Source organism: Canis lupus, chromosome 22 (assembly GCF_003254725.2).
Source record: "Canis lupus dingo isolate Sandy chromosome 22, ASM325472v2, whole genome shotgun sequence".
Lineage (NCBI taxonomy): Eukaryota > Metazoa > Chordata > Mammalia > Carnivora > Canidae > Canis > Canis lupus.
In genome coordinates, this window is record NC_064264.1 from 53,473,085 (window position 1) to 53,545,173 (window position 72,089).

Sequence of the window (72,089 nt, forward strand, 5' to 3'; positions counted from 1 at the left end):
TTATTTATTTATTTATTTATTATAGTCACACAGAGAGAGAGAGAGAGAGAGAGGGAGAGGCAGAGACACAGGCAGAGGGAGAAGCAGGCTCCATGCACCAGGAGCCCGACGTGGGACTCGATCCTGGGTCCCTAGGATCGCGCCCTGGGCCAAAGGCAGGCACCAAACCGCTGCGCCACCCAGGGATCCCCTGTATCTTCATCTTCATTAGTTTCCATGCATCATTTTAAATCTTCTCTAATTTCCTGGTGACCCTTTCATCTTTTAGTAGGATGTTCTTTGACCTCCATGTGTTTGAGTTTTTTCAAATTTCTTCTTGTGATTGAGGACTAGTTTCAAGGCATTGTGGTCTGATTTTAGTATATGTGCTGCCGAAGCGAGCACGGCATTGTGGTCTGAAAATATGCTGGGGACAATCCCAATCTTTTGGTATCAGTTGAGACCTGATTTGTGACCCATTATGTGGTCTATCCTGGAGAAAGTTCCATGTGCACTTGAAAAGAATGTATCTTCAGTTGCATTTGGATGTAAAGTTCTGTATATATCTGAAATCCTACTGGTCCAGTGTATCATTTAAGGCCCTTGTTTCTTTGGAGATGTTGTGCTTAGAAAATCTGTCATTTGCAGAAAGTGCTGTGTTGAAGTCTCCCAGTATTAGTGTATTATTATCTGAGTATGTCTTTACTTTGGTTATTAATTGATTGATATACTTGGCAGCTCCCACATCAGGAGCATAAATATTCACGATTGTTAGGTCCTCTTGTTGGATAGGTCCTTTAAGTATGATATAGTTTCCCTCTTCATCTCTTACTACAGTCTTTGGGATAAACTTTATCTGATATGAGGATTGCTATCCCTGCTTTCTTTTGAGGACCATTTGAATGGTAAATCGTTCTCCAACCTTTCATTTTCAGGCTGTAGGTGTCCTGAGGTCTAAAATGAGTCTCTTGTAGACAGCAAATAGATGGGTCTTGCTTTTCTATCTAATCTGAAATCCTGTGTCTTTTGATGGGATCATTTAGCCCATTCACGTTCAGAGTTACTGTTGAAAGATATGAACTTAGTGTCATCATATTACCTATTCAGTCCCTGTTTTTGTGGATTATATCTTTGGGCTTCCTCTTTCTTTTACAGAGTCCTGGTTCTTGCAGAGTGGGTTTAGTGTTCACGTATTCTTTCAATTTCTGCCTATCATGGAAGCTCTTTATCTCTCCTTTATTCTGAATGAGAGCCTTTCTGGATAAAGTATTCTTGGCTGCATGTTCTTCTCATTTAGTGCCCTGAATATATCATGGCAGCTCTGTCTGGCCTGCCAGATCTCTGTTGAGAGGTCTGCTGTTAATCTGATATTTCTCCTCATATAAGTTAGGGACCTCTTGTCTCACACTGCTTTAAGAATTTTCCCTTTATCTTTGAAATTTGCAAGTTTCACTATTAAATGTAGAGGAGTTGAACAGTTTTTATTGATTTTATTGGGAGGGGTCCTCTCTATCTCTTGGATCAGAATGCCTGTTTCCTTCTCCAGTTTAGGGATGTTCTCACCTTCGCTTTGTTCAAATATACTTTGTGGTCCTCTCTCTCTCTCTGTCAGTCTCTTCTGGAATCCCAATTATATGTAAATTCTTCCTTCTCAGGGTATCACTTATTTCCCTAAGCCTTTCCTCATGGTCTCTTAATTGTTTTTCTATTTTTTCCTCAGTTCCTTCCTTACCATCAACTTGTCTTCTATGTCACCTCATTAACTCTAGCAGTTAGGACATCCAGTTTGGATTGCATCTCATCTAATCTATTCTTAATTTCGGCCTGATTAGATCTCAATTTTGCAGTAACAAAGTCTCTGGAGTCCTTTATGCTTTTTTCCAGAGCCACCAGCAGAGTTATAATTGTGCTTCTGAATTGACTTTCTGACTTCATATTGAAATCCAAATTCTGTAACTCTGTGGCAGGGATTACTGTTTCTGGTTCTTTCTTTTGTGGTGAATTCATCCTTCTAGTCATTTTGTTCAGTGCAGAGTGGCTGTATGAGTGAGATGAGCCAAAAATGTCAACTACAACCTAAGTAAAATACACCCTAGGTGATTCCAGATGAGGTTGGAGACCAGAATTAAAAAAAATTAAAGAAAAAAGAGAAAAAGTGGGGGGCTGTGGATGGTGGTGAAGAAGTGGTAATGGATGGTAATGGAGAGAGAATGTAGTCTACCTGAGGGGTCCTAGAGGGTGATCCCTTTGGTTCTGAGTGTATTTTGTTCTGTATGTTAGATGATTTTTAATTCCAAATTTATATGAATCAGCAATACTTATATAATACTCCAACATTGACCACCAAAACATGAACAAGATGAAAGAGGGGGGCAGAATGGGAAGGAAGAGACAATACAATCTCACAGACTGAAATAGTGTGGTATTCCACTTGGTTCTGAGTGTATGTTGGTCATGCTTTAGAAGGTATTAACTTCCACTATAGTAAAACAAAGCAAGGCAGAAAAAACAAAAACAAAAACAAAAAAAAACACAAAACAAAAACCCATATCTCATATATGTACCAAAATTAAATTGAATATGTTGAAGGGAATCCAGAAGTGGAAAATACTTCTAAGACATGTAATTGCAGAAATATGAAAGTCAAAAAAGGAAAAAACTTAAAAATGAAGAGCTGGTAAAATATTGTAGTTAAGGTGGGAAAAGAGAAAAAATATTGGAAATTTTTCTTCTGATATAAAAACGAGTCGTAATGGAAAAAGGAAAAAAAAAAAAGGAGACCCTCTAGCTCTATATACTATTTTCCCTCAATTTTCCCTCAGTCCTCGAGCTTTCTAGCAATGCTGGGTCAATAAACTTGCTCTTCTCTTGTTCTTCCAACTTGTCTTCTGGGAGAAGGCCTGCTGTGCTTGTTCTCAGGTGTGTGTACCTGGGGGAGATTCCCCACCTCCCCACCCCAGGTGCTGGGCTAAGTGAGAGCTGTTTACCCCGTGAGGCCTCCGTTCCCTGGCGGCCCCGCCTTTCCAGGTGCAAGGTGACACAATGAAGAATAACAACACTGGTGGTGGCCAGCTCTCCAGCTCTGGAGTCTGCTCCCTGAGAGTAACTAACCACAGTCTCCCAGTCTGCACTGGCTTAGATGCTCCCAAGGGGCAGGCCCAGGTGCACAGCTTGCAGGTTGCCCAGCAGAAGGAGAGTTCTCGCTGTCCTGTGCCCTCTCTGCTTCCTCCTGTCCCAGGAGAACACAGGATCACAGGCTGTGTCCACTTGGGTGCCCTGGGATCTGGGGCTCTGTGCCACTGGACTTGTGCTCTGGGGACTGCCTCTCCCAAACGGATGGCTTTGCCACCTCCATCTGGAGCCATTCACCTAACCAGCTGGTTTCTCCCCGATGCCCTCATCAGTGCTCTAGCCCTTTATGTGACCTGGTTTGCATTGAGCTTTCCGGGGTGTCCCTCCTCTTACAGTGACTCCAGGAATCTCGAGGCTTCCCTGCCCCTCCTGCAATTGTGCCCAATTTCCCTGCTGAGCACTTTTCTGACAGGGAAAACTCCAGCACAGATTTTTTTTTAAGTTCCTGCTTCTCTAGAGTTGGGCTTTCCTGTCCTGGAGGCTTTCCCTCCTCCACTTTATTCTTATTTATTTATTTGTTTGTTTGTTTTTATTTTTTATTTTTTCATCTTCCTATCTTGTTAGAAGGAAAAACTTTCTCCTATAGCATTCCAGCTGTTCTCTCTTTAAATCTCAGGTTGAATTCATAAGTGTTCGGATGCTTTAAAAGTTACGTAGGTACGTTTGTGGGACCAGGTGAGTTGAGGACCCCCTACTCTTCCGTCATCTTGCCCTCTTCATCAGGCAGACTCTGTGAGAGGGGAAGTGTGCATCAGATGTTACATCCCGAGAAAGAGGGGGGATGGGGAGATATAGGGAGGGGAGCGAAGCTTTGGCAGAGACCTGGGGGCTTCTAATACCTTGCATATCTCCGCTTGGATATCTACCAAGAGTGGTGGCACAAAGCGGGACAGGGGGCGCTGCCACTGCACTACAGCAGCATGTTACAGAAAGGCTTTGGGAAGCAGCGTGGAAGTTTTTTCAGTCTGGTGAGACATGACTGGAGGTCCCTGAGTAATGAGGCCCACAGCTTATAGGAGAGTATCAGAGAAAAACCCCTGAATGGTTAGGGACAAAACATCGGCAGCATTGTTTCCGACTGAATGACTGTGATCAGCTTGACTTTACATATGTCCTTCCAAGAAAACTGCACAACCTTATGGATAAAAGGAAGCAGGGCACTTCTTCCAGAGCAGAGGCCAGATGAGAACCAAATGAGTCTACAATACGTTATTGTGGCACAAATCAAAGAAGTGTTCTGAGAATCATAATGACAGGTCAGACAGGTCATCTGCCTTAAAGGATTCTACCCTGGGCAAATTTTGGAGAATGTGACTATCAGAATTAAGTATTCTGATGAGATATTACAACCAATTAAGTGACTATAAAACCTGAGTCCATTGAGAGGTGAACTAATAAATCATAAGATCAAAAGTTTCATGAGGCATAGGATACATACAAAGTTTTAAGTACTTCCCATCCCTTCCCCCCAAAATTCTTATTAATTATAAAGAGGAAAATTGGGGATCCCTGGGTGGCTCAGTGGTTGAGCACCTGCCTTTGGCCCAGGGTGCGATCCTGGAGACACAGGATTGAGTCCCACGTCAGGCTCCCTGCATGGAGCCTGCTTCTCCCTCTGCCTCTCTCTCTCTCTCCCTCTCTCTCTCTCTGTGTTTCATGAATAAATAAATAAAATCTTTTTTTAAAAAAAGAGGAAAATTGGGGATCCCTGGGTGGCTCAGCGGTTTAGCGCCTGCCTTTGGCCCAGGGCGCGATCCTAGAGTCCCAGGATCGAGTCACATCGGGCTCCTGGCATGGAGCCTGCTTCTCCCTCCTCCTGTGTCTCTGTCTGTCTTTCTCTATGTGCATCATAAATAAATAAATAAATAAATAAATAAATAAATAAATCTTAAAAAAAAAAGAGGAAAATTGTAATTTTGCAGTGGAGAAGCCTGACGAGTACTTTACCAAACAATCCCCATGAACATCATCAGTAGTGGGCAAATTGAAATTCTGCTCTACCCAATAGGATGCAATTGGAAAAACACAGTATTTCTTTCCAGCAAAGATTCTTAACTTGAGTCTAAACACGTGAGGCAATATCAAAGAAGCCAAACTCAAACCGAGGAACACTACAAAATAATTAGCCTGCAATCTTGAAAAATGTCAAGGTCATGACTAATAGATAAGACTTTTCTGTGACTTTTCCGAAGTCAAAGACTCCAGAGCAAGATAAAAACTAAATGCAATGATTCTGAACTGAACCCCTTTGTCACAAAGATATTATTGAGCTATTTGGTGAGACACAAATGAGGTCTAAGGATTAAATAGCAGTGATGTATTAATGTTAATTTATTGATTGTGTGAGTTGCATTGGTCATGGGAGATTGTTTTTTGTCCATAGATATTAACACTCAATTATTTCAGGGTGATGGGGCATTGGGTAGACAGCTTCATCTCAAGCAATTTAGAAAAAATAAGTTAACCCTCTATGGTTGCAAGGTTTTCCTACATATGTGATTGTTTCAAAATAAACATAACAGTAAAATAAGCCATGTGAAATGAGCATTGTTTTCATGATTTATATGTTATCCTAATTTTTCTTGCTTTGATTTTAAATGTCAGTGGAATGAATGTTTTCATAAAAAGGCAATCTGCATGAAAAAACATTGAAATACAGAAAAAACGGATTGTATACTTCAAATAAATCAAGATAATTTTGACCACTGAAATGATAGGAGGCTTTAAATTTGAGCTAGCTAATCACAATAAAAATAATTGTAGAGTTTACTGTTTGCATTCCTACAAAACTACAAGACACATGATACTATTTTAATTTAAAAAGAAAAAAAATAAGGCTTTGGTTTCTTTTTGCGTTTTTGTTTTACCATGATCTAGTTGACTCGTGGAGGCTTTCTTTTAAAAAAAGACACATTTTTAAGCATAAATCAAAATTAATTGTCATTTTGTAACTGCTACTTTATTTAGCCCTTTATGAAGATGGGATTTGGATTCTGGTTGTCTGCACCGAGTGCCAGGGTGGGGGAGTACAATGCAATAATTGATGATTTCAGCAATTTGGTGGCAGCTATCACAAAGAGTAGATCATGGGTTTGTCTCCTAGGACACTGTGAAATGATAAATTTATATGTAGTTTGTATATTATACACACAGACATCCTTTTGGAGCAAACCTTATGGTTTGCTGACTATAAATACTGGTGAAATGATAATGTATGGAAGCAAGGAAATTTTTCTGAGTTTTGTTCTGTTTTGTTTTGTATTTCCCTTTGGGGAAATCTTTCTTTGCTAATCTGCTTCATTCAGTTAAACTCATATCAAATCTTTTATTTGTGGTTCAATATTTGCTTTAGATTTTGCTTAACTTCTCTTGCTATAGTTGTAGGTTGTAACTCTCCAAAGTGTTTGGAGGTCCAGCTTACACGTGACCAGCTATGACAAATAATGCTACCTCTGTGACTCTGCTTATAGTGACTTTTAAAGTTAATTAAGATTGATGGGAAAAGCCGCTCTGTGTGTGATGGCAAGTAGCTTTGCAAAAGCCGTGATACTCTAGCTTTATGCAACTATTTCCGATGCCTTTCTGTGCTCTCACGGAGAATCTGTGAAACACACATTTGACTTGTCTGTGCTCCTGAGCGCAGCAGGATGGAATTTCTGATAACCCCACAGACTATCGGGAGAACGGTAGGTGCACGCAGCACATTTTTGGGAAACAAAGCAACCGTTTTATATTTGATCTCAATAGAGCTGGGGATAACTGATGCTTATCCGCTGGGGTCTCAGAGAGCGGCTTACCATTATTCTCTGGGCCCTGAATGCACTTGGACTGTATCCTGAGAAAAGACTCATTCATCAGAGAACCGCAGTCTGTGGGGAAAACCTTCCCACGACAGCCCTTGGGACAGCTTTTCTATATCACACTTCACTTCCACTCTCAGATGGAATCCGCATGACACTGAATCTCTTCCATGGGGTCAGGTTCTAAGATCAGCATGGGAAGTGAAAATGTATATCATCAAGATAACATAACCAGTGAACTGAGGCACTGGCTGTGCCAGAGGCAGACGGGGGGAAGCCCACCTGAGAGCAGGGCGCGGCGATGCCTCCTCTGGCCGCACCACGCTTCTCTGCGGGGCTCATAGAGCCGCTACCCACAGCGCACTTGGCCATTTAAAAGCACCTGCTAAATAAATAAATAAATAAATAAATAAATAAATAAATAAATAAAATAAAAGCACCTGCTACACGGATCATCCCATTCCATCGGTATGTGACCTACATACGGCAGCTCCCTATTTTTAAAATTTCTCAAAAAAGGGCTCAGTCTAACTGACCTGCCTAAAGAACCTCACGTCGGACTCACGTTTTCTATTTGCTGGATCTCACCTGCTTCTTTTTAAGAAAAGGGCCTTGGGGTTCTGGCTTCTGTTCCCCAAGGCACAGCAGCGTTTCGCTGTTGTTATTACGGTTCAGGGCTAGGCCCAGCCCCAGAGCGTCAGCTTGGGCTCAGATCCCTGGGCTTCTGTTCTGTCTTAGTTAGTACCCTTCGCAGATCTTTAGCTCTTAACCTACTATCCTAGAAAGGTGATCAGTCTTCCTTCACGTCACCCCCTCCCCATTAGACAGATAGCAGATGTCCCGGGATTATAAGTCGCGGTGCCCTGCTTCTGTGGCTATAAAATTGAAAAAGTTACATGAGTCACCCATTCATTCTCGGCTTGTTTCTTGCATCAGTTTAAATGTCTACAGGCCAGAATCGATGATGTGAGAATAAACAACACTTCTAATCTCTTTCGTTGCTATCGTTCTATCATTCCAGGCTTAAAACACAACATCATTTTTTTTTTCCTCCTCTCTCTTCCTCTTTAATGAAATCTTGACAGCTCAAGCAATGTGTTATATAACCTCGGAAATAGATGAAAAAAGGTCTTTTGCCACTTCATCATCCCTAATCTTCATCTATATGCAAAATTGTCACCTTCTAACAGATTTTACTGATCTTCATTTATACATTAAAAAACAAAACAAAACAAAACAAAAAAACAAGCATTTCTATGAATGCACACTCTATTTAAAATATTCTGATGAGGGGTGCCTGGGTGGCTCAGTTTGGTTAAGCATCTGCCTTGGGCTTGGGTCATGATCTGGGGTCCTGGGATACAGCCCCAGTAGGGCTCCCTGCTCCGTGGGAACCCTGCTTTCCCTCTCCCTTTGCTTGCCTTATTCCCTACTTGTGCTCTCTTTCTCTGTCAAATAAATAACTAAAATATTTTTAAAAATATTCTGATGGGTTCCCAGGGCATTTGCCCAAATAATTTACTAAAATAGATAAATAGATACCTGATCACAAATGGGGTATTCCATCACTGAAACACTTAGAATGGGTAATGTTTGCTGTTGCAAATAGTTCAAATATATATAACAGATGAGGAAAAGCTACTTTCATTGTAAACAACTCACATTACAGTAACCTTCCTCAGGACAAAACTGTAGATGCTGTGCACTTGAATTTTGATTGAATGGAAAAAGTAATATAGAAAGGAACATCGACTTGTGGATTTAAAAAATGTGTACACTTTATAAAATCTGACTCTTATCAAATTGTAAAGGAATCAAAAAGTGTATTTTTATTTGTTGGGAGTACATGAGTTTATATAATATAAGTTTGTGTTTTTTTACATAATTATAACCCATGAAGATGAACAACGCAGGAGATAGTTTATCAAGGTAATAATTAGCATTCTTTATGATTTTAAAGTACATCTATATAATTAATAACACCCATACTATAAATTCTCTCTCATAAATATAATTTTGTTTGACAATAAAAAGGGATTTCTGGGATTTTCTCCCTCCTGAAATTATTTAAATTTTCATAAATAAAATGTGAATCTTCTCAACTGTTTCTTATCCCAATTGGTGCGCTTTTTAATTTATTCTTGATTTTTTGGAAATAACAGAGGGCTATTCGTTAGTATCTAAGTTTTAATAGTTGTATTTAATTGATTCTGGTTCGGTTTAATAATAGATGATAAAACGTGGAGAGTTTAGACTAACCCTGATTTTAGTCTTTAATTCTCCATAATTTCTTGACATGACTAAAGGGGAAATTCATGAGAGTCATATAGAACCTCTGTTATATGTATTTATTGCCTCTGAGGTTTTAAATGTGAGATTGGTGTATGCCTGGACCTGAGCCCTTGTGAACATATGTTCACAAGAGGCAAGAGGGCAAGAGAGAAATTTTATGAAAACCAATCTATATAATTCAAAATTCATACCTGTTTAGTATGACTCATAGAAAAAAAACAACTCTGATATCAAAAGATACTCAATCTTTTTACTGAATCCAGATCATATTATCTACACTGTACCTACAGGAAAATTTTTCATGAACATAAAGGAACTAAGCTTCAGGGACCCTCCTCCCTTTCAGAGGCCTTCCTAAGGTCCTGAACAAACAATGTGTTCACACGGTTTGTGTGTTCACATATGTCTGTAAAATCTGCAAAAGTGACATACTTAGTTAGGATCACTCTTTCTTTCCATTCACATTTCCCCTCCATCACCTGTTCTCTTGAGCTGCTAGAACAGCTATGAGGAGCTGCTAAGGGAAGGTTGAGTGACGATACTTTTAGTGGGTATAATGTTGTGGTTCACATCATTTCCCCATATAGCTCACTATTGACAGCTGTCCTGGGGAGGAAGTTGCTTCCAAGAATGCACCTGCTTCCTCCATCCCATCACACTCCTGCTCTCACCTGTACCCCCATTGTGATATGAAGTGTTCTGCACACACACACACATTCCAGGGATGTGGCCCATGGAGGAAAAGCAAACTCAGCAATGTATGGAGTCAGAATCAAATCTGTAGGAGTCTGAAAACATCATATGAAAACTGTTACTGTTATGGTCATGGAACCGTTATCAGTTGAAAGTTCTTTTTTGTCAGGAATATTTCTAATACATTGTATAAAATTATAAATTTATCTTACGTTTTATTTTTTCTTTGTTGAGTATCATGAAAAATGGCATTTATCAAAATTCTTATATTTGCACAGCATAAATTGCAGCAGCACTACCAAAAATGGATATGTTTGGAACAGCTCAGATGGGAAAGAATCTGACAGAAATTTCCCCAAATTTGATAAAAATCCTACAGTTGTGCAGCCGAAAGGATTTTTTTTCTAAACAATCAATAATGTAAAGCAAATTTTGATTAGTCGAGCTAAAAGAGCCACAAAATTATCTTTTTATCTCTACAGAAAATATTACAAGTGATATTGTGTTATGGAAAGGCTGATCAAAGTGTATGTAGCTAAATATTAAGTGTGTGTATTGTAGAGTTTGTCAAGCAATCAGTTACTAAGAATATGTGCATTTTGGAATTTGGAGTATTTTTTATCATTTATTATTTGTTGAGTTTTTTAAAAGATTGACTTTTTAACAACTTTGAGACTCTTTTAACATACGAAAACTGCATATATTTAAGATATATAATTTGATGTTTGATATATGTATACAATGTGAAAGGATTATCACAATCAAGCTAAACAGCATATCCATCACCTCACATAGTTACAGCATGTGTTCATGTGTGTATGTGTGCATGTGTTGAAACTAAATTTAAGGTCTATCCTCTTAGCAATTTCAGTATACTGTACAGTATTTATAATTATTATCATCATGCTGTACATTAGATGTCTTTCTTTGCATATCTTTTTATTTATGAGTTTATATCATCTCTTAAAATGGAACTTTATATATACATCAGACCCCATAGAACTCTGCTCACACTTGGATGTATTTGATTTTTTTTCTCTCTCTCTTTCTATTTTTTTTAAAAGATTTTATTTTTTTTAAGTAATCTCTACATCACAACCTTGAGATAATTGACTGAGCCAGCCAGGTACCCCAACTCTCTCTCTCTCTTTTGTTTTTTGGTAGATGTTTTGAAGACAACTTTTTTTTTTTCAGAAATAAAATCATAAAATTATAAGATTATTTTTAATTCTAAAGACTTTTACGATTTCTTAAGACTCAAGATTCTTAAGCTACGTTAGATGCCAAATAAAGACAACAAATCCATTTTTTGGAAAACTAGTCATAAAAGGTAAATAAAAGGAATTTTTTTAGTATTACTAATTGATTAAATACCACAAAGTATTCATAAAAATTATCTAATATTGTTTTATGAAAAGAAGCAACATAGCGTATATTTTGATGAATTAATAAATTCCAAATAAATTTTAAATCATCAAATAATTTTTAATACATTTTGAAGTATACCTTATCTTTAAGGGAAAACATGATGTTGGAAAAGGTACCAAAATTATAAAAACAAAACACATTTATATAATATGAATATAATACGAATTTTTTAAATTTATTAAACATAGCTATTCAAATTTTTGTGCACTTTGGAATTTTTATTAGACAGAGTAGTCACCACTGATTAAATATGTGTTGATTGAATTATCATGCCTATCCAATTAAAGTATAATAAACAATTCTTATTTTCATGGTGTGTTTGTGTAAAATTCCCGAAACTGCATTTTTGTCATTTCGGATTTCTGAACACATGCTATGAAATAACATGCCCCAAATTCTTTTCCTCCTTTTATTAGATTATAGGTGATTTGTTTGCATGAACTGTGACGGAATAAAACATGTTAAAATGAGATTATTTAGAAAAACTAATTCAAAAGACTGGAAGGATTCGGAGAAACATGAGAACATGAGAACAGTTTCTGTTAAAAGAATCCACTTTTCATCTAGATTGTCGCTTTCTAATTAAAGAACACACACTTAAGTCACCTAGGAAAGCAGCACTGGAAAAAGAGGCTTCAGGAAGAAACCTGCGCAGAAGTCTTACCCGCAGAGGGCAAAGCCCCCTGCCCGTTCTTGCCTCCAAGTCGGCTGCACACAAATTAAACTGCACTTCAGGAAAAGTGGTTTTGAATTGTAGACACACATTTTAAAATAAAACTTGTGGAGTTCTTCTCTGTCGAAACCATCTGAACTGTCAGTTTAGCTAACCTTTGTTTGCCTGTCACTGAGTTCCCGTGATTAAATGTGAAGATTATAATCATTAACCATGCCAGGGGTTCACTGTGGGTGGAATTTGATGTGCAGATGACATTCTGTTTATACGATGAAGTCAAAATCAGACTTCATTTTTTCTAGCTCAGCACCCCGAGGTCTCTGGGTTAGCTACCCAGGGCCAGAGGCACTCGTGTTTCCTGACTGTAGATTAAATCCTGTATTTTCAGCGGCTGGGGACTATTTCCCTACATCCTGTGATCGCTGCCTCCCCTTGAACTGAGACATGGACATATTTGACATCGTAGGGGCGGCTTAATTGAATCATTTTCATCCATTTAAAAATATCATTTTTTTAAAACATTTTGTCCATTAAGCGATTTTTAATGAATATGTTCCTTTGTCCTGTTAGCTTCTTGCTATAAATAGCAGTAACATAAAGAATGTCAAATATTGCTGAAGTTATTCGGCTACACATGCAAGCAGAGCAGATAGAGGCTCAGCAGACTAAGTGATAAAGTGATTTCTCCAAGAGCTAGTTTTTAATACCTTTCTCTATATATTACGATGTGCGATAACTTTAACTGTGTTTATTCACTGTGTGAAAGGAAATTAGTAAACTGGTAAGCAATTTAAATTCAAGGAACGTACTTTCTTTTGTTTTCCTTTTAAGTTGAATTAAACTCCATTTGAGACGACCACAAAACAAACCTGTATTTTTGGCTAAGATTTAACGATGAAAAGAATGCTATGTTGAAGGACTATAACATATTTATATTTATATTATTTTACTCTCTGACACTTGATTTTTTTTTTAATTGAGGGCAGATTTGTAGTTTGCAATTTTTACTCCCTACAATAGATTAAAACTTTATTCTAAATAAGCAAATTTGCCATTCAACAAGCTTCAAAAAGTACACCCTCGGTGGTTGATTTAACTGGTTAAAACACATTGATTTACTGACTACCTGAGCTTCTAAGATACAATGAACACAATCACTAAGTAAGCCACGTATCAAAGAAAAGAAGTAAATCTCCTCCATAAAACACTTCTGATTTAAAATCACATTCCTAGATTCTATTAGGCTTTATTAATTGATACATTAAATAAAATTAGAAATAACCAAAATTCAATTAATATTAATAACTTTTTTTGCCAATCAGTAAAAATATTATTTGCCATCCAAGCATAACCTGTCAACTTCAAATAACATCTCAAACATCCTTGGAAGTAATGAGTTTTGCACGAAAAGTAATAAAGTAAGGCTGTATGGTTCCAAGTAACTATAGATATAGTTTCTCATAAAAGAAACCTGATGCCATTTGCAACATATACATTGATCTTTACTGTAATTCAGATGAGCTTATTTTTTTTTAATGTATGGAATAATGACCTAAGTGTGATTACAAGAGTGTTGAATGAAAATGCACCATGTTTAGTATTGTGAATTCAGATAATAATCAAGGCAAAAACCATTGAAGGGATAGTGATAATATTTGAAATAGGGTAAATTATAGCTATGATGCACTAATTAAAACCATAGATGAATTGTAAGAGAAGACAACTTGAATCCCTCATTTAGTGGGTTTATCTGCCTCTGTGTCATGGGGCTATCCTGCTGCTAAATCTTCTCTGAACTTCTTGTTTCCATTCACGTTATAGTGATTTTTCCAGTGGATCTCTGCAGTGAGCCTGCTCTCTTCCCTCCTTGTCATCCACACTGTTGGGAGTGGGGTGGAGGAGGCATGACTGCAGCCCTCATAAAGGCTCTGCAGGTGCTCCTCAATACTGCCCTTTTGGGTAAAAGAGAGAGGAGTCAGGGTCAAGGGAGACACTGTGCAGAATGATTATAACTGAGGCAGGTGCTTTCTTACGAAATGAAAATCCAACATAAGACATCATCATCTCATGAGGCCACATTTATTCCAACATAACTTTGATGGACAAAGGTAACACGCCCTCCTCACCCCACCACCTGAATGTATATGGTACATCATAAAAGAGATCTATGAGCCCCTCAGGGACATTCAAACATGGGACAAGATCAAGTGGAAGTCACACATGGTCTTAGAACCAAGAATGAATACTCATAACACTGGTAAGTACAGTAATAGTAATAGACAAAAATGAGTCCTCCAGTGCTGAGTGCCTATTGTGGCCAGGCATAATTCAAATTGCATTACATGTATGAACCAATTTAATTCCCAAACCACTCCCTAAGTCTTACTTTTACCCCTATCTATAGATGATGAAACTGAGACAGAGAGGTTATGTAATTACCTGGTATCACACAGATAGAAAAAAATATAATGATCAAGATACTAATGTGAGCAAGTAAAAACAAAACAGAGCACAACAGATAAAAACACCGTGTCTACACTGAAGGCACACACATGATGTTTCATCATGATGTTGCATCCATGTTCCTGCAAGAGATATGTGGAAGTATTACCACAGAGCCAACTGTGGCTATATTAGAATGGTGGGAAGTCTGGTGGGACTTTTCTTTATATATTTACCTTTCCTTTGATTTTGTTTGTTTTTGTATAATGGCCATTAGGCCATATTTTAACTTGAAAACCCTGGTCTAGATGGTTTAGCTAGAAATTTAAGATTCAGATCCTGGAGGGATGCCTGGGTGGCTCAGTGGTTGAGCATCTGCCTTCAGCTCTGGGTGTGATCCTGGGGTCCCAGAATCGAGTCCCACATCAGGCTCTTTACATGGAGCCTGCTACTCCCTCTGCCTATGTCTCTGCCTCTCTCTCTGTGTCTCTCATGAATAAATAAATAAATATTTATTTAAAAAAAAATCCAGGTCCTGGAAAGTAAACCTGAGACAATATCAAGGCTCTCACACTAAAGGCATAACTAGTTAGATTGGAAACACAAGCCCAAACATAAAGAAGACTCAATATTTAACTGACCTGGTGAGACTCCTACCCTATGTTAGCTACAAAAGTCCACAGATTTTATGAGAAATAGAAGTGACTCCTTCAGGGAGTAGTTAAGTAATCCCCTTACTATGAGCTCCAAATTAAGTGAACATTTGTCAACAAATTAAACAAGACTTGTATTCAGGCGATAACTCCTCTATGAAAATACAGGTTTTCCTTTTATCATTGGTTAGAGTATGTGCCAGAGGGCTTTTAGCATTTGGAATGTCACCCTGCCCGTGTAGCATACATAGCTAGTTTCTTATTTCTGCTGATCCTTTAACCTGCCATTGATATGATGAGCACTGGGTATTACATAAGACTCATGAATCACTACCTCTGAAACTAATAATACACTATTGTATTAATTAATGTGTTAATTATTTGAATTTAAATTTAAAATAAAGTAAATAAACAAAATAAAGATAAGAAATAAAATAAAATAGCCACAATCCAAAACACTAATAACACCAAGTGCAGGCAATGATGTGGAGCAATGAGAACTTTAGTTCATTACTGATGAGAGTGTAAATGGCTCATCCACTTTGGAAGATTGTTTGGCAGTTTCTTACAACACCAAACACTCTTACTATATGGCCAGTCATCCCTCTCCTTGATATTTAACCATAGTTGAAAACGTATGTCCACAGGAAAACTTGCATGCATGCCTATAGCAGCTCTGTTCCTAACTGCTAAAACTTAGACAGGACTTTGATGCACCCAGACAATGGAATATTATTCACTACCAAAAAGCAAGGAGCTATCATGTCATGAAAAGACATGGAGGAACTGTATATGCCTGTTACTAACTGAAAGAAGTCGATCTGAAAATCTACATCCTGTATGATTCTAACTAGATGACATTCTGAAAAAGGCAAAACTGTAGGGGAAAAATCAGTGGTTGCCAGGAGTTAGCAGGGAGATAGAAATGAATAGGCAACACACAGAAATTTTAGGACAGTGAAACTATTTTGTATGCTACTAGAATGGTGGATAGATGGCATTATCTATTTGTCAAAACCCACAGAATGTACAACACTAAGAATGGATCCTATTGTAAAATGTGGGTTTGGGGTGATAGTGATGTGCCAGTGTGATAGTGATGAGTACTATAACCCATATAGCACTCTGGTGGGGGATGTTGACAGTGGATACGCTGTGGTGTGTGAAGGCATGGAGAATATGGGAAATCTCTGTACTTTCCACTTAGTTCTGCCATGAATCTAAAATTGCTCTAAAAAAAATAAAGTCCAATTCCAATATACAAGAAAAAAAAAGTTTTAGGACTTTAAAACAAAACAAAACAAAAACCCCCACTTACCATTGAGGTTGACCTTCACGACTGGTTGGAGTTCCATTCATCCTCTGACGATGGCTTCCACTTTTTGCTACCCACCATCTAATCCTGCAGTTTTTGTATCCCACAGACCCAGATCTCCTGTGTTTCTGCACCCTTACTCATTTTCCTTGGCTCCCTCTCTCCTCTGCACTTACTCGCCAGAGTTTTTTCACCTTTGCTGAGGAAGATCAATTGTTTTATGAACCCATGCCCTCAGGGTTTTACCTACCCTCAAGTCATTTATTAAAGCTTTCCTAATTTTTTTCCTAAGAAGGAATACTGATGCCTGCTTTCAATTTTTTTTTGTTCCATTACCTAAGCATATTGTAAAGGAAAAGTACATTAAGTCGCTTTATTGCTTTTTTAATCTCTCACCAAGTCTCTCCTCCTGTTAATTGGTTCTTTCGCTCTACTCTATGCCCTGGACACCAATACCAGAATGGTTTTCCTAAATCCTAAATCGCTACAGTGATCATTTTATTCACTCCCTCAAGTCTCCCTATCATCCAACTAACAAAGCTCAACCTCCTGTACATCAGATTTGTCCACACAGACAGGTTACTGGGTAAATTCATTTCACGTCTCACAGGTCAGTCATTCTGAAGTACTTGTACTTTTGCCAAAGGTGTCCATGCCTGGTTCCTGACCCCTCTCTCCCTGGGGCATATTCCCCTGACTTTTCCCAGCCACTGTTTTCATGGAGTAATCACCAACATTGCTCATCTTAAGTTTCATATCTCCTATGAAGGACTTACCCTCATCCCAAGTTGAATGAATCTCTCTCTTTTTGTGTTCATTGAATCGTCTGTCCTTCTAAATTGCAGCTAACAACATGCATCTTTACTTTTCTTAAAAAAAGATTTTATTTATTTATTCATGGGAGATGCAGAGAGAGAGACAGAGACACAGTCAGAGGGAGAAGCAGGCTCCCTGTGGAGAGCCTAATGTGGGACTTGATCCCAGGACCCCAGGATCATGACCTGAGCCACCCAGGTGCCCTTCATCTTTACTTCTTATCTGCGTGCATTTGCTGAACCATATCAGGTATTTTTTAACCCTAAAAACCACAATAATATCTAATATCTTTTAAACAATAAATATTAAGTGAGCAAATGACTTCACAATTGAGCACTCACATGAAATGTTTAAATTCAAGACTGTTCATAAATGTGAAAAGACTGTGACACACAACAACCGAACATTTAACAACATCATCAACTATTAAGAAAAAAAATCAATAGATTCCTGCTTTGTCTTAAAATAGAATTTGTATCACATCATAATGTTATACATTAGAGCATCCATCTAGAGTCACTGAAATTTCTTACAAATCAACACTTTAAAAAGTTAAGCTTTATATATGCAGGTATTTGATCTCCGTGATATGCCTTTCAATAAATACCCTGGCATCTGTGTCAAAATATTAGACTGTTATTTCTAACATTATATCTGCTCTAAGAACAGCCCGATATTTGAAATCAGAGTTATTCTGAAAAATCCAGGGTATACTATCATATTTCACAGGAGGTAGCACTTCGTTTTCTGAAACCCAGATCCAGGCGCTGACATGTAGGAGACTGGATTCTGGTTTCAACATACCAGCCTTGCCCAAGTCAGCACCTCAAGTTCCAATTGCTGGGGGTGGGAGAAGATAATTCACAAAGTTATTTTAATTCACATCTTATTTATATATATATATATATATATATAATATTTATTGACATATATTAATATTATTGTAATATATATATTAATTTCTAGACTGGCCTTAGAAGCGGCCCCCAGCAGATGCTCTACATTTGCAGAGTTAAGTCTCACTATATTTCAATCCTCTCTGGCTCACCCACATTTGGAGTTCCTGACCCTGCTTCCATTGCTTCCACTGTTGCTCCATGAGAAGGTTTTAGTTTAGTGAGGACTTCTCAAACTTTAACGTGGATAAGAATCATCTGGAGAACTTTTTTTTTTTTAAGATTTTATTTATTCATGAGAGACACAGAGAGAGAGAGGCAGAGACAGAGACAGAGGGAGAAGAGGGAGACAGAGGCAGAGGAAGCCCGATGTGGGACTCAACCCAGGACCCCAGTATCATGACCTGAGCCAAAGGCAGATGCTCAACCACTGAGCCACCCAGGCGTCCCACCTGGAGAACTTGTTAAAATGCAAGTTCTGATTCTGTGGCTCTGGTGTGGGGTGGGAGAGTTTTAATTTCCAACAAGCTCCCAGATGAGGACACTGCTAGTTCTGTGTCATGAATCATTTTGTGTAGCAAGAATTTGTTGACAAAGCATGGATTATTGGAGTGATTATATAGTAGGTTTGTTTAGATTTTGGACTCTGGTTTCACTATTTACTAGCAGGGGAACCTTGAATAACCTGTATAAATGTTCTCAGCCTCAAGAAACTTTTCCAATAAAATGGGCTGTTAATATTTCAGAGGGCTCATGGGAGGACAGGGGAAAATATACTTAAATGTCCACTGCCTGTTAAATGGGAGGTTACTCCTCAATGTAAATGCCCTTTGCCTCTCCCCTTCCCCTGAACCTTCAGCCCGATCACTTATTGAGAGACTTTGTCACTCACTTTCTCCTGCTCCTGCTTGCCTCTCCTAAGATCATGAGGACCCACCCTGGGGAAATCTTGGTAATGCAACCCTCTGTTATCAAAAGAAAACTTTTTTCCCCCTAGATCTATAGTTAACATTCCTCCAGTAAGTTTTGTGACATCCATTGAAGACAGGGAAATTTAATGAGAATTTTTACTGGGCTGTCTAATTTGAACATGGTAGGTGCTCAGTAAAAGTCACCCCTTCCCCCTTACCAACTTCTCTCCTAATAAGTGGGCATATCATAAAAGCCCATTTTGCTAGTGTGCCCGTGTATGATTTTCCTGAATTCCATTTGGTTGAAAAGTTTAATTTTAATAAAACAAGTTTATTATTTATATGATCCAGCATAATCCATTTCAGCTGATTATTATTTTTTTAATGTTTAAACAGTTGTTTGAGTGTCAATTAAAAGGAGCTATAGAACACAGAATAGAAATTACCATCATCATTGTGGCATTTGGTGTATAAACAATCAGATGCATTTGATCCCAAAATTAAGCAAGCAGGGAAATATTAGAACAAATATACTGCAGACCAAAATAACATGACAGATATGATTTATGCATGAAGGCTATGGGAGGTGACATATTTTTAAAATTGTCTATGATCGATGCTACATTAAGTAAAAACATTATTTGTGGTATTCCCCCCCAGTGTATGTTTCATTCTAACTTTTGTTTTGATGTTATTCCCTTCCATTCAAAGATATAGGCCATCCACCTCAATGGTGGACTATACCTTCATGTAATATCTCATAAATATCACAACTTCTTATATTTCCCAAACATCTCTGATTCAAGGGGAAAAGTTACGTTAAGCATTGCTTTAGATTCTTTCAGACATTGTTAGTCCAGCACAATATTAGAAATGTTGTTGTGCTAATCTTTATCCTGGTGTAGAATGTGGTTAATTAAGCTTTACTTGAAAGCAGTTTTACTCCTCTTAAAAAAATCTGTTCCAGTTACTTAACTGAGTAGATTTAAAAACTGTGCATGGCCTACTACTTTCCTATCAACAGCATGCTTATAATCTATTTGCCATGAATCAAAATGTACACATATTTGTACACATCTGTGCCATAATCTGTGGGTCCTTTATGCTTATCAGACACCTGTCTCTATTCAGAAGTCCCTCCTGTCAAGTTTTACCTTTCAAGTCCCAGGATTCTAAGCCAGATATTTTTCATTGATTTGATAGCTTAAAATTAAAAGTTAAATACAAAAGAACAGCTAAGTATGGAATGTTTTTCTTCCTTTAGACATAGACTTTTTAAATTTTATTTTGCTTCATGGATATTAATACATGATTAATACATTTTGCTTCATATATATTAATACATGAATGTAGGTTGGCACTTCAAAACAGATATCTGTTACACAAAACATGGTTTTCCAAACTTTTATGCCCATGAAGCTCTTTTATTTTTACTTTTGTTAATGAATCATCCAATAGGCCTGCAGAACATAATAGCATTTGAATTGAATAAACCCAGGTTTGCATACCGGTCTCCAACTTTAGTTACAAACAGATTTCTTAATATCATCCAATACTAGCATTTTCTAAGGAAAAGGAAACTGAGATCAGGCTTTATTCCGTCAGATTGATGCAGATATAAAGTGTAATTATACATGTGAAGTGCTTACCATTGTTCCTTCCGCTAGTAATTAATACATGTCTCCTTCTATCATCATTAATCTAGTTTCTTTTCATTTATTTTTTGAACAATAACATTCTGAGAGACTTCCCAAGTCATTTTAGGATCCATTAACCCCAAAGTTCTTCTCGTATTCTTTTTTGCTAATTGAAGTATGGCACTCCCTTTTGAGATTAATATTTACCTGAACTTGCCCCTGTCAAGTAACTAATCAAAGAAACACCACATTTGTTATGTGTTTTCTTATTTCTCCATCCTGATTCCACCGGACAAATGGCAACATTTATCTACAGGTGGATAGATGTCAGTCTTCAAATAGTAATATTAATCATGCTACATGAAGAGATTCATTACCAAAATTTACATTTATTAAAAAAATGTTGGGAGAGATAGATCTAGTTGAAGTCCTTATTCTTAGAATTAGATGATCACAATTTCCAAACTCATCCTGGACTATTTCCTTCTCAAGGTGGAAAGATCACCCAAATTCACAAAGACCTAACATTCTAAATATTCTAATATTAACATTTATTCTCAGTGATCTAATAAGAGCATTCAAATTAAAATGTAATTAACGTTCCCTAATCTGGATGCCTAGGTTAAATATTAATCACATAGATTCAGTGAATTTGAATCTACTTTTATTTCCTAGCTTTGCTTCTCATGGAGCCACCCAAGAACAAGCACATTTTAATTTTAATTACAACTCAGCTATTAGAAATGACAAATACCCACCATTTGCTTCAACGTGGATGGAACTGGAGGGTATTATGCTGAGTGAAGTAAGTCAGTCGGAGAAGGACAAACATTATATGTTCTCATTCATTTGGGGAATATAAATAATAGTGAAAGGGAAAATAAGGGAAGGGAGAAGAAATGTGTGGGAAATATCAGAAAGGGAGACAGAACGTAAAGACTCCTAACTCTGGGAAACAAACTAGGGGTGGTAGAAGGGGAGGAGGGCGGGGGGTGGGAGTGAATGGGTGACGGGCACTGGGTGTTATTCTGTATGTTAGTAAATTGAACACCAATAAAAAAAAATAAAAAAAAATAATAAAAAAATAATTTTAATTACATTATCCAAATGTTCACCAATGAAATGTAACAAAAATAAAATCATGCTATAATTAATTCATGTCGTATTTACATGACAGTCATAAACAAGTGTGGCCCACCCATAGCAAAATAACATTTCCATGAGATTATATTTCTTTTGAATTTATGATTATATTTCTTTTGAATTTACGTTTGGATATCACTAATTTTACATTTATCAAAATACTCATGGAGAAATCCACTAGGTTAAATGTTTATTGCAATGTAAATGTATATAGGGTACAGCAAGCTTACTAAGTGAAGTACACGTAAATTGTGGGGGTGCCTGGGTGGCTCAGTCCGTTAAGTGTCTGGCTTGTGATTTTGGCTCAGGTAGTGATCTCGGGTTTGTGAGATGGAGCCCTCCACCCAGTCTATGTGCTCAGTGGGGAGTCTTCTTCTCTCTTTCTTCCTCTGTCCCTGGCCCTTTGCTCTCTATCTCTCTCTCTCTCAAAAAGAAAAAGAAGAAATATAAATTTCTAAACCATTATTTCATCTCTAAAGATTATGTCTCTGTCGAAGTTTCTTGTAGTAAAGTCTATACCCAGAAAACCCACCTAATAATGAACATTGATCAAAATCCATAGTGGGCTTCACTGTGAAATATTTAGAGCTATGACCACTAGCATTTTTATTCAATACACAAATATGTAGTGAAACCAGTATAGATTTTATAATACTATGACAACTTATGAATTGAAAGAAATATTTAATTTCATAGTAAGTAGCTTTATTGTTTTTCCTTTATACCTATACTTTTTACTATTGAATTTTTTAGTACAACCAAATTTCCAGAGCCTCAAATGTGTTTTAAGTGTAATGTTATTTAAAGCATACCTAAATAGTATTATTAAACACACACACACATACAAATACACACATTTCACATTGAAATCAGTCCCTGATGAGCCATATATATACAGGCAAAATTAAGGCATCTGACCTTAGCAGCATACCTCCTTATAGTTCCTAACTCATTCTTTACAATAGAGATTTATTTGAATTTATGTCTTTTCCAATTTTTTCTGTTGCTTTTTAACACATCTAGGTCTTAAGATTAATATGATTATTGAATTTCTCATTTGCAAGAATTAATTATAATTTCTAAAACTAGATACTTCCTGTATCTGCCAAACTTAATTTCAATTATCTTACCAAGCATGACCTCTCCTTGCTCCTCTCTCTCTCAGGGCCTCCTGAGAATTTTATCCAGTGTTATACATTGCTAATCTACGTATGATAGAAGGTATACACTGGAAACTACGGTACACATCATGATTTAACTTTTTCTTCCCAGATCCTGCTACCTAAATACTTAGTGTTACTGAAGACACCCCTCCGTTCAAGCCCAGAAGACTGGGAGTATATTCCATGAAATCATACTTGCCATTTCCCCTCCTAGTGGGGATTAGTTAATGACCTCTCCATACCGCTTCTCTCCTGGTATTAACTTTAGCATGACTTGTACTGTCTCCCTTCCTGCTTCCCCCACTGCCTTTGCATCATTCTTGGAAACCAGAACATCCGCAAGGATGATCCACCCAATACATCACTGGCTTGTCCATGCCTGGACCTCCTTTCCTCTACCGTTTTCTCAAATACGCTCCTTCACCCTGCTATGCCTCTTCCCATCATCAGTATCTGTGTCACTTTTACATCTTGATTTCAAATGTTTGCTTTTGATTCACCTGTCTCTGACTTTTCCAACTTCCAGTTTTACACAACTGTCCATCACAATCACCAAGGAATGCACCGATCCTACTTGGCTTTTACTGTATCTTGACTATCCTCATTGTCCAGACTTCGTTTTTTGCACTTAGCACTGTAATCACACTCTTGTGAGCATCATTAACTTCCTTGCCCTTCTGAATTGGGGGACACACTCACCTGTGGAAATATTGCTGCTTCATAAGCTCTGTCCCCTGCAGAGGCTGCACACATGCAGGTGAATGTTGCTGGATAAAAATTTCAGAAACTTGCTGGATGGACTCACATCAAGTATATGACCATTGATCTCAAATAGGCTCTCGACCATGGGGTTATACAACTCCATTTCTCTAGTAAATTGTCTTTCCCACTCTCTAGGGGGACAGTCTCATTCCTTCTCAAATCACCAACTCCTCTACCACTTGACTCTCAGCACAGGAATGAAACAATGAAACCAGTCAAGAACTATACCTCACTCTTCAAACACCCTTCTGACCATCTGTACCCCTAAGGTCAACTGCTCCAGGTGTGTCCATGAAAGAACAGTCACTGTTCAAAGATTCACCTCAACACCTGTGTCCCCTATGCTCTTCCTACCTGTCTTTGTACTGACTTCCCTTCCTTCACAGCTAGATTTCTCCAAAAGTTTCCCTTCATCCTGCCTTACTTACTACTCCATCTCCCAGTTTCACCTCCACTTACTCTGATCAGACTTCTAGAGCATCCCTCCAGAGCTGGTCCTGTGTAGTTTGCCACACCTGAAGGTCAGTGTTCATGTGATTGTATCTTGTTGGCATTTGGCACTCTCTCTTTCATAAAATTTTCTTTTCTCGGCTTTCTTGACATTTTACCCAGTCACTGGCAATGTGCTCACATTTCTTTGGTTGTTTTCTTTTTCTACTTTATCGATGCACCAAATAGAGCCCTGTTCTAGGGCTCCCCCTCACCCCTAATCTGTATATCTGCACTCCCCCCACAAGGTTACCTTACTTGTCCCATGACAAGTGGCATCCATACACTAACCTTCAAATTTACATTGCAATCAGCAGCACAGCCTTATTCTTTGACCACCAGATGCCTACATCTGACTCCCTACTTGCTGTCTTCATTAGTAGATGCACCAAGTTTAGACAAAGCAGAAACAATGGTTTTCCCTTCCACTGATTTCTTCCCAATTCTCCCCTTCAAGCACTCTCCTTTTATTAAATGCCATAACCATTCACCCAACCATGTGACTCTTCTGTATGAACTTTTCAAAATTTTTTTTTGCTACTTCCACTCTTGAAATGAAAGTAAAATAAAATAAAACCCTGATGTAAATCTAAATAGAATTCTTTTAAGAGTGTGAAAGAATTTTTTTTAATTCAGCATTATTACATCAATAAATCTTAGCTTAAAAGGATGATAAATTTATATTTTTTATATTGACAAGCTGGTATTAAAAATTAGATGTATTAGCAACACTTATTCCACCTCATTTGAGTTGTCTATTTCAAACCACATTGACTTCAGTATCTGTCATTCTGACAATGAAAATCATATGGTAGTGTTACAGTAATACAATAAAGTATCATAAGATAATAGTGCAAACACTTGGCAATTTGGAAAAACAGAAATTTAAAAACTGTACTTCAAATACTATATATATATATTTTTTAATTCATTAAAATCATTTATATATTTATCTGGAAAGAAGTACTGTCTTATTGCAGTGTTAATTGATTGCAATGATATTTTTATCTTATATTATCTTTACTTTATCACTCACATTTGTGTTCATACACTATATGTTTGATTATATGACACATTAATTATTGAAGCTAACATATGATTAATTTTCTTCAAATTATGGTAGAAAAAAACAAATTATGGTAGTATATTTTTGTCTTAAAAACACAGAATGAATTTTACTTGATAGTTGTTACATGTTAAATTGTTATGGCTACAGTGTGATTTCCAATAATGGAAATGTAAGCAGAAAATGGTTTTATACCTGATAAATTATGTATTTGATAAGATTTATTATTATTATTACTGCCCAGCTTCACCTCGTTGAAAGAGCACTCTGCCACTTTTTCAATGTTCACGTTTCATTGATAAGATCTCATTGACTAATCCCAGAGGATTTCCTCTATGTACCATTTCAGTCCTATGTATTTTGCTTAATTGAAGCATGTTGGGGAAAATATCATTGTTTTCATTAATATGTTGAGTGAAAATAACCTTAGGTAAATTATTTCACCACTTAAATAGCATAACAGTTCTATATACTGTCAGACTTAACCACAGCAGATTTTGCAATTGTAGATGTGCTTCATAATTGTCTGCTGTTATAAGTGTCTACTGTTTGCGATTCTGAGATATCTATGGGTAGGCATGGGAATGGGTGATCATGTGTGGAATAATTTTTGAATGTTTCAAGAAAGAATTAAGTTCAGATACAAATGCAGTGTTTGAGAAAAGTCCTCTTGCCTCTTCTGACAGAGGAACTGAACAGGACCAGCTGTCCAACACCATCATCATGGATCATGAGATCAGCTGTGGCCCCTGGTGCCTGGAATCCTCCGAATTCCATCCAACTCAGGAAGCACATTACTCGAGCCCTACCCTCTGGGAAGTCCTCAACTCACAGTTTCTATTACAGATGTAACAACAAAAGCAAAAGAGTCATAACAAGTTATGAGAACTTGTTTCTTCCTATGCCCCTATACCATATAAAAATTGTGGGTGGTCTTGAGTGCTCCTACAACCTCTGAAAGTTTTAAGAAAAAAAAACACCATCATTTCTTTTTTGCAACATCAGACATCATGTGTATGAGGAAAACCCCAAACCACCCTGTAGTCACACATCGTTTGTGACATGTATGCAATAAAAAGGCCAATCTGGTTTTTGAGGTTAAGTCATTTTATCACATTTACATTTCACAATGATCATTAGACTAGTCCGGGCTGAGGGAATCAATTGTAAGAATATCTAAGTATTAGCAATAAAACACAGACTTTGTTGAATCTTTTATCAAATTTTAGAAATCTGGACCAATCCCAAACCCTCCCTGAATAGTCTGAACTTGAAAAGCTATAAAAGATGTCAGAGAAAAATAACAATTTCATGAACTGTTGTTTTTATATGTTACATTCTGTTGGCATTATCACATCCCTCAAATATCTGAAAAATGTCTAAGATTAGACGCTTCAATTAAGTGCCCTAGAAGGTGGCCTGTAGAACTCAGGGCAGAGGTTCCATCCGGTGGGTGCACTACAGCTTAGCTCCTGAGCGGCCACACATGGAGCAGAGAGATTAACGTGTGCATTTTGAGGAAGAGGGTCAGGCCAGCTGAACTCTGGTTTCTTATTTATTTCTAAAACTTGATCTAGCATATCCAACCAATCTCTCTTCTATAATCTAAACTTCACTCTGTTGAGTTGAGATGTGAAAAGATACTATGTGCCACTAATTAGTGACTTAAAAATCCATTATTCTTTAACCCCTGTTCTATATATTACTTGCCCCCCCCCACTCCCCGCCGGGGTCAATTGATGTTTCAAGCAAGTAAGACTGCAGGAAAGGTATTAGCTGCAGGATTGCCAGAGAAAAACAGGACAGTGACCTTTCCAAATTCTCTAGAGTTGGAAGAAGAAAGAATAATGCATTTGCATAAATAGAAATGATGATGTATTTAATGGTAAGCATCTTTGGGGGAATATTGACTCAAAAACTTTGAGTCTATTACTGAGAGACGGATTTATTTTGCTGTGTAAATTCATATGTGAATGTATCCAAAGGATGTTTATGAGTATCAGAGGTGCAATTGTTCTGATTGTTCTGTACCTCTTAGAAGATGATTAGTCATTTTTAAATAGTTTTCAAACAAGGTTATATTGCTGTGCCAAATCCTACCGAATCATCCTAGTTCTACTCATAGACGTGGTTTTATTGGGAAAAAAAATTACTTTATTTTTTAAAATTTATTATTATTTTTTTTTTTTGGAAAAAAAATTTTAGGACATTTCACACACATTTTGTTTTTTTCCTTTGCCAGTCATTTGCCTTGCTTTTTCTCACGCCATAGTATTATAAATACTATTATTATAGTATTATAAAACACCATCCCATTGATGTAAAGTCATATGTGAATCGGCCTCCTTGCGAATGCAGTTCCTGGTCGGCAGGAAACCCGGATTTTAAGGTGCTGGGGAAATGCAAGGCTGAGGAATGTGTCTAAAAATAAAATATTTAGGATCAGAGTAATAATGACTTCACCCTAGCAAAAAGTCCCCCCCCCCCACCCCATTTAAAATGAAACAAAGTTACTCGTGTCATTGGCAAGCCGGGTGGAGCCAGACCCGGGTCCCTGCAACAATGGAGTCACCAGGCCACTTTGCAGGGCCCTCTAATTCGATGTGTCAGGCCCTCATCAGCTCTGTTGCACAGGCCTCGGCTCCAGCAGAGCGGGTTTGTTTCAGGGTGGCTGAGGATGCAGAATAACGGACCAACCCGGGCAGGTCTCACGGCTTCTGTGATGGGGACAGAGTGAATCCATCATCTGCTGGAGAGGCCGAGGGAAAGTGACAGGCTCATTCATGCCTCCGAGACATTTTTGAGGTCTATTGACAATTTTAATCTGTGCACTCTCGATGACCCCCCGCGCTCCCTAATTTAGAGCATGTAGCCATGTGCGGAATGTGCCCGCCGCAGATAGGGCAGGCCGGAGGCTGCAGGGCCGCAAGCCCTCCGAGCCGTGGCCTTCTCTAAATGCATCCTGCCTTGAACCTGACACACACATATGAGCTCCATTTACAGGAGGATTTCAGAGTTAATTAAACGCTGAATTTGTTTCTTTGGAAATCACATATGCCTCGGGGTTAAGTAATAGCATTGCAGCAACTACTTTCATTTAGGATTAAGCATACTGTACATTTTCTGAGGGAATTTTATTTTTACAAGGAACACGTCGATAGAGATGGGGAAATTGTCCCCCCCACCCTCCCCCCGTTTACTACAAAAGGTTTTTAAAATCGCTTTGAAGAAGACACCGTATGCTAAAAGATGCTGCAAATCAGCAAATTCAAAATCGTCTTTTTACGCAAAAAAGCATTGGAAACAGACAAATAAAGGACAATGCTGGGAAAATTGCTACTTTCCCCCTGATAAGGCCGGTGAATGACTTCCACGGAAGACTCTTAGCTTTGAGTTTTCTTTGCTCTGGATTTGCTCGGGGCATGCCACGGTGATAATTCCAGAAGCAGAATATTTACAAATATTTGGGTCAAAGATGACAGGTCAGATTTTTATTACCAAACTTGCAGGTCAATGCTGATATATATCATCTTACTCCCACTGAAGAGTCTTACACAGAACAGTACTTTCATTCGTAATTTCCTTCTGGTGAGTCCTTAACAGTGAACAAAATGTGAACAAATGAAGAACAGAGCAAACCAGGGACCTAGTATCACCCTCAGAGGATTTACTTTTGAAATACTTTGCTATAAGTCTTCCCCAGAAATGTAGGATCTTGATTTCATGTGCATTGATAGCTTTAAGCATTCTTTGTAAAAATGTTGTATATTAGCAAAATGCCCAAATCTGCGAGGTACTAGATTTACAAAAGGCCAGAAAATATTTTCCAAATAAAATTTAGAAAAAAGAAGGGGGAAAAAGTACATTTAAAGTTTGGGAACACTTCGACCTTTTCCTGCTTATATTTAGTGTAAATTATTAATGAATTGTATATGTTCAGCACAACATAGAGTGCTTCTTTCCTTTCCTGAGCTTTTTCATTGGCCATAAAGTTTGAAATGAAAATAATTGTTACAGTTTTTGAGGCAGAAATACCATTAAGCAGCATTTGGTGTTTTCTGCAATCCAGTGAGCATATGGATTCCCGGAGGTAAAAAGTTCAATTCCTGAGGAAGAACAGAGACAGTGGAGACTACAGTAAAATAAAATAGCCCTAAAGCCCGGCAGAGTAAGCCCCAGCCATAAATCTTATTAATCAGGGATGCCTCACAATAAAGTGAGCAAGGCGGAAAAGCATGCTCTCCTTCAGTGCCCAGATTCTCTATTCCTTAAAAGAGAGTATTGGAAAAAGAAATGATTAGGACTCTGAAAGATATAAAATCAAGAAACAGTAAGACCTTTGTAGTTTGTAGAATATAAACATATATTTTCAAGAAGCATATTTGCCCTTTATGGAATGTGTCACATTTTTATATTTGCCTACATGTACATTTCTAATGGTCACGTGAGAGTGTCTCATTTTAAGATGTATCTATATGTCATATGATTTCTATTGTTTGGCCCGTTCAGATAAAAATTAACAGTCCTTCTAAATGTGTCTCCTGTCCAAATACATTGTTGAGAGTTTTAATTCTGGAACATTTCCTGTTTAAGTTCTAATTCATTTGAGGAAAACAAAACAAAACAAAACAAAAAAACTTTTTCCCTGATTTCTAAAAACAGACATTGGGAAAGGAAATGAAATAAAGCAAACTAACATGATCTAATTGTGAGTGGGCAAGGTCTCAAAGCATTGTAATTTGGAAACTTTTTCTTAATATCAGAAGGAAATCTGCTATTAAAATGAACCATAGGTCTTGAGGAAACACAGATGCAATAATGCAAATAGGCTAATTAAGAGAATTTAATTAGCCTGTTACTTGATAAAAATTAATAATTTTAATTGATTTGAATTATTGTTTGAAAATCATAAAAAACAATTTTATGAATCTTCAAATGTATATATGTATTGATTTTTTAAATTTTTCAATCTTTTTTTAAAAATGATATTTTACTTTTAAGCAACTTCCGTTTTTTAATTATGAAACAGCATAATGACTTTATAAAACTTCAATGTTATATACATAGTAAAAAAGGAAAAATAGCCGTATGTTAGCATATGTAGAGATCCTAACATTTTGGTCTATATTTGTCTCTCCTGGTGAGATTATTCTCACTCAGTGGTCCACATAAACATAATTACATACATATAAATAAATGCAAATGTGAAATTTTGCTGCTTATTTATGTGAATCACTCCTATGTTTTCACATAATATTACATCTAATTATTTACCTTATCATCAAGTATTCTTTGAGAACAGGAATTTTGTTAGCTTCATGATTTTCTATGTTATAGATACATGGAGTTTAGTGGATCAATCAGATTTTGGAGGTATTTAGGTTATTTCACTTATTCTCATATGAAAGTTAATACTGTACTATATCTTTTCTTTTTTTTCAAAGTAGATCCACAGTAGATTTTTTTTAAACTGTCCATTTTACGGCACCTAATACAAATTTCTTAAGATTTCTAAAATTATAAGACAAATAGATTGTCCTTGTTTTAAATTGCATTTTGTCCTCTTCTAAGATTAACTATTATAAGTGCATATTTATTGGATTTTTTATTTCACATAAAAATCTGTTGATAGATGTTTTCTGATTGATGTTAAAATCTTTTATATAACCACTGGTCATATACTACCAATATTTTTCTTCTTACAGTTTTAGCAAGTTTAAAAGGTCAATTTTCTTTGCTTTTATATAATTTTAAGTGTATAAAATTAAATGTAACATTTTAAATTATAATGATTTTGTATAGGTGCTTACAAAATCTTACTTTCAAATTAAGGAAATATCTACCAATATTTTATTATTTTTAAATTTTGTTTTATTATCTCATGCTATCTATATATATTATATTTGACATAAGGTAGAAGAACTAATTTATTATTTTTAAAACAAGTTACTCTACAACTATTTATTAATCATATATTTCTTTTATTATTTTTTCATAGTGTCATCTTTAGCATAAACTAAAATCTAGGCATCAAGGTTTACTTCTGCACTTTGGTTCTATTCCATTAAGTTCTTTCTTTCCTTCCAACTCAGGAGTAGAACATTTAAATTATATAGTCCTTTAAAATGTATTTTAATATCTTGTATATCAAGTCTTCTCATTATTATTATTTAAAAAATATATTGACAAATTCTTTTCATTCATACTTCCAAAATCATTTTATCATATGCTAAAGTAACTCAAAATGATAATATGCTATTTTCATTTATATTTTACTTGGGATAAATTGAAGCTTAAAATACTTTTATGCAAAAAAAAATACTTTTATGCTTGTTCATATAGTTTTATAAAAATCCTCTGTGTCTCTATAGATAGATGATAGATGACAGACAGACCTTACACAGAGATACACAAGTTAACTTTTAGATGGTGTGCGTTTTTATGCTAAGTGTGAATTAGATCTTTAACACCAATGTCTTTTTATTATTGTTAGATTTTGGAAATTTTGTTTATTTCTCTTTTGTTTTTGTTTTTAAGTATGGTTGCACACAATGTTACATTAGATTCAAGGGTACACTTTAGTGATTTGACAAGTTTACATATTTTGGAGATTTTCGAATTGATTTCTATGGCTTTTAATAGATATTAATTTTATTTCCTAGGCTTATCTATGTAAGAAATTAAATCCTCAAAGATATATTTTTGTAGGCTATTGTATCAGTTAAAAAATAAATCTACAATAAAAACAGTGCCCGCTCTGCCCTAAACACATTTTAAGTGCCAGAAAGACAGCAGCAAAACGCTACATCTGCCATTCTGGATTTTATGGTCTGAGTTTTTATTTTATTTATCTCTATTTTTTGATGGTTCAGATTTATCTTTTTATTCTTTTATTTAAAAAACCCTACTATCTTTTATTTTTAAAAGGATGAATTTCATGTCTCTAATTCTTGTTTTTCTGTTATCTACATAATTAATATATACTTTATTCTGTATTAGCATACTTTTCTGATGTTGGAGCTGTTTTCTACCATTTTACTTTTATTTATTGAGTTGATGCCTACTTGATTTTAAATTTGTTGAATTGCTTTTGCCTTAATTAGGTTAAGTTCTCTTTAGGGTGGCTTCCAGATTGTTTTAAATTTCATGCTTTGAATTTGTATTTTTTTCATATTCCTAACCTATCTCTCTGCCTACAAGATCTATATCTTATATGAAGAAATAAAAATAGATTACATTTCTGTCTATATAGAGAGACTGATAGGAATACAGATAGAGTTATAGATACAGGATACTTAGATCAGATCTCTGAGAGATAATAAACCCATGCTTCCATAAAAGGATCATGAAGGACACCCTCCCCCCACCCCCCACCCCCAAAAAAAGAAAACAGTAGCCTGAATGTCTTTTGAGGTCATTCCTTGGATGAAGAAATAAGCTTTCTCTGTCACTTCCTCATCTGTTCTTTGCCCAGTGGCTGGAGGTCCCATTGTTAAAGTCAGAAGTTGAGTGAAGAGCCAACCAAAGTGGGCTGTCTTCTCAGGTTCCTTTACTGTCAAGGCTGTCACACTAGAGACCTGGCACTCTTTGGTCCCCGCATGCGGGGAAAGGACAGCCTGACTTTCAGAGGCAAACACATGAGCCTCTGGATGTTGCCATGTAAGAAATCGGCTCCACTGGATAACCCTTGAACAGGGACAAAAGCATTATCTCCTTCCAAAGTGGGCTGGGAATTTGTGCTAATCCTTCCAAGTTTGAAGGAGGGGAGCGTGGGTGCTTCAGAGTTGTAGGGAAAAAACATAAACACAGAAAAAAACAAAACCTCAAGGCATCAAATGTGTCCAATTGTGGACAAATGTCCCATTTCTAGTTAACATGTTTGAATGATTTAAGCATGTTTCTACGAATTGGAGGTTGGAAATGGGACTCCCGTCCTGTCCTGCAGAACAAGGCAGAGGAAGCTGCTGATCCCAGGAGGCGCCCAGTCTCTCACCCCAGGGTCAGCATGGGGCACTGCTGCCCCCTGCTTCCTTCCCTCCCTTCGCTGCTCAGCACCTCTGCCTCCACGAACCTGGGCTTTAATGAAAGTGTAAAAGTTAGATTCCTCCCAGTAGGAAATCCCATCTAGTGAAGGTAAAGCTGAAATCTAATATGAGAGAGATATTTTGCTGGTCTTGCTATTATTAGGTGTTCATACTACATATTAAATTGAACATATTTCCTTTCTCATTTAGCAGATAAACTTTTTAGTGATACTTTCCTCTAGTGAATAGAGGCTTTACAGCAATTTTGAAATTATTTTAAAGGAATTGAAAAGTCTTTAGAGAAATGTTTTAAGGCCATTAGTTTGGTCTTGCTACCATATGGATCTGATGAAAAAAAAAAGGGATTTTTTTTTCTTTCCATTTGAAGTTAGAATGTATTTTTGGAATGTTAAAATTTCATTTTCACAAACTGATTCATATAAGACAACAGTCTCTAAAGGCAAGTGTGAAATTCACTTAAATGTTTGTATTTCATCTTATAAAAAAGCGTTCCATGATTTGTAAGAATGCATAAATATGTGTTATTCGTGTTTTTTCTTAGCTAGAGTTAAGATTTTTAAGTATGGATTTGATCCAGCAGCTTCTGTAAGTCGTATTGATAGATATTTTTCATCTAGACACAGAAAATCTTCTTTATTAAGTTTTTCACATCCCGATTTTCTATATTCACCTATTATTTATTAGTACCAAAGAATCCGGAGGTAACTTGTCACTTCTGGGAATGTTTGCTAACTACCTATAGTTTATTTTAGTCCATGAATCTTTTGAAATGGGAAAATATGTAACTTGTATACGAAGGCAGTTAAAACAAAATTAAATTATCTGTCAAGCAAAATTAACAAATTTGAAGTCACAAATTACTCACTTCCTTTTCATGTATACTTTGTGTCACTATTATTATGGACATTTTAGAATGTTTGTACACTGTTGCTTTTGATATTAATATATGCAAGAAACATTTTACACAAAGAGACATTGTGTATTTCTTTTTTTTTTTTTTTTTTTTTTTTTTTTTTTTTTTTTAGGTATCAACACCTCTATCTTTAATTGGTGTTCAATTTACTAACATACAGAATAACACCCAGTGCCCGTCACCCATTCACTCCCACCCCCCGCCCTCCTCCCCTTCTACCACCCCTAGTTCGTTTCCCAGAGTTAGCAGTCTTTACGTTCTGTCTCCCTTTCTGATATTTCCCACACATTTCTTCTCCCTTCCCTTATATTCCCTTTCACTATTATTTATATTCCCCAAATGAATGAGAACATATAATGTTTGTCCTTCTCCGACTGACTTACTTCACTCAGCATAATACCCTCCAGTTCCATCCACGTTGAAGCAAATGGTGGGTATTTGTCATTTCTAATAGCTGAGTAATATTCCATTGTGAAACGCCGGGACACCTGCACCCCGATGTTTCTAGCAGCAATGGCCACGATAGCCAAACTGTGGAAGGAGCCTCGGTGTCCAACGAGACATTGTGTATTTTTTACATTTGCTCAATGTGACTGAGATTTAGCTGTTGCTTTTAGAAAGATTGAAGGCAGAGTGCAGAGGACATTCATCATGAGTTTGGAGTTTTGAACAAGAACACTAGATATGCCAAAATCGGTCATGTCACCTTACAACATCTTCAACAGAGATAAGACATATTCGTGTCCGTCCATTTCTCCGTGCATTCATTTTTCACAATTAGAATCATAAATTTAAAACTCTTCAAAAATGAATTACCGTAAAAATAAATGAGAGTTATTATTATCACTAGTCCTTCTATTATTATTATGGACATATTGATATTTAACGACTGACTAGCAGAATGATTATGCAACATGGAAGTAAATATGTTGAGTTGGAACAGCTTGCCTTTGCTCAGTACACTTTTTACAAACATGAATGGTCTGGTACTAGGCATGAGACAAAGATTCAAACAAACAGCTTCTTCCACTCTTTTTCTGAAGATTCTATAAACTGGCTGCAGAGAGGACACATACTCACAGAGGATTAAAAATGAGTATACATAAGCAAGGATACACAAGCTATCGAAAAGTAATTTAAATTCATGCAAACATACAGAAGAAATGCAAAGCTGGAAACAGTTGCTATGATCAGAGGTAAACTTAAAGTGTGGGAGTGCCCTATGAATCGCTGCTAAGCTGAAACATGACAGTCTGTTTTCTGGTAAAATTTTTAATGTAGACTTTTGGAGGAAGAAATAATATTTCTGCGTGGATTTCATGTTGAGAGTATTAACAAAGACTTAACACGGCTTGGTTTTCCTCTCTCTTTTTTCCCTATGATCAATTGTTTTGTTTCTTAAATTCTACATGTGAGTAAAATCATGTGTATTTTTCTTTCCCTGACCGCCTTACTTTGCTTAGCACAATACTCTCTAGCTCCATGTCTAAATGTAAAAGGTAAAACTATAACACTTCTAGAAAAAAAATACAGAAGAAAATTAATTCATGATGATCGGTTATGTTAAAGGGATAGAGGAGCCAAGTCAAAGAGCTCTCAATGGCCAAAATCAGAATGATTTGAACAAAATGTAAATAAGTTGGTATTGAATTTTAACCAAAATTAAATTTTAATAAGTAGATTTATTAAATAAATGAAAATAAATGGATAAACAAGATATCATGTTGATAAGAGTTGATGAGAATGGCACTTTACCTTTAGGTGGCCTTCCTAATCCGACCTCTTAACCCCAGCCTGATCATGGGACAAATCCCAATTGAAAAAACACCTGACCAACACTTAAAACTGTCAAAGTTGTGAAAAACAAGAAATATCTGAGAAACCATCATGGCTCTGTAGGGTCTATGGAGACAAGACACACAAGTGTAACATGGCATTATGAATGGGATCTTGAACCAAAAAAAAAAAAAATGACATTAAATTAAAACTAAGGAGATCTGAATAAAGTATGGACTTTATTTAATAATAATTTTAAAATGAACTAATATTACACTCTGTTATCTAACTAAATTTAAATTAAGACTTCAAAAAAAAAAGGAAAAAATTAATGCAGTTGTCCATTAAAAGTCAACTCATTTCGTACTCCCTGACTTTGGGGGCTGACACACCCACATGAACGAAATCATCTCTTTAGCACTGAATTTATATCTCTACTTTGATTTTTTTTGTTGTGTTTTCTTGTTTAATTTGGTTCACATAAGCCTTGACATTGTGATTAACACAAGCGGCTTCATAAATATGCTCTTTGCACTGTTGATTTTTTAACAGAATTCACTCAGAAACTCCCACAGTCCCTTGCTGCATGATGTCTCGTCACTCTCCATTTGCCTTACAAATGAACATTTGCTTCTCCTGTGGCACATTCTAGGTAGTAACTGAATTAGCTTCCACTCAACAACTATGGCTTTGGGTTTTCCTCCTGTGTATGTTCTGCCTTTCTGTGAGCTGCCCCCAAGAGTCCAATCTTCTGTAACCCCTGGATGAGTGTAGTGAGGTCCTCTGCTGATCACCTTATAGAGAGGACCAAGAACAGGGCTCATTTCTATAATGCTTTTCACTCTGACTGTAATGCTCACCCATGAGTCCCTTTTCTTCTCAATCTCCAATCATTTTCTCAAACAGAGGTCCCATTTTGAATGTTTCTAAGAGAATGACTAACTCCACTAAAGGTAAAAGGACCAGAAGTTTCTTAATCTGTCTGAGTCCATTTGGGCTGCTGTAATGAAAAAAAAAAAATGCTACAGACTGGGTGGTTTATAAACAATATAAATTTATTTCTCACAGTTCCAGAGGGTAAATGCAAGATGGAGGCACTGATAGATCAGCATCTACTGAGGACCTATCTCCTGTTCATAGATAGTGGGCTTCTCTGTGTGTCCTCATGTGGTGGAAGGGGTGAGGGAGCTCTCTGGAACATTTTAAAAAAGACCACTAATCCCATTCATGAAGGTTCCACCTTCATGACCTCCCAAAGGCCCCACCTCTAAATACCATCACTTTGGAGGTTATAATCTCAACATATGAACATGAACAGTCAGTCTGAAAGAATCTGATATTTTGTTGAAAAATGAAAACTCCTATTAAGTTTCTCATTTAGTCAAAATAAAACCATGGTTCAAAGAGAATGGTTTACTCCTTGCCTGATTACACTATTGCTGCCACCATCACTATGATTCATCACTTTTTAGGGGGAGGCAAAAATGAAAGCTAGAGACACTCAGGGCAGATGCTGCTGGTGGTGATGATAGGGAAACAGCTGGCGAAATGTTGACTACATGTGATAGTGTAAGAAAGGCGGTGTTGAGGTAACCAAGCAAATTTTGTTCTAAGGAGAGACTAACAAGAGTATGTGACCTTCCAACAACCTTCTGGGAAGACCAGTCCTGACCTGACATAATTATAACCCCATCTTCGTGGAGTTACTAACCCAATCCCAAATGGCTATATTGCCATTTAAAAAGGCAATATTTTAAAATATATTTTAAAAAGGGGGGGTGTCTCCCTCAGAGATGTAGGATGAGCAGGAAGTGAGGCAGAGAGCTGCCTCTGTTTTCTTGTTGGAGTTGGATGCTTCTTGCCTCCCCACTTGGAACGCTTAGGGGATTTTCCTATAGAAATAATATTGACACAAGGGAAAGGGGGCTGAGACCTCTATGGATTTGGAATCACACTTGTGTTCAGTATGCATTACATTGGCTTTTATGGATTTGCCTCAGAAGCCAGCCACATTTCAACACTCTTTCCATAGGAAAAGGTCAAGTTTAGGGCAATGGGTTATAAAACCAACTATTGGAACACAGCAAACATATCTGGAACCAGAGTGACTCTTTTCATTGTGCAGGAATATAGGGAAAGCACATGCCCCAAAAGCATTCCATAGCTGAGCTTTGAAAGCCAGAATTTCTAAGCAAATCACCAAGGTTATGATGTTGTCCTTCAGGGTAAAAAAAAAAAAAAAAAAAAGGCTCATCTACTTATGCCTCTATAGATAACAAGTTGAACTAAACATTGTTTCTGTTTCACTTACAAAGCCTAAGTGGTGGGTTTGCTTTAGGAGGCTTCATTACTTGAGTCTAGCTAAGTGGTTAAGGGCATGCAAAGTTCACTCCCAGCCCACAATTTTTTAAGCATTTATTTCCTTGTCAGTGTTATAATGTCAGCAAGTATGTGTGGGTGGTAAGGGAGGCCCTGGGAACACTAACCACTCACTTGATTAAATAAAATGCTGCAAAAATAATATAAAGGGAGATATGAAGGGGCTATTAATGAATCCCAGTGTTCTAGGTTTAAAAATCAAGGGCTTTTTGATAAAACATATCAGCAACTCATATACAAATATATTATGGTCAAATGTGTCACAAGCTTCAACATTTCATTTCTCATAGGGAGAGTTAATGAAATGTAATGCTCTGTCTTTGGATATGTTTTAATATGGCATGTTGTCCTCAGTGAAGGGAACCAAAGGGGTAGGCTAGAAAGCTTCCACGTCTGATTTCCTCTTACATGAATAGAACATGAGCAGCCTATTTGATGAGTTTATTCTGAAAGCGGTGGGTTACTTGTTGCAAGCCTTTGACAAACAGAAACTGGTAGATGCACCTATAAATAACAAGTCTGAAAAGTGGTAGAACACATGTGTCTACTCTCTAGGAATGCAGGGGTTGCCCCCCACGTCCTCTCCTCTGCTCTGGTAACATTGTGACCCCGTCTAGTAAGCAAGACTGTAGGAGCAGATCGTGATTCATAAAATCACTTCCCCAGGTGAAGGTTTGGAATGGATGAAACAGGACCTTTTGATCTTAATGAAATCCTAATGGGAAAGCCAACCCAATGACGTGTTTCCGATTAAGTCTTCGTTTGCATTTGTTCATATTTTCTCAGGAAAGCAGAACAATATGGAAAGTGTATCAGTCATGTTACTTCCCTGGCTGAAATAATTTATTAAACAGTATCATAGTTTTGGGGAAGATTTACTAAAGCCTCTCCATTACTTAACTCTTGCAAAATAATTTTCATACTGTCAAGAGCAGAGAGGAAAACACACCAATAAAATCATTGACTTAGAATGTTTCAGAAACACTTGAACAGAGAAAATATTATTATCTCTTAATTCACCCTGAGACACTGTTTTCCATGTACCGACTGTATTTTTTTTAGAAGCCTCTACAAATGATTGGTTCACTTTATCTGTTATATCTTGGGGAGTATCATATCATGGGTAAGCAGCAGAGATTAATTCATTATTATTAATTTTAAGTAAGTCAATATTTGAGCAACAATTTGCTTGCTTGTGTAATAAATGTCCTTCTCCAATTTGCTGATGGATCAGGCACCTGTCAACATTTTGTGAATCTTTTCCATAGTGACTTGTGCATTTCCTCTTATCCTGTGCCATTTCCACCCCATGCTGTGAGCAGTACTTGAACAGAACGCCTTTTGATCAATCTAGTGAGGAATTTTCTAATAAAATTTGCAACGAATCTCTCTAAGGTGCATTTGAACAAAAGACTTAAAAATCTAAATAATGAAATTGCAGGCTTTACTGCAAATATAAAAGAGACTTTGTTTTTGCTTAAATCAAAAAGGCCATTAATGATTAAATATACTATTATCTTATGTATCGCTCAGAAAGAAAAAAGTTTATAAATTATAATGCATGCTTAAGAATAATTCCACATAGCATATATACTGATCACTTCAGCCTTTGGAAAATTTGAAATCTATTTAATATATTCCAAAAGAGATGTCATCTTTTTCTTCCTTATGTTGCTTTCAGGTGATAGACAACCATTTTGCACATGTCTCAGTTGCAAACTGTGACAAAATGTGATCTATTTGTGGGATTTTTTTACATTGTTAGATACAATAAAACATTTTTTTTTTGCTTTGTAAGATAATAAATGGAATTGTAGTCATTTTGCCAGTGGCTACTATTTGCCAGCAAAGAATGAAAGATGTCATCAATTCCTAGATGCATCTTGATTTTAGAATTGATGAGTTGGAGGAAAATGTATAGATAAAATGTAGTACATGGGAAAGGATTCCATTCCCAAAGCCATTTAATTTGTCTCCTCAAAAGAACAAAATTTCTAGCACCTCCATCCACCTGTAATTACCAACCCTGAAGTTTCAATGGCATTTGTATGATGTTTATCAAGAGATGGACCATGTAGAGATGTGGTGCATATCACATGCCCTTTGCTTCCTGTACTGATTTCCTATATTGAAAATTCCAATAATTAGTTATTAACATCTTTACTTTAATTGTTAATTATAAGTGATATATATATATGTATATATATATTAATATTACAAAGAGATGTTTAGTGGCATTTTATAAGTTTAAATTTGTGATGCAGTTTGTCAGGACACTGTGTAGCTTCCCCTTTTGCTAAAATTTTGAACATTCTCCTAGCAGGTGAAAATGGCCCTACATCTGATCAGAACAAATAAATGTACAGGGGTGGTTACTTGAGAAGAGCATATTTTTAAACTGAAATTATTTATTGAAAACTATTAAAGCCTATAGGTATAGTATTTATTTGTTATTAAGCAGTACAATTAGGAAAACATCTGCATGCAGTAATATAGTACAGAAACAATTCCCTAGGTAATCTTTTCTATTTTCAGCTCTAGCAGCCAATAGCTCTAGATTTTTATACTTTTTCATCTAAAAATTTAAAGAAAGATTATTTTCATTATTTTCTATTTTTTTTATGATCAAAAGCTTCATTACATAGGACAGCTTTATAACTTATTTCTTTAAAGTTAAAATGCAAACTTTTTCAAACCTGTGGCTACCTGACCTAACAGTCTCTTTGGAGATTCTATTTGAAGTACAAAAGAGGAAAATACATGGACTTTGGAGTTTGATAGACATAGGTCCCAACTCCAGCACTGACCTACCTACATACACTGTCTATTCTATTAAATGGGGGAAATAGGACATGATTATTGGAAAGCTTGCCTGGGCTGATATGTATAGATCATGGTGTGTGGCTTATAAGAGGTAATGAAATATAAACCTCCTAATTGTCATTGCATATCATAAAAGGAAAACATTCTGCAATTATTTATGAAAATATAAGTAGTCATAGCATTTATACAAATAAATATCTTGAATAAAAATATCTGAGCCAAGACCATTTATAAACTGAAAAGAAGGTGGAGAAGAAGAGAAGAGAAAAGGAAGAGAAGAAGAAGGAGTAGGATGATATTGACAAGAGCAGGAATGAAGGAAGGAAGGAGGAACCCTTTTTCCATCAATTATAGTATTTGATGAAGAAGTAATGCATGTTAAGGGTGTTATTTCATTTTTATGTAATAGTTTGCTCCAGTATCATTATCAATCTTAATCTCATTCATAGATGAGATGCTACTGTTTTTTCATAATTGTTAAAATCCATGAAATTACTGCTAGATTTCTTTCACCAAGCTACACTTCATGAATAATGTCTGGTTCAGATATGAAATGAACTCAGTGGATTAGGACTAATTATTTTTACTGTATGGTTGGGATGACAGAAAATGAGGCTGACCTACCTAACTGAAGTTACTTGAGAACAAACCTACTTTGTCATGTAGACATGGATGGATATTATGAATCACAGCATTTTGTTTCAAAAGTAAGCAGGAGATAGAAGGTTATTTCTCAGTCCAAGGACCTAATATACAAACACAAAAGTAAAGCAGACCTAAGAGTCAAATGCTTTAGAGGAAATGCCTGGAGTAAGTGAACATACTGATAGATAAAAAGCATGAGCAACTTTGTTAATAGAGGGTCCGAACATCTGGGCTGTCCATTTGCTAGTTGGGTGATATATTTGGCAAATCCCTTAATATCTTAAAGTTAAAATTTTCCTTATGTGTAAAATTGGAAATAATATTACCAGATCATGCACTTGTAAGGGGATCAACTGAGATAATATATATGGTGTATAGTCGAATTGCTAGTATAATTATTTTGCCTGTGACCTCTAAAGGATAACTGTTCTGATTATATAATAATTTGAAAATGCTTATAATAACAGTGTTTATTCAGAAAATAGATTATAGACCCATACTCATTTTTCCCAACTATGAAAACCTCTGGGCAAGCAATAAAAGACCATAAAGAAATGAAAATTTCCTTAAGTGGCATATTGTTATTGAATCCTTTACATTTTATAAATGGCGCTTGCTCAATAAAACATACATGATTACAGTGCTTTAAAAGATATTATAAAATGGTTAGTCACAAGGCAATATTTAATATGGTGTGAAAACTTACCAAGGAAGTTATTCAAGTAAGAATAAATGACCTGAACCTTGAAAATATATACATAGTATGATATATTTTGATAAAGTTTCACAAGTTTATGGTGAATTTGCTTTAACTTTGTAGGACCAGCATGTAGGATGGTCTCTTAGGATTAGGAACACAGAATTACCACAACAGAAAAAAAAAATACCAGCATTATTACTTGAATATTGGTCAACAGAAAATGTGATACCTTATTCTGTGTTTGGATTGAATAAAATAAGATATGAACACTTTTCTTGGGGGGGTTGAAACATGGAAGGGGCAGGATGAAAATGGTACCTAACCTTATGTCCTAATATCTGGATTACCTTGTGAGACAAGAAGAAACGAGAGAAGTTGTTAATACATTCTGTTACCTCAGGAAGAGGTCAGTCTAGAGACTGACAGGGAAAGAGTTGAATCTATAAAGGACTGACTATCACCATCAAAGGAAAAAGGAAAATCAAAAATAACTCTGCTTGTTTGGTCCGGTAGAAGACTGTAAATGCCACTGATATTGAGTCCAATGTAATTTCTAATTTGGGAAGAATAGACAGTTGTGAAGATTTCACTATTATCTTTATCTGGTTTCAACATTAATCAAACAGAAGGTGGATATTTTTTGGTTCATCACTCATATACTTGCATTTATATTTTTGAGGCAAAACACATTGCTGACATCTCCTCTAAAATATAGCCAAACATGCAGTATCTGAGAAGGTATATGACAACATCAATACACAGACCCTGGGCACCTGGATGGCTCCCTGAACCTTTGGCTCAGGTTGTGATCCTGGAGTCTGGGGATCGAGTCCCGCATTGGGCTCTACACTGGGAGCCCATTCTCCCTCTGCCTATGTCTCTGCCTCTCTCCTTATATCCCTCATGAATAAATAAATGAAATCTTAAAAAAAAAAAAAAAGAAACAATACTCAGACCCTGACTAGACTCATGTAAGGAGAGAAAATCCAAGAAAATGTCCAATGACATAATCTAGATTGTTATATTAATTATATTAAAACCTTATGTAGCTTTTCTGTCTGCCAAGGTCCTTAGATGTAGTTCTTATTTTTATTTGTAAAAGCTAGTTATCTATGTGTATATACTGGTGTACACATATGTATGTATACATACTCAGGTACAAATATATATATATGCACAACAAGAGAGGTAGAGAGAGAGATTTTCATTTTAGGTTGTCAGTGATATCAACGCAAGTGTTCATAGCATTTACTCTGATAGAAACCAAGTGAATTTGCACTTTGTCCTTGTGCTATGGAGATTTAATAGAAATAAGATCATGTCATATTGACTATGTTATTCAGAAGGCAAGTAGATCACCAAGAGTCCAACAAACTTGCCAGAAATCACTTAGTCAGAAAAGCATGGAGATCAGACCCAGATCTTCAGGTTTTAAGATTATATCTTTCTACTTTATAAGAGGCAAACATATTAATCCATTTGTATAAATCTTCCTTAAATATGAAAATAGTATATCCGTATTGTTATTGAAATGTAAAAATAATTTTTGATACTGTGGCTTTTGAAATAAAAAATCTTTCCTTTTTGAAAACCTTTTAAATGTGTTTTTCTTCATAGTATGCCTACCGAATTTTTTAAAAAATACATATATTTTTTTCTAAGATCAATTTAAATTTCATATTTTCTTAAAAATGTACCATACCCATAATGAATTTGAGCTTCTACTTGATTCTTTTCATTTAAATGCAATTAATTAACATATAATGTATTATTAGTTTGAGAGGTAAAGTCAGTGATTCTTCAGTCTTTTATACAACACCCAGGGCGCATAACTCCACCTGTATTCCTTAACGCCCATCACCCAGTTACCCCATCCCCCTACCCCCTCCCTCCAGCAACCTTGTTTGTTTCCTATGATTAAGAGTCTCTCAGGCTTTGTCTCCCTCTTGGATTACCTCTTCTTTTATTATTGGCTCCCTTTACCTATGATCTTCTGTTTTGTTTCTTTTTTTTTTCTGTTTTGTTTCTTAAGTTCCATATATGAGTGAGATCATATGATAATTGTCTTTCTCTGATTGACTTATTTTACTTAGCATAATATCCTCTAGTTCCTTCACGTCATTGCAAATGGCAAGATTTTATTTTATTTTTATTTTTATATTACATCATATAAATATATACCATATCTTCTTCATCCATTCATCTATCTATGGACATTTGGGCTCTTTCTGTAGTTTGGCTACTGTGAGCTTCTACTTTAAAGCAAATATTTGTTTTATTTAATCTTGTCAAGATTTACAAGAACTGACATTTCTTATCATGAGTTTCAAAATACCTTTATAATTATCTTAAATTCTATATATTAGCTGTTAGAGGGTATTTATTTTTCTCTCTCTCATTCAAGGCCATAAGACATGGTGGATGTCCTCAGTAAGATTACAATCTATTTGGAGAAGAAAAATACACATGTAACCCAAAATCAGAACCACAACAAAGTTTTGTACATCAACAATAACAAAACTGTCAACATACCATATGCTTAAATACTGAGGATGTGTTGTTTATCGCAATTTTATAGGTTTGCGGTTAAAGAAGTGTCTTCTACTGAAAATATGTTCAGAATGTAAAGCTGTGATTTTATTACCATTTTACTTTGAATAATTTTATCCTCTGCCTGTGAAATATTATCTGGGGAGAAATGACAGCTGAAATGAAGATTGCTAGTTTTACTTAACCATATCGATTCCTTTGAGAATTTTGAGAAAAATAAATTGAGCACATTTTGTTTCTTTAAAAATTAGGTTGATAGAAACAACTAAAACAAAATACCTGAGCATTTCTCCAATATTTCTTTGCTAAGATATGAGAGCACATGAGCTCTACTCCCTCATCTGCAATGACTTCACAGGTGCCATATTGAGTTGGATTGCATCTGTCATACCGTGTCATGTCACATTGCATGGTGCCTTATAATGGATGCTGACATGAGGTAGCAGGCTGCCCTCACATTCCTATGAAGACAAATTCAGAATGAAAGCAGATGGTACATTGTTTTCTACAGTAGCTATTGTGGTAAATAGAAAATTTAAAACTAATTGTGGGGACGCCTGGGTGGCTCAGCAGTTGAGCATCTGCCTTTGCCAGAAGTCCCAGATCAAGTCTCACATCCGCTTCCTGCATGGAGCCTGCTTCTCCCTCTGCCTATGTCTCTATCTGTCTGTCTTTCATGGATAAATAAAATAATAAATAAATAAATAAATAAATAAATAAATAAATAAATCTAATTGTGGAATCAGTTATCATATTGCTTAACTTCATAGTCTGAACTGCATCTAACATGTCCTGATATAAAGGATAGATGTTATTTGATCTAGAGTATACTTTTCTTCAATCATGATAAAATGGAAATTAGGCTAAGAAAATTATTTTTTTTCTTTTTCTTAATATTGCAGTAGTTAATAAACCAGAAAATATAGTGCGACCACAACCCCATGCTACAATGATTATGTAATTTGAAAAAAAAAAAAGTAATATAATACTAGTGCTTTTGTATTTATATGCAGTGACACCAAAATCAAAATGATTTAATAATCAATTCCTGTTTTGGAAAAAGTAACAGTAACTGTTTTTTTGCCATGATCACTTCAGATTCTCAAATTGTAGCAGAATTGCCAATGCAGATATCAGCAACCATTTCGGAGATAACCATTTTAATAGGACACAGAGTGAACAATTGCTTCTAAATAAGTCCAAATGTAGCTAAACTATTTCTAAATTACATTAAGTTTCAGGCTAGGTCAGTGAACACTGGAAATAAAACCTTATTATTTTCAGTTGAAAAGTTCAACATCACCATTATGATTTGACCTATTTCAGAAGCTCTTGAAGTCCTTTTTTTTACTGCATTGAGTAACAGGTCACCTAAACCATTTTTTTTTTAATACTCAAGTGTTGTGTGTTACACCATAATTATGATCAGCAAATTGATATTTTATATTATGAATAGAATCAATTATGAGAAAAGACATTTTATAATTTGGTGAATTCTGTTTAATTATGGGGTTATGGTATTCTTTTATAATCAATATAATATTTAAAGAGAAACACAATTAAATAGGTCAATTAACCCAATGAATTAAATGTAACACTTCACTAATTTCATAATTAGCCTATATAGGCTTTAAAAATATAGTTATCCCATGTATAGATTTATTTCATCTTAGACCTCATAAAGACATGTGTTAGTTTTGGTTTTAAGTAAAGAAATATCACTAAATGAAAAATTAGTCTTATTACATGGATTGGTTGATGAGTTCAAAATTTAAACCATCAAAATAAATGAACTGATTTAGTACTTTGCAAAACATGTTTCCTGGGCACTTTACTAAAATATTTTAAGCCTTATTATTTTTTTCTATAGCAAAATAAATCCATATTCAAGTAGCTCTGATGTGTTCCAGGTGAAAATGTAGTGCAAAATTTGAGAAGGGGGTATATGTTAATATATTCTATGAGCTCACTAATTAAACTGAACTTATGTTTATATTTATAGCTCTACTTTTATCTCTCAGGAATTAGTCTGTTTAGTATGACATTACAGATGTCCAGGCTTCTTAATATTATGCCAGTTTTCTTTGTTTGAACCTTAGCTGTAAAAGAACATTCATTCTCAGTAGACATTTTCAGTTATTTCAATTGGCTCGGCCCATATACATTCTATAGTTGCCTTATAAAAAGGACAAAGAGTACTACACTAACCACCTAATTATATAGATGATAGATAGATGATAGCTAGCTAGCTAGATAGACAGATGATAGGTAGATAGATGGATGATAGATAGATGATAGAAAAATCATCATACTCTTGCTGTGGCACTGCCCAATGCTATGCTCATGATAGTTACCATCCTCCAACCATGATTTCTGTCCATACTTGCTTCTTTCATTACAAACTCAGCCTCTTCTCAGTCTTCATCCTATTCAACATTTTAAACCCTTAACCAATGGTTTCCCATTAAAATGATCTTCTCTCTGGGTGCCACCTAAATATCTTTCTTGAACGACCTATCTTTGGGACCCTTGATTTATAATTACAACTCTCTAATGGACATTGGCTATTCAACTAATCTTTCATTCATTCATTCATTTGTTCATTCAACAAACATTAATCTGCCCTAGCTACATTGGCTATTGGGCCAGAAAACCAAGTGAAACACAGCATCTGTCCTGTATTGAGGGAAACAAATGTGTAAACATTAAATTCAATGAAGCCCATTATGAGAAAAATATTTACAGACACATTGAGGAGAAGTAGAAGTATTTTTTGAATGTGATCTTGAGGGGGGATGCTCACAGGAAAGAAAAAACTTCAAAGAGAGAGCAAATGACTGTGTTGAAGTGAGTCTTGATTCAAAAATGAGGATGGAGTCTGGTTTTAGAGGCTCTGTTAGAACATATTGAACAGTGGAACTTCATTCTGAGAACAGAAATATTACCATTGGTTTTTGTGAGACATATGACCAAGTGTTTATTTTAAAAAGGTACATCTTCAGAACAGCCTTTGTATCCTACAGACATATTGTCCACGACATGATATTTTCCTTCTAACTTTATTTCTTCTGGTTTCTTCCCACATATTTTCTGATTGGATACCCTCACAATGGAAACCCCAATTTTCACTGAGTTGATTCATTAATTTGTCCCATACTATCTACATTACATACCATAGTAAGTCAATTCTACCTCAAAATAGGTCTTTAATCCACTCCTTACTCTCCATCTCCAAGGAATTTTTTTCTATCTCAGACTCTCAGAATCCCTCACTTAAAACCCTGTACTATTTTTCTAAGGTTGCTCATGTCTTAATCCTTTCTAATTTATCACCTACCTTGTCATTAAGGTTGCTGTTTTAAATTAATTTTATCATAACCCTCCCTTGTTGGCTCATTATTGAACAAAATCCAAACTCATCAGCAGAGTCAAGATTTCCTTTCTATCTGACCCCAACATTCTGGTTCTTGAACCCCAGTTTTGGCCTTTCCACAAGTGAAGTAATAGTAGTGGGTAGAAATTAGATTCTACATTTTATGCATGCCTGGTACGCATAAACTCTACGTAAGTGTATGGTATCTGCTGTTATAATTAACAAAAGCCACAAGTGGGGATAAAACCAATAGAACAAATCAAATGGAGAATCAAACATAAAGCTAAGATTAATGAACTGGAAAATGGATTCAGAATACGTCTACAGATTTGAGGTTTCTGAAACACATAAAAATACAGGAATCATACACAAAAATTAGGGATCCCGAAAGACTGTAATGTACAGGGCAATGAATATGACAAGAGAATTCTTTGGACTTCCCTATCCAAAGGCAATTTTAACAACTGATTCCTGGATCGGTCTGAATATATCTATAGCACTCTATCACTATCTTATTGTCTTCTCCTTTTTTATGTGCAACCCACATTTAAGACTGAGCATATTTAATTGATATTGATGAAAAATAGCCTACTCCCTGTAAAAAGAAGAGTGCCACTCCTTGTGTATATTATTCTGATTAGCAGTGAAAAGAGAAAACCTTGATTTACACGCACACAAAAAATCAAACAGATTATGTTTTCAGGATCTGATGGCAATTTCACTTGTCTTAATTTTGATCCATTGCCAGCTAATCCAATTTAAATTTGCATTTACCTGTATCTGGTGAAGTTTTGCTTTAACATCTCAAGCAAGAGCTGTGAGGCAGCTTTTCCCCAACAGATGTAAAAGAGACTTCAGTAGGGAGCAAATACATTATTATTAAGTCTCAGACCTTCCAATCTGAGTCTTCTCAATCACATCAAAGTACTTGGCATGGAGTTGCTCACTATCCTTGGTGCATATGGTTTGTTTTGGAACCAAATCTAATTTAACTCTTGCTAAGTGCTGATCAACAACCAGTGTATTTCCACAGTGAGATTTTATTGGTCCATGTCAAAATGAGGAAGAAAAAAGAAAAGATCAACTCAGTAAAAATCTCCCAAGGCCAAATTTATTCATTAAGTGTTGAAATTAAGGGTTGAAATTAAACCCTTTAAATTAAGGGTTGAAATTATTTCATTTTGTAATTAGTTATTGAAATATCTTTCTTTTCATGAAATGACAGCAATGAAAGATTCTACTTTGGATGTAGAATCTAGTTTTTTAATTTTGTTTTGTTTTATATTCTTACTAGAAAAAATAAGTGGTGCCAACCCAATTGCCAATCTCCCATATATATTTTGAATTTTACAGGTCTGTGAAATCTATATATGAGTATTTTTCTATTATGCATTAACAATTGTCCTTATCCTATCATTTCAAAGAAGATCCTCTCACTTTAACATTAGTCCTAGTCTGCAAGGAAGAGCAACCTTTGAACTTGGGTATCTCTCTCACCAGAGCATTCTTTGTGACCTTGAAGAATGGTACATCCTCTGGGTGTTCCTTTGGAACATCATCCTTGAACAGGTCCTCTGGTATTGAAGAATATATCTATTATATCATGCCCACCCCCTCAGCCTCTTTAGACCCTCCTTTCCTAGCTGGGATAGCAACTCAGATATGGATAAGTCACTGAGATTTGTCCCCCAATTTCCCCCGGGTCCAAATGCCCATGCTACCAATGTGTTTGCCCCATTCTCAAGGTCTCTGTCAGAGTTCTGTGTCCTAAGAAAGTACTACCAGGTCAACTAATTCTTTCTTATCCAGTCTTTAGTTCTAGCCCTGCTAGTCAAGCACACTCAAAATTTAATTCCACGGATGTTCCCCTGGATACTACAAAAATGTGCTCAGTAATTCTTGCAGCTCCTTTATTGTATAATCTCATTCCTCTTCTGTCAATCCCAGCAGGTCCTTATGCAGATTATGTTCAGTTTAAACTATCATTATCAGAGGCTCCTGGAGGTGAATTTCTGTCCTCTTGTGTATTATCTTTAATCAGAAGGGAAGGATTATATGTCCTAAGGAGAGGTGAGCTTCTTCCCCAAGCAATGACAGCCCAGGGGGTCTGCAAAGCCAAAATCTGCTAGTGCATCCATCCAGAAATCCTACCTTATATATCAGGTTCTCAGATTTTCATAAGCAGTGTCCTAAATTTAGCCTAAAAGCTGGCTTTTACTGAATATTTAAGCCTCTTTGGAGATCCACTGCTCTCAGGTTCTGAGTCTATTCTTCAGCTTAGTCCCCTTTCTCACTACAGGAGATAAGGACCTCCTAATAAACTTTCAGAAAGGACTTCTAGTTCCCATGGTTAGCCTTTAACTACTTGGTAATAGCACTCAGTGTCTCGTTATCTTTCTTCAGAGAGTATTATGAACTATTTGTGTCCCCTCCAAACTCAAACATTGAAGCCCTACTATTTATTTATTTATTTATTTATTTATTTATTTATTTATTTATTTATTTTTGAAGCCCTACTATTCAGAAATGGGATCTATAAAGATGTGATAAAGGCTTAATGAGGTTTTAAGATTGGGGACTTAATCCAATAGGATTGGCCACCTTCTGAGAAAAGGAAGAGACACAAGAGGTCCCTCTGGCTCTTTACTATGTGAGGACACAGAAAGAAGGTGGTTAGCTGCAAGTGCAAAAGATAACTCTTACCAGAACTAGTATTAATTGGAATTAATCTTGGAATTCTCAGCTTCCAGAACTGTGAGATATAAATTTCTGGGATTTATACCACCCAGGCTCTGATATTCTTTATGACAACCTAAGCTGATTAAGGTAGGAAATTAATACAATTTTTCAATGGCCAGTCAACTCTTTATATATATTGCTTTCTGCATATATTTTAAATGCCTAAGTCATGCACTTATTTCTCTCCACCAGAATGTTTTTCTGGTCACTGGTAGTGAAATATTCATTAATAAGGCTGCCATCTTGTGTCAGGGATGATCTTTAACTATGTACCCTTAGCATGTGGTACTCCTTGCTTACCAAGTGATCAGGTGATGAATATGTCAGTCATCAAATCACATCTTACTTCCTCTTTTCTCACTGTTGACATCACCTATGTTTGGATTCTCTGAGAAAAATCACACCAAGAAGGAATTATTAACGTTAAGGAAATATGAATGACTTGTCTTCCTGATCTTCATAGAGGCTACATGGCTCATTTATAATGTCAAAAGAAGATCATGAGAAGGTAGGAATCATGTCTAATATTGATCCTGGATTATCGATGACACAGAGAGGCCTAAAATGAGTTAATAAAAGTGTATGCTGGATTGAATTGCTATAGATTGAAAATGTTCTCATTGTTTGGACATTCCATGGAGTATTTCAGGGGTCAATAGCACTGAAGAGTGTAAAGAGGGCTCCTCTTCGATCAGGAAACTTCAAGTAACAAGGTCTAAAGTCAGTGGAGTGTATGTTAACTCTTTTTTTTCCCAGATCAAGTATGCTACAGCTCTCCTAAAGTTTCTTACACCAACCAAACAGAATTATAAGATAATACTTAGTGATCTTAGTTTTCTTATGATATTGTGTCTTGTTTCCTCCATTTTGTATGCAGAATGAAAATAAATTGCTATTATTCTATGCAATTAATTATGTCCTTGGGGGCAGAGTGCACTGATTAGAGAGGTGGGTATGATCCAAGCCCGTAAAGTTTAGCTAAATTGGGTATATTTTAAAGGTAAGTGATCATTTAGATATTTATCATAGGGTAAATATCTGCCATAATGAAAGCAGGGAGTCACCAAATAATATACCAAATTGTTTCTTTTAAAAACCAATATTTTTAGTGATTAAAATTTATTTAGATGGAATGGGAAGAAATGTATTTCACACTGATACATGTTGTTTCTAACTTGTTTCTTAATCACTAATTTTTCTATCACTATTCATGATTTCATAACATATTTTAAATCCAAGGAAAAACAGATTACTTTATAAGTTTATTTACACTAAAAAAGTAGACAATGATTTAAAAAGACGTAAACCTGTCTCTGCTTTTACCTAGTTATTTTCTTGTCAGTTTCCTTTTCTAACTTTTTCCTTGAAATGGACAATTTATTATACCGGGAAGGATTTAAAATTTAAATTAGTAAAAATATATCATACTCTGAGAAAATAGCATTAGAATCTGCATTCCTGTGTTTCAGAATTTTATTTTTTTTATTTATTTATTTTTTTGTGTGTGTTTCAGAATTTTAAACACTTGAGACTGCATTGTGTATACGAAAAAATATTCCATAAATTTAGATGTGTATGAACTAGAGTGCTTATTTGGGGCTGATTTGCGTTTCATTAATGTATTGGTATAATGTTTCAGGACTCCTTACAAATCGGCTTCCCACTCTTATATCTCTTAATGTGATGCTGTATACTCCTTGTTTTGGAGAAAGATGTAGAAGTGACTTTCATTGGGGATGGGTGTGAGTATTGTAAAATGGGGAATGGGAGTGGATATTGTGAAATTTTGCAAATGGGTAGGGTTTTCTTTTTCCTATTTCTTATAAAACACAAAACGTTGCCTTCTGAAGCTAAGATGAGGACAACAAAAAACAACAAATACAAAAACTCTATGACCTAGGTTCCAGGATGTAGTAGACACAGTGAGATTAATAAAATATATTTTTAGATACTTTAGGTCAGTCACAAAACAACAAAAGAGAACAATTATTGAAAATAAGGCTTTGGAAAGACCTCACGAGAACAGACATGTCAGAAATTTAAAGACAGATAATTTGCTTATTGGTTTTCAAACTGCAAAATAAATATTCATGGTTTGGCTTGAGTAAAGAAGTTTAAGAGAGAGAACTTTTTACAATGAATTTCATATGTGCATGTTACAATGGTCTCAGCACATATGAGAGGAGTACCATAAGGTAGAATATTCTGTTACATATAATGCTTGAATGTCATAAAGTCCAATAATAAATGCATAATATTCTGTTAAATGCAATGCTATAGTATCATGAAATCCAATAACAAATGCACCTCAATTGATTATCATTGATTCTTTTTGATCCTTCACTTATTTTCATTTGCTCAGCTACAGTTTGAGTCTTACGCTCCTCTTTCGGGGCCCAAATTCAACCCCATTATATCCATATTTGTCGCCTACACTGTTGAAACAATAGAAGCCATCAAATAGGATATCCTCCAACTTCTGCATTTCCAAAAGTTTCTAGGATTCTTATTTATCCTTTATTATTTCCTATTGGTATCAAAGTAAGAGATGCTTCTCTTTTGTCCATAGAAAATTCCTTAATTTCTGCTCTGAATCTGACTTCCTCTCAACTTCTCTCTTTAACTAAAAGAGGAAGAAAGGAAGGAAAGAAAGAAAAAAAAGGAAGGAAAGGAGGAAGAAAGGACCCAAGGGAAGAAAAGGACAAAAGCATTCTCTGTATATCTTTCCAGAGAAAACTTACTTCCTCCATTTTGTTCTCAGTTCACCTTCTTAATGCTTGAATGGATGTCTCTAAGTCCTTATGTGTTATTTCATCTACAGCCAACTATATTCTTGCTGACAACAAATGTTGCCAGTGTTTGCCCACTAATGCTTGCCCAAATGAAAAAAAAATCCAACCAATATTTTCAGGCATTATTTATCTGTATTCTCTGAAACATTTCTTTATTGACTAAGCACTAACACAGAGGATCTTATTGTCAAAGTGGAATAATAGAATCAGAAATTTTAGTGATTGTTGAGCTTTAGTGGTAATTTCAATGCCCAGTTGAAGCAGAGAAAGGTGTAGGATGCCAAAGGTAGCTCTTCAGGATCCTGCATTCCGGCATCATTCATGCATCTCTGGTTCAGAGTAATAGATGAGGTTTCTAATGAGGTCCATGTTCATCTAACATGGTGTGATTATTTAGGTTATTTATATCTCTATTTTATATCCAGTTAAGGGTTATGCAGCTTATGTGACATTCTCCAGGGAGCCATTCCTCCTAGATATTAGACTCAATTTCTTACAAGTGACCCTTAGCCAGGGACATCCTGCTAAGGGTATTTCAGAGATAAGTTTTCTTTCTCATTGCAAATATAAGAGGTCCAGGTGACAAAGAGATTAGATCAAGCCACCTGCCCATCTGTCTCCTTTCTTTCCCCTCAAGTGAGTTTCAGATGAAAGAAATTAGTAGGTCACAGGGTAGCTTCTTTAACTTTCCCCTCCTATCAATTCAATTTCCATTATCTCTTCCTTTGCCCAATTCTCCCCTAGTTCTCTTTCCATCCTCTGAATGTAACTCTGGTTTCCTTTGCTGGAACTTCTCCTTAATGTTTCCTCAAGTGTCAGTCCAAGGCAATCTGTTCCCAGATTCTCCTCTGTTCATTTCTTGTTCTACATTCCTTTTATCTATGATTTTTACATTTTCTTATGTTTTTAACCATGACCCTACATCATGACTCAATATGTATTTTTCAAACTGCATAAAGAAGTGTTGAATTGCATATACAAGGAGCTGGTAGACAATGGTACCTATGTATACAACAGGCATCTCAGATGTAACCTATTCTTGATGGAGTTGAAGGTCTCCCTTCTGCTCCATAATTGGATCTTCACTGACTCGTCATCATCAATATCAACAGAGGTATAATGGGATTTTTCAAATGTAAGAATCAGTCTCAACTCAGTATTCAATGACAAGATACTTAACTTTGACTTGCCAACTGTTTTCTATGTGCAACTTATAATTATTTAACTTAATAATATAATTATTAAGAGAGTTAAAAGAGAGTTATTATTATATCAATTGTCATAAGTAGAAATTAAGGCTTAAACGTTTTAATTGACTTATACAAAGTCTGCCAGTAAGTGGCAAAAAGGATTTGAATAAAACTACCTCCATGGATACTCATATTCAGGACTTGCCAGCTGAGCTACATCCAGGTGAACTTCTTTCTCTAAAAATATGGAGAAATGAGGAGAAAGATGTTGAAGCATCTGAAGTGTCAGCTTCTGAGCTTTGCAAAAGTTTGTGTATTTTTGAAGCCCTAGAGTAAATTGCAGGGAGCTCTGAGGCAGAAATGCTACCAAGGTGTCCTGGGACTCAGAGAGGGATACAGAGAGAGATACAGGCAAGTCTATGTTAGGTAAGGGTTCAAGATATCATTCCTTTTTCTCTTAAAACAGAACACACTGAGAATCCAATGAGTTACACAAAATAAAAATTTGTTATGGTCTCAGGTCCATCTCTGAACTGTTCAAGAGTGTGAGATTTGTCTGCCTTTTTAAATGTCTTTTTTCCATCTCTGGGTCCAATTTAGTAACTCCAGTTTTTACCATGTCCTAGCCAAAAGGAAGTGGAAAAAAAGAAAATGAAGGGCGGATAACCTCTTTTTTTAAGAATATAAACAAGAAGTGCACCAATTACTTTTACATCCTATCTCTGCAAAAATAAGCACTTATTCTGACTGAAAGGAGAAAAAGGATAATGTGTGCTGGGGAAATCTGGTTATCTATACCACATCCATACAGAGAGAACAATAACCAAAAAAACATGAACCCGGAAATACAAGCTGACTTGCTCAGACACAATTACAGGCCCAGGTACATGGGCCATTCAAACACGCCTGTCCTTGACAAGCTCACCTTCCATACCTTACTCTGGGCAAGCTTACCCAGAGAGCACAGCCTGCACACACTAAATCTCCAAACCACCCACACCCACATGCTTGATTCCATACTTACTCTTTGTTGGCACAAGCATGCTTCTGTTCATGCTCACCATTCAGGTGAACACTCCATATCAATAATCGCTAACACACTGACCATTTCATATACATTTTTCCTGAGATTTATCTGGGTGCTATCCACACATGACATAGATAAACACCTAGGCATCTTTTATAGGCCATGACTACTGTTTTAAAAGATGTTAACACTGACAGTGTAATCAGGTATTTTGAGACATTTTACAAGAATAGTATGTATTTCTGATCACTCATTTACATGGTGAGTTTTCATCAACGTTAAATTAATGTCTATTGTTGCATAGGAAGTGACCACAGCCTTAGCGACTTCACACAACAAACATCTATTGCCTCACAGTTTCCATGGGTCAGAAGTCAGGTAAATGCTCAAGGTCTCCCAAGGCTGTCATCAAGGTTCACGAGAGATGGCATCCACATTTAGGGGCTTGTCTGGTGAAGAATCAGTTCTCAAGTTCATTCAGATCTTAGCAGAATTCATTTCGTGAGTCTGTACAACCAAGATTTCCTTTTGTTTGCTGGCTGTCAATTGACAACTGCTCTCAGCTCTTGGAAGCTGTCCAGATGCCCTTTCAAAACATGGTGGCTTACTTCTTTCAAGGCCTGCTGGACAATCTCTCTTTTCTCAAGTTTGCAAAAATGGAGTCTTATATAATCCTATTTTATTTATATCTCCAACTTACCACAGTAATAAAGTGTGTGGAACTGGTTATAATAATCATATGAGCTGTGGACATGTCACAATATCAATCTTCCAAGGGGATCTATTATATGGTCTTATGTTGTATTCAGTTATATGTGTGCACATATATGTATAAGTATGTACATATATACACACATATATGTTCTTACTCTTAAATTGTGTGGTTTTGATTGTATTATTGTGCTTCATCATTTACATACATTAAATAGAACACTTAGATATGGAATAAAATAAATAGAAATTATTACTAATTTGTGTAAGTGCAAATTAATGTGAACCGAATAACTGTGAACCAAATACCTCTAGCTCTCTTCTGTACATTCTTCTTCCATTTTTTAGTATTTTAAAACATTTCTTGGTCTATGGATAAAATATTACTATACAAAGACCCATAAATGAATAAATGAGTGAAGCCCTAAATAGAAATGAGCATATGTTGGCCAAAGAAAAAAACTAGGAAAGAAGCAAAATAATAAAATAAATTCCTTAAGGAATATTCCAACTCTGCCTGCCTTTATCATGTTCAGATCATGCCTGTAAGCACCGTGTTCTGTTGCAGTGAAGAGGACTTGTCTGTCTGGTATGCAGTGGGGCAGAGAGGATGTCAAGCCTGGACAAGGAACCGGCTACCTAATTGTCACCATTTGTGGTTCATCTGTAGGCACACATGATGCTGTCTGACTCCTGGTTCTATCTTAGGCTCACTCAAAGACACATGGATGGAGAAAAGCAGAGCTATGTCTCTGGACAATTTCCAGGGCAAAAGTATTTCAAGGAAGTGCAAGGCTCTGGTGTGTTCATAATACCTCTTGTGGAAGAAATGGCGAACATTTAAAAAAAAACCTACTTACAGATTTTTATCAAATTGAGGCTCGAGAGGAAGGAATGTATACACGTGTTCCTTCTGATTCTGTAACAGAAACGTTAAGATACTAAGCATGCCTAACTTCGGGATAGAGAATGTTATCATAGGAATTTTACAGAGTATTGCATGTTTGTTTCCTTTTCTTCTTGAAATAGTACGTATTATGTAAAGATGGAGAGATAGAGCCTTGCACTACTAAGCTTCCAGAAAAAAAAGGTGATAGTTTATCAAATCCATCTGTTCCCAGGGGAAGGCAACAGCTCATATCACTGATATCTACCATCCAGCCTTAAAGAACACTTTCCTAGCTCCCAAGTTCCCTTTGTGATTGATTTTTTTGTTAACTGACCCCCATGAGTTAGTGTTCTCTTTGCCTTGATTCCCTCATCTTTTTAGGAGGTTATTTTAAACATAGATAAATTTTACATGTATTTAATTGGAAAAGGGAAAAGCAAACATGAAAATGATAAAAAGAGAAAGAGAGAAAAATGAGAGACGGCAGCAAGGAGGGCAGAGGAGAAAAGGGGGGCAAGAGAGAGAAGAAAAGGGAATGATAAAGAGATTTATGGGAAGAGACGAAGGAGAGGGTAGATACATGGCTTGGCTTTTCAGGTTAATCCAAGTCTCCGATGCAGGTTGGAATGTTTATGCACGTGCGTGCTAATGGCATTTTAGTCTTGGCACGTCCAACTGGATTCTTCATGACATCATCATTTGCAATGTTCCCTGAAAGTAAGACAGCATATCTCTTCTAGTCTCATTATCTTCTTCTACGTTCCCCATAAAAATAGTCTGTCCTCACTTGCTCATTGTCTGGCATATCTTGTATACTTAGGAATTTGACTTCTGCCTGCAGCATGATCCAGAGCCTGCCTTTTCAAATTTGACCTCCTAATTGCTCGATGCAATGTCTTTTTCGTTTGCTTCTCCCTCTTCTTTCTTTCTTTCTTTCTTTCCTTCTTTCTTTCTTTCTTTCTTTCTTTCTTTCTTTCTTTCTTTCTTTCTTTCTTTCTTCTTTCTTTCTTTCTTTCTTTCTTTCTTTCTTTCTTTCTTTCTTTCTTTCTCTTTCTTTCTTTCTTTCTTTCTTTCTTTTTCTTTCTTTCTTTCTTTCTCTTCTTTCTTCTTTCTTTCTTTCTTTCTTTCTTTCTTTCTTTCTTTCTTTCTTTCTTTCTTTCCTTTCTTTCTTTCCTTTCTTTTTTCCTCAGTCCATCCCTTGCTAGAGCTCTCTGTCTTCTTTTTTCCAAACCTACTGTAAAGCTCCGGTCCTTTGGTGTCCACGGTAGCATGCCAGCAATGTTGAAGGCTTTACAATTGTTTCTTCCAGGCTAGTTCTGAGCATCACTTCTTCAGCTCTTTCTGGAATTCACAGGGTGGTGTCTTCAGGCTCCCATCCCAACCCTCCCTTCCACCATCTCTAGATCATTCCACCTGGTTACAGGATTCAAACCAGCACATTCATGCTGAAAACTGACAAGTCTGTCCTCAAGACCAGGCAGCTCATTTGCATCCTGGGTCATGCGCTCAACTGCATGCTGAGCATTGCTCTTGGTGTTCTATACACATCTCAGGCTTCTTATGGTCAGAACCCCAAATCATCTTCTTCTGAGTAAACCTGCTCCTCTTTCTTTCTGTGTCCTATATCAAATGAAGAACCTGGAGGTATTTATCAGCTTATCCATTACTTATAGTCAATCTCTAAATTTTAGGATACTTCCTAGGTTTAACAAATATACTATTATTCTTTATCCACATTAATGATTGCTGTAACATATTCTCTTATCTTGTTATCTTGTTATCTTGTTATAAAATCTTGTTATTCTCTTATCTTTGTTATAAAATGCTGAGGGACCATTCTGCATCCATTAAGTGTTTCTAATCTATCATTTGCACATACACTCAAGATTCATGTGTACTGAGGGCTCCTGGGTGACTCAGTCAGTTAAGTGTCTGACTCTTGATTTCTACCCAAGACCTTCAGCTCAGGTCATGATCTCAGGGTCATGAGATCGAGCCTCATGTCAGGCTCTGTGCTGAATGTGGAGCCTGCTTAAGATTCACTCCCCATTCTTCCTCTGCCCTTTCCTTGCCCTGATCACATGTACTCTCTCTCAAAAAAAAAAAAAAAAAATCATGTAAACTGTAAAGCTCTTCACTTAACTTTCTTGTATAACCCTGCCACAACTTGTCATAAGAGGACATGGTCTAAGCTTCTTAAAATGGCAAATAGTATCTGGGACTATATCTCTCTTTTTAGCATTTCTTCTTGGCACTTTTTCCCTCAGAACTGAAGCTGTAACAGTCCCAATCTGTTCATGGTTCCCTTGATCACAAAAATGCTGCTTCCACATGCAGACCATCTCCCAAACTCTACCTTCTTCCTGGGAATTCCCCTTCTTCCTGGAATCCCATGTTTTTTTTTTTTTTTTTTTTTTTTTTTTTTTTAATAGGTTCCTACTGAGTTTTTTCTTCCTCCAAGAGACTGGGACAAGGACTCCTTCTTTGCACTATTATCTTATTAAACCTGTTATTGTTATGAGAACAATGCACTGCAATTATGTCCCTGTGCCTGCCACTGAAACTTGGATGTGTGATGAACAGGGATGTACTGCTCCTCCCCTTACAACCAAGAAAATGAAGGACAGGCTGTAAGTTAGCAACTTTCCTTAAAACCTAAAAAGAAATGAATGCTTAAGGCAATCAAATATCCCCAAATCAGGAATAAGCACGTTCAGAGTGTTGGCTTATTTGGGAGAGATGCCCCTGAACACACAATAGCTGGCAAGAGTCAGCTAGAAATTTATCATGCATTTCAAAAGGCCAGCTATGGGCTATGGAGAGAGTATGAAGTCCTTGAAGGCTGCAGACTGAGAAAGCTTTGCACCTCTTGCAGACTTTCCACTGGGTGCTCCCAGGGAAGATGGGTTGTTGTTGGTGGTGGGGGTGTTGGATTCTGAGAAAGCTTCCCCTTTGCAGTGCCTGGGCTTGGGGACAGCGGCCATCGCCTACATGTGTCCAGACCCACTTTCCTGCTTTCCCTCGCTGCCCCATAGGAAAAAAGGAAAAAGAGAAAAAAAATACTTAATATGCAAGAGAAAGATAAGAAAAACTGCAGCCGGAGGGCGTAGACTGATTGTCACATCACTTCAGTTATTTCTGCTAAAAAATGAGGAAGAAAAACTTTGAGTATGCATTCCAAATATTTATATCTAAGAAAACACATGGTCTTAAAATGCAAGGAATTGGAACTCAAAGACTGAAAATGTAATTTAATTATAATTAGTTGTATGATTTCTTGAGCTCTTGCCTCAAAACATGCAACTTGCATTGATTATAAAGCTCTGTTTAATTAGCAGGTGGCTGAATGCATTCTATTATTTTAAATATTGATCGCCTAAGTGAGGAACTAATTTTCCCCTGGGGAACCAACCCTGCCCTCAGTAACTGAGAACAGGGCAGCAGGGCAGATCCTCACTGTCTCTTGACTCACGCTCTTCACTTAGTACAGGGAAGCATTTTCCTGAATGCAGCGCTGCCCTACTATGGGGAGTTAGCTTGTGAAGTTCAAGGTATGGAACACGCTGAGGCAATTTCTCCAGAGCTGGCTGTTCTACCTCAAACAGATTCTGATCTTCTCAATCCAAATTAGAAGCCATAGCCTATGGCAACTCAAATTGTTGAGAGTGGAAGGGAATAAGAATTTCCTAGTAGAATGGTTACGAAGCCAAATGGCTTCAAAACTAGTTGCTTCCAGGCCCCAGATCTAACTCTGCTTTGATTAACCCCTTGACTATTGCAAAAATAATTAACTTCCATCAGATCCAGTCCCACAATTATAAAAGGGGAAGTAACGCCCGCATGAAGAGTTTCTGTGAGTTTTAATGGAATTGTGTCTTCCGTGTAACCTGAGTTTTCCGTAAAGAAACCTCCATTATTATTATTATTATTATTATTATTAGAGTTGCTTTCTTGTTTTCAATAAATAACATCAGTTTTATATTTGTTGTTTTATTTGACTAAATGGATTCTGTACCTTGGATACCTATAAACATATACAAAAAATTTGGCTATACTGGTACTGCTTTATTTGAATTTGTCTTTACATTAGAAGAGGGAATGCACCTGTTTTGACTAGGAGAGCCTTGTCCTAGGTGAAATAGTTCACAATTTATCATATGTTAAAGCCCATTAAGAGTTCTTTCAAAGAATAACTGTCTAAACTTGCAAACTGCAGATGGAAGAGTTGATGTGCGTATAATGGACTTGCAGTACATGACATTTCATCAGGCATTCAATGAGCTAAATTTAGAGCAGCAGCTAGCATAATGGTACCATGGAGTCAAATAAAATCAGTGTTTGGATGGCAACCTGCAAAATTCAAAGGCATTTGCAATGTTAATTCATTTGATTTATTAATCTTTTCTATTCAGCATTTTGTTAGATTTTAAATGGTCAATATTTAGCATCACATTTCTGGAGAGAAAATGAATCCCTGTCATATAGTAAATTTAAAATAAAAGGCTTATACTTGGTGACTAGAACTGACCCTGTTTACATTCATTATGGATGAATCAAATGCAGTATAGAGACCATTTCCTCTGTCATTGAATTCACTTGTGATGGAGCCATTTTTAGATGTGTTTGTGCTGTGAAATTCAAGGCCTCATAAATATGGTCTGGGAAGAACCAGGTAATCCCTGGGATAAAAAAAAATACCATATATTCATAATTCTTACCTTACATACACGCACACATATTTCTCAATTAATTGCAGAGTGCTGGGCAGAGTGATAGGATATATTTGAGCAAAAGGAACATGCAACTGACAATCCTACATCCCTGATTTTCCTCCTGAATTTACAGAGCTTTCATTTCAGCCCTTCCTCCTCCTTTGTCATTCACACATTCCTGTTCTGCTACCTCAAAATCACAAGGACTCTGAGAAAGCTCCTTTACTTCTGAAAAGCAAGACCTGCAAATGAAAAGATCTGTATTTGATATGTGATATCACCTCTCTTTCTTGTATTTTGTGTGTATTCAAAACTAATTGCTGTATCTAAGTGCTCAAACTGTCCCTACGGTATCCTTAAGTAAATCACTGTGAGAACAAAAAAATGTTAATCTAGTTGTTGAATAAATAAGTTAGCAAAAAGCAAAAGCCATATTGTTAAAAATTACAAATCCTCAGTCTTTCCTCACAGCGGTAGATGAAGCTGGTTTCATTGGACATGTGAAGAAATAATCATAAATATTTTTTAATTACTAAAAAATGTTTACAATTGTGACAGGACAAAATGTCATATAAATATTTTGCTTTATGCTCACCCAATAGTGTAACTCCATTACCCTGTGAAAAGCTAGGGCTTCCTTTTGAGGTCTTAAGTGGCATTTGATTGGCAGAGAACTCAGGCAACTTTAGTTTATAAACAAATATAGGGCAGAATGTCATTATCTCTGAGACATTTGGATAAATATTAATATTCAGTACTGTAATGTTCTACAAATCCAAACTTTCTAAAAATAATTAAGTAAATTATAACCAGAATATGAAAACGTAAAATACAATTGGATCTCAAAAGTTGAAAATGTGTCAGATATTATATTTTCAAATCACAACCTCTGAAAAGTAAGTGGAATTACTTTGGAGATTTCTTCAGATTATCTGAGTCCTGCTAGAAGTATTTCTTGAATATATTAGTGTTGACGATTATAACTCATATTAATTGCAGCACATTTAATCCAAAGTACCACTTGTTACATCCTATTTACCAGAATTCTCTCATTTGCATCCCAAAAACTCTATAAAGGGGAATGGGCCACATTAATTCCTTTAAGTCCCTCAGAACTCTTTCCTGGAGAATGGAATAGTCTGAACTTCCTCAAGTTATACAAGTAATGAGTGGACACATAAACAGATTTGGGAACTTGACAGAGAAAAGGACATAATTATCAGGAATGCAAACCATAGTGTCTGTTACAACATCCATCAATGAAATACAACTCACAGGTATCAGTATGACACTCTATTCTTGGCAATGATGGTGAATGTTTATAAAAATATAAATAACAACATGCTATATAGCTAACAGACAAAATTCAGATTATAAAATGGAGTGTGCTATGATCTGTTTGAATCTCATATAATAAGCCAGATGATATAGATATATAGATAGATGAATAATTAGCATGGTAGATGATAGGTAGACAGAAGAGAGGAAGAAAAGAAGAAAAAAAGAAAGAAAAAGAAAGAAAGAAGAAAGAAAGAAAGAAAGAAAGAAAGAAAGAAAGAAAGAAAGAAAGAAAGAAAGAAAGAAAGAAAAAAGATTGAATAAGATTGACTTCATGCAATACTTAAAATTAGAATTCCTATTTTCTTTTTAATGAACTCTAATCCAGTTTCTCTTTTATCTTACAAATGTGTACCTTTGGAAAAATATTTAAATTACTCAAAACACTCACTAATTTCCTACAATTTAGTGACTGTTAGTCAAACAAGCATCTGAAATTTTAACAGCTTAGGGCTTCACAAGAGAAACCAGAGTCTGAGGTCCAATGAAAGATAATAAACCATCGATCTCAGGTTATGCTTTAAATCCTATTTCCTGTTGGAAAATACAAAGCTCCCTTTTCCCAATGTTTGATCATGCAGTGATTGCATCTGATGGGCCCTCCTAAAGTTCCTGCTGAGTGTTTTAGAAAAGATTAGATGACAAATTCACGCAGCTGAATTGCAAAAAGATACATACACCACAACCAAGGATTTAAACTATTTATTTTCTTTTTCAGCTCACATAGGTTTTTGATTGTTGCTTTTAGATGGGATTAAAATTATAGCAGTTGAAAGTCAGTGCTATTGAAATAAATATAAAATATTATCCATTATATGAATCCAATAAGTTGCCTCAATTTCTATAATAATCTTACAAAACCCAGACAGGAAAAATACAAAAAATATATTCAAAAGAGGAAAAATAAGCGCTAGTTCCTGTGGACAATTTGCATGCATCTATAAAATAAATTATCAAAACTTCATATATGCTGGAAGAACCATTCAAAGGATGCTGTAGACACTCATGAATTAGAAAGATTAGGGCAAATCTAATTTGGTGGTATTATAAGTGAAACATCAGGATTGCCAGAAGCATGACCATTGGCATGTAGGAAGAGTCTAAAGGAATTCTTTTTTCTTTTCACCTGTGATGCTTTTGTATACATATTGAGATTGAATTCAGATGGTATTAAGAATGCCTGATGCTATTGAAACATCACATCTGGTAGCATCATCTGTACAATTATGAGCCTTTTTAGATAGAAGGAAAGAATAGTAGAAAGAACTTTGTAAACTGATTCGTTTCATACCATACTCATGACAACCGCAATGTAGATTGGAATTCATGTTTTTAAAAGAAACAATATTTGTTGTGAGGAGAAATAAAGGAGAAAATTTTATTTACAGATGATACAGCCATAACAAAAGCCAATATGCAATGGAAGATTTCTCTAAACCAGGCATCTCCACGTTGGGGTGCATGTTCAAGGAAATTTATTGGCACGCAGGAAGAAAAATTAGACATTCTATTTAAATACTTATATAATGATGAAAGAATTAATTATTACTAATAGATGACATTTGGTGGTAACATATTTCCAAGTGTATAGCTAATCGTACAAATATTGTTCAAAATTTTATTTACTGATCTTGCAGGGCCATGTTGTTTTAGTTTATGAAGTGCTGCAGGGACACAGAGCCAAGTTGTTTTTCAACCACTTCTTTAAGCAATGGGAAGGGGCATAAGGTTAATATTCCAGTGAGTACTTTGTCTTAAAGTTGCTTTCAATAGTGCTTTTAAAGCTTTTTGATGCACTGTAGTGCATCTCCCACTGTCATATCTGTGAGCAGAGCTTTGTTGCAGGAATGTTTCAGAACACACACTAGAAAAAGCCTTTCTTCTGCACTTGAAAGATCTACAAAATTCTGTCAACAAAAACAAATAAAAAAACACGAACAACCCACAACAAGACAAAGCATAAGATGATACAAATTAAGTAATTTCAATTAAATAGTAAGGGAATTTTGCAAAGAACCCAGTACAGTGGTGCTTGGTAGATAGCATATGCAATCAATCCTACCTTCTGCAATTTAACTTTTAAAATTCATGCTAATATAGGATCCTGGTCAGTTTATGTAAGCTGACTGAAATGGCTATGAAGAAGGGTTGATGCCGTGGGACATGGGAGAAGTCAATGAAGAACCTGGAGGTAGAAGAAGAGGCTCTGTGAACGCTCCAAAGTATTTTTCCAACCATACCTGATAGAGATTATCAAAGCTTTTGTACCAGTGTTATGATATATGCTCATATATTAAATGTGTTATATATAATTAACAAATGATATATATCACATATGAAAATCTAAAGATATCTATAAAAATAAATATACGTATTACATATATTTATATCTAAAGGCAATCTCCTGCATGCAGTCTTTCAACTAATGACACTCAGCTGCTTAAGAATGGGCCTTGGGCCCTGAACACTTCCTTACCAAGAGATAAAAAGCCCATACGATTTGTGGACTTAACCATTTTGTGTCAGAGCATCTTGTTTCAGACTCAGTGAGTATTCGTTTTGTCTCTACTTCAAGTACAGGCATCCTATTACACCTGGCCAACTCTACTAATGTATCTGTCCTCCAGAGGGAGAGGACAGTGTCTTCCAACTGTGGCACACAGAAGGGATGGATATAGGGTGATTGTCCTGCTTTGGGCATGGAGAGCGACCCCTGGCAATGGGGGACTGATGCTCACCACTGAAGCTAATCTTGTTCTGGCCCTTTCCTGTGTGAAAAAAAGTGCTGTTCCATTCAGTGTTTGGCTGCTTTGTGCTTTTCTTTGTGACTGATTCCAAGGTACAGTGGGCAGAAGTGTTTGATTTCTATTCCTGGCAGTTAGCATAGCGAAAATCTTTGCTACCCTTCATGTATTTGGAGTCCTTCTCTGGCATTGGGAACTGGTGTACATTACTCTGTTAAACATATAAAATATATATAATATACAGTATATAACAATATATATTTAATAAAAATGTTAAATTGGGGGACTTCTGGGTGGCTCGGTTGCTTGGGTGTCTGCCTTCTGCTCATGATTCCAGGGTTCAGGAATTGAGTCCTACGTTAGGCTCCCTGCTCAGTGGGGAGTCTGCTTCTTCTTCTCTCTTTGCCTTTCCCCTCCACTCATGCACTCTCTCTCTCTCCCAAATAAATAAATAAAATCTTTTAAAAAAATGTTAACTTGGCAAAAAAAAAATGAATAAAATGTTAACTTGGCAAATATATGTTTATATTAGTTCTTATAATTACATGTACCAAAGTTTACTTTAGTAAATTGATCATAATTATTTTCACAGTATAAATTAATTTCCTCTCAAATAATCAATTTGATATCTTAAAACTTTCAAGTCAAGAACAGTTTCAATTTTTCTTAGATATGTAATCAACCTGAACACAATAGCTCTGTGATCAGAGTCAAAAGCAAACAAAAATAGTGCCATGGCCATATTTCTCAAAGTGCAATTGGTTAAATGCATGCTTCAGGAATTCATTTAGATCTTGCTTACAAAAATACAGACAACCCGGACCCATCTTAAAACCATAATTCAACCAAATTTGATAAAATAGCATCTCTACTAGGAAGCCTTGGAAATCTACATGTTAAACAGTTCCCCCAGGTGTTCCTTGCCAAGCTGAGAGTTGGAGAAAGCTTATTCATACTTGTTATGCCACTCACAATGCTCTCTCTTTCTCTCTCTTTTTTTAAAGATTCTATTTATTTATTTAAAAGTGAAAGAGAGAGAACTTGAGCAGGGAGAGGGGCAAAGGGAAAGGGAGAAGCAGACTCCCCAGTGAGTGCAGAGCCCAATGCAGGGCTCCATCCCAGGTCCCAGAGTTCATGACCTGAGCTGAAGTCAGCCTCTTAATGGTCAGCCTCTTAAGAGTGTTTTCATAACGCTCTTAACATAGGCTTGTGTTTGTAACTCTCAGTGCTTCCTCATAGAAGTCGCTATGGAAGTCCATCTTAATAATTAAAATTGTAGGGCAGCCCCGGTGGCTCAACGGTCTAGAGCCGCCTTCAGTCCGGGGCCTGATCCTGGAGACCCGGGATCGAGTCCCACATCAGGATCCCTGCATGAAGCCTGCTTCTCCCTCTGTCTCTGTCTCTGTCTCTGTCTCTGTCTCTCTCTCTCTCTCTGTGTGTGTGTCTCTCATGAATAAATAAATACAAATCTAAAAAAAAAACCATAATTGTATATTGATGCTTTACTTTCAAATATATCCTGTAGTGAAGACTTTAAATTACTATGTACATTAAGTGTTTAAGTTTACCAAAATTGTATCCTGCTTATGGGAAATTAATAATCTCTTTTTAGGTTTGTTCTTTTTTGCATGGATAAAATTGTATTTTCCTTCTTCCCTTTTTTCTCTATATGGTTTATAGCCTGGAGTTTATTATAAAAGTGATAAAGAAGAGGGAAAGACCATAATATAAATTCTAGACTAACAAAATATCCATCTGTTGTAGCTGCATAATAAGCTTTGTGCCATGTTTTTAAAAATAGTGTGTAATTGACTAAGGATTTATAATACCCATAATGTAATTAGCCAGTAAAATTCAAAACTAGGTCAAAATTCTCAAGATATTCAACCATATACTGTCTGTATAATTTTGATGTTTGGAGGGGATTTGGAGTGGTTTGAATTTTAAGTCCATTTATACTTATAATTTCTGATAAAATAGAGTTTATGTCTCTATTTTAGTACTATGTCTTTTATTCTTTCATCTATTGCTCCATTATTGTATCTTCTTATATTAAATAGATATTTTCTAGTGTGCCATTATAATTCCATTGTCATTTATTTTACTATATTTTGGAGTTATTTTCTTAGTGACTGTCATGGAGATATAGCAAAATTATTAATTTATAATAATCTAGTTTGAATGAATAACAATTTCAATAGTATAAAAAAACTTTTCTCCTAGGGCACCTGGGTGGTTCACTTGGTTAAGCATCTGCCTTTGGCTCAGGTCATGATCCCAGAGTCCTGGGATGAAGCCCCCTGTAGGGCTCCCTGCTCAGCCAGAAGCCTGCTTCTCCCTCTCCTGCTCCACTCACCCTGCTTATGCTCTCGTCTTCTCTCTGTGTCAAATAAATACATAAAATATTAAAAAAAATTACTCTGTGTCTTGACCTCTTGTTTGTGCTGTTATTATCATAGAAATTGCATATTTAGCATTGTCCATCCATCAACACAAGTTTATAATTATTATTTTATGAAATTGTTTTTTAAATAAAGTAGGAGAAAAAAGTTATGAATAGAAAATACATTCATATCATGTTTTATATTTACCTATGCTGTTACAATTAATGGTGCTTTTTATTTCTTTTTGTGTATTTGAATTACTGTCAAGCATCCATTTCTTTAGACTGGAAAGACTCTCTTTAATATTTCTTCTATTTCTCAGTTGTATATAGGGATGTTGTAATTTATTAATTTCTTATTTTTTGAAGAATAACTTTTCTGTGTATTGAATTTTTCTCTGACAGTGTATTTCTTTTGTTTGAAAATATAGCCCTATTACCTGTTGACCTTTATGGTTTCTGATGAGTCATCAGCTGTTAAGCTTATTAAAGATCTCTTGTATGTGATGAGTAACTTTTCCTCTTTTTGTCTTTGTCTTTTGACAGTTTAGTTAGGGTTTGTCTAGCTATGAAATCTCTTTGAGTTTATCCTGCTTCTGGTTTGTTGAGCTTCTAAGATGTGAATATACTAATTTTCTTCAAATTTGAGAAGTTGTTGACCGTTGTTTCTTCAATTATTCTTTCTGCCACTTTCTCTCCATCTTAGACACCCATTTGAGTATAATAGCAAATTGGCAGATGTAAATTTTATTTTATAGATCACTTGATGATGTACATTGATCTCTGAAATTCTGTCCATTTTATGCCATTCTTTTTACTTTGTGTTCTGACTAAATCACTTGAATCAAACAATCTTCAATATGGATTAATTTTATACTGTCTCAAATCTGATACAGAACTTCTCTATTATATTTTCTCTATAATAATTGTACTCTTTAACTATAGAATTTCTATGGATCTTTTTCATAATTTCTCTCTTTGCTGGTATTCCCAATTGGGTGAGACAAACTTCTCACTTTGTCTTCTCTTTCCCTGGAGATTATTTCTTTTAGTTCTTTAGACATATTTATTTTTTTTAAAGATTTTATTTATTTATTCATGAGAGACACAGGGAGAGAGAGAGAGAGAGAGACATAGGGAGAGAGGCAGAGACACAGGCAGAGACACAGGCAGAGGGAGAAGCAGGCTCCATGCTTCTGATGTGGAACTCAATCCTGGGACTCCAGGATCATGCTCTGGGCCGAAGGCAGGCGCCAAACCGCTGAGCCACCCAGGGATCCCTCTTTGGACATATTTAAAATAGCTGATTGAAAGTCTGTCTGATACATCCAATGTTGTGCTTCCACAAGCAGAGTCTTATTAATTGTTTTTATTCTCGTGTATGGGCATACTTTCGTATTTCTTTGCACGCCTCATATTTTTGTTGTTGTTGTTGTTGTTGTTTTTGTTGTTGTTGAAATTGGACATTTTAAATAATGTAATGATGTGACAACTCTGGAAACCAGCTTTTTTTCATCCCCAGGGTTTATTATTGGTGGTAATGGTGTTTGTTTGCTTAGTGACTTTTCTGAACTAATCATGAAGTGTGTGTTTTTGTCATGTGTGGTCATGAAGCCTCTGGTTAACTTAGTAGTCAGCTAATCATTGGTCACATATCTCTTTATATTCTTGGAACCATTTATCTCCCAGTTTTACCAGAGTGTTCTTTGCATATCATGGCTGTGGTTTCAATGCTTGACCAGATATTGGCAACTCTGTTTCAGGTCTTGCTTCCATTGAGGCTCAAGGCCAGCCAGAAGTGAGAGATTAGCACCTTTTCAAGTCTTTCTGACATGTGTACTAGCTCTATGCATGCTTGTGGTCTTCTAGATTCTCAAAAATATGTCAGTTTTTCAAAGCCCTTATGGGCTTTACATTTTTCAGTCTTTCTTTTTTAAGCTTTTTTATTAGCCTATTGCTTTCCTCAACTCTTATCTATGACTTTGTATGTGACTTTCCTCAACTCTTATCTATGACTTGAGACAGCTGAAAATAAAGAGTTGCCGCTAATTGTTTTTGACAAATGTCCCCAGAGAAAAGGATTTTCTACTGGGTAAGCTCTGAGTCAGGTCAGATAAAAACATTCTTTCAAGTGGAGTAATCAGGGAACCCCTAGACAGGTTAAATAATAACACTTTCCTTGAAAAGAGGTTTTGGAGGAGCTTCCTTCTTATTCTGTTCCCACTTGTAGCTGACAGTCAACTTGCTTTGACCATGATTGTGCCTGTTGGTTTTTCAAGGCTCCTGCAGAGCTGAAGAGAGCAGGATGGAAATGACATAAGTAAAAATCTCACAAATCTCAGTGTTCTTACTAAAATCCAGTCATTTTACTTGAATGCATACTCCTTAGATTGCTGTAAGCAATTGGCTCTATTAAGAGTTCTAAAATATTGATTCTGACCACTTTTGCCACTTTTCCTGTTGCTGTGATATTGGAGAGAATTTTTGGTGGTCTGTATTCCATTATTTTCACTAATATCACCAGCTTCCTTCAATTAAAATTATATTTAGTTTACACATGTTGTAATATACTTTTTCAAAGAAGTAAAGACATGACTATCATTCTAGTATGAACACATACCAAAGACTTTTGTAGCTCATTAGTGAGGTAATAAATAGAATGGTAATTCTGGTTCAAAGACACCTTAAGGGACTGAGTATCAATATTCAAACAGCTACAGAATACAGAAAAGAATTTGCTAATAGATCTAAAACTGTTTACTGCTCTATAGGGCAATAAGACTGTAACTTTTGTGGTTATTCTCTCTATAGGACAGAAATCATTTGCATCTCTGCTGGAGAAAAAATATATAAGCTGACACATAACTGTACAGAGACTGTGTCTTAATCAAGTGTGCATAATCAGCCAAACTGAGGTTCATCAGCTAGAAAATTAAATAATCCTCTTGAAGACCTGTTACACAATGCTCCAACATAGCAGTTAAAGAATTTGAAATCCTAATTTTGCCTTATTTATCAAGTTTGGAAACTTAAATTCTTTTAGCATTTGATATAGTGGTTAATAATTGCT

General features: G+C 36.0%; 1 long non-coding RNA gene across 2 annotated transcripts; it reads right to left on the minus strand.

Annotated features, from left to right (window-relative positions):
- Positions 1–3,665: 3,665 nt before the first annotated feature.
- On the minus strand, positions 3,666–56,513 carry LOC112656086 (uncharacterized). Of its 2 annotated transcripts, none has more exons than XR_007405004.1 (4): positions 56,240–56,513; positions 55,392–55,452; positions 51,534–51,621; positions 3,666–3,841 (listed from the first exon to the last, which is right to left on the minus strand). It is a non-coding gene; the product is annotated as an uncharacterized LOC112656086 (long non-coding RNA). The 2 variants fall into 2 exon arrangements; XR_003134096.3 differs by lacking the exon at positions 3,666–3,841 and adding an exon at positions 47,882–48,047.
- Positions 56,514–72,089: the final 15,576 nt, after the last annotated feature.